The 72,089-nt window shown below is 41.6% G+C and overlaps 2 protein-coding genes across 2 annotated transcripts; both read right to left on the bottom strand.

Annotated features, from left to right (window-relative positions):
- Positions 1-27,406: 27,406 nt before the first annotated feature.
- On the bottom strand, positions 27,407-28,705 carry LOC127333096 (chlorophyll a-b binding protein CP29.2, chloroplastic). Its single transcript, XM_051359408.2, has 2 exons — positions 28,116-28,705; positions 27,407-28,007 (listed from the first exon to the last, which is right to left on the bottom strand). Exons 1-2 carry the CDS (start codon positions 28,617-28,619, stop codon positions 27,645-27,647), a joined length of 867 nt encoding a protein of 288 aa, XP_051215368.1. The 5' UTR covers positions 28,620-28,705; the 3' UTR covers positions 27,407-27,644.
- A 619-nt stretch (positions 28,706-29,324) lies between these two features.
- LOC127333097 (protein THYLAKOID FORMATION1, chloroplastic) lies at positions 29,325-33,379 on the bottom strand. Its single transcript, XM_051359409.2, has 5 exons — positions 33,046-33,379; positions 31,511-31,781; positions 30,830-31,046; positions 29,785-29,900; positions 29,325-29,697 (listed from the first exon to the last, which is right to left on the bottom strand). The coding sequence occupies exons 1-5, from the start codon at positions 33,203-33,205 to the stop codon at positions 29,613-29,615; spliced, it is 849 nt and encodes a 282-aa protein (XP_051215369.1). The 5' UTR covers positions 33,206-33,379; the 3' UTR covers positions 29,325-29,612.
- Between the last annotated feature and the right edge of the window lie 38,710 nt (positions 33,380-72,089).

The raw sequence follows: 72,089 nt of genomic DNA, 5'->3' as shown, positions 1-72,089 counted from the left end.
TGAAGAGTCAACGAAGTGGGGCCACGAGGTGGCCAGGAGGGCAGGCGGTGCGGCCCCACCCCTTGCCGCGCCGACCTGTCTCCTGGGCCCCTCGCGACGCCCCCTGACCTACCCTTCCGCCTACAAATAGCCTTCGTCGTGAAACCCCCAGTACCGAGAGCCACGATACGGAAAACCTTCCAGAGACGCCACCGCCGCCAATCCCATCTTGGGGGATTCAGGAGATCGCCTCCGGCACCCTGCCGGAGAGGGGATTCATCTCCCGGAGGACTCTACGCCGCCATGGTCGCCTCCGGAGTGATGTGTGAGTAGTCTACCCCTGGACTATGGGTCCATAGCAGTAGCTAGATGGTTGTCTTCTCCTCATTGTGCTTAATTGTCGGGTCTTGTGAGCTGCCGAACATGATCAAGATCATCTATCTGTAATTCTATATGTTGTGTTTGTTGGGATCCGATGAATAGAGAATACCATGTTATGTTGATTATCAATTTATATCTATGCGTTGTTTATGATCTTGCATGCTCTCCGTTATTAGTAGAGGCTCTGGCCAAGTTTTTACTCTTAACTCCAAGAGGGAGTATTTATGCTCGATAGTGGGTTCATGTCTCCGTGAATCTGGGGAAGTGACAGAAATCTCTAAGATTATGGATGTCTTGTTGCCACTAGGGATAAAACATTGATGCTATGTCCGAGGATGTAGTTATTGATTACATTACGCGCAATACTTAATGCAATTGTCTGTTGTTAGCAACTTAATACTTTGGAGGGTTCGGATGATAACTTTGAAGGTGGACTTTTTAGGCATAGATGCATGCTGGATAGCGGTCTATGTACTTTGTCGTAATGCCCAATTAAATCTCACTATACTCATCATAATATGTATGTGCATGGTCATGTCCTCTTTATTTGTCAATTGCCCAACTGTAATTTGTTCGCCCAACATGCTGTTTATCTTATGGGAGAGACACCTCTAGTGAACTGTGGACCCCGGTCCAATTCTCTATACTGAAATACAATCTACTGCAATACTGTTCTACTGTTTTCTGCAAACAATCATCTTCCACACTATACATCTAATCCTTTGTTACAGCAAGCCGGTGAGATTGACAACCTCGCTGTTTCATTGGGGCAAAGTACTTGGTTTGTGTTGTGCAGGTTCCACGTTGGCGCCGGAATCCCTGGTGTTGCGCCTCACTACATCTCGCCGCCATCAACCTTCAACGTGCTTCTTGGCTCCTACTGGTTCGATAAACCTTGGTTTCATACTGAGGGAAAACTTGCCGCTGTACGCATCACACCTTCCTCTTGGGGTTCCCAACGGACGCGTGCTGTACACGTGTCAAGCTAAATTTCTGGCGCCGTTGCCGGGGAGATCAAGACACGCTGCAAGGGGAGTCTCCACATCCCAATCTCTTTACTTTGTTTTTGTCTTGCTTTATTTTATTTACTACTTTGTTTGCTGCACTAAATCAAAACACAAAAAAATTAGTTGCTAGTTTTATTTTATTTGCTATCTTGTTTGCATACTCTATGTTAAAAACACAAAAAAAATTAGTTACTTGTTTTACTTTACTCAATATCATGCATGTTTTTATTTCACTAGTTAAGCATAATGGAAAACAACAAAAATATGAGAGATCTTTATGAACTTTATCTTGAATTAGGACATGATGTGTTTGAAGAGAGAATTAAAAAACCCATGGAACTTTATATGCATGCTAATGGGAATGTTATTAATATGAATGCTTTGAACACTATTGTTGCTAATGCTATGGAAAATTCTAAGCTTGGGGAAGCTGGTTTTGATGAGCATGATCTTTTTAGTCCCCCAAGCATTGAGGAGGAAATTTACTTTGATGATACTTTGCCTCCTATTTATGATGATTATAATGATAGTTGTCTTTTGGTGCCACCTACTATGGAGAGTAAATTTTACTATGATTATACTATGCCTCTTACACTTGATGAGAATAATAATGATAGCTACTTTGTTGAATTTGCTCCCACTACAACTAATAAAATTGATTATGCTTATGTGGAGAGTAATAATTTTATGCATGAGACTCATGATAAGAATGTTTCATTTGATAGTTATATTGTTGAGTTTGCTCATGATGCTACTGAATATTATTATGAGAGAGGAAAATATGGTTGTAGAAACCTTCATGTTACTAAAGCACCTCTCTTTTTGCTGAAAATCTTGAAGTTGCACTTGTCTAGTCTTTCTATGCTTGTTGCGTTATGCTTCATGAACTTGTTTATTTACAAGATTCCTTTTCATAGGAAGCATGTTAGACTTAAATATGTTTTGAATTTGCCTCTTGATGCTCTCTTTTGCTTCAAATACTATTTCTTGCGAGTGCATCATTAAAACTGCTGAGCCCATCTTAATGGCTATAAAGAAAGAACTTCTTGGGAGATAACACATGTATTTATTTTACTACAGTACCTTTGTTTTTATTTTGAGTCTTGGAAGTTGTTTACTACTGTAGCAACCTCTCCTTATCTTAGTTTAGTATTTTGTTGTGCCAAGTAAAGTCGTTGATAGTAAGGTTCATACTAGATTTGGATTACTGCGCAGAAACAGATTTCTTTGCTGTCACGAATCTGGGCAAAATTCTCAGTAGGTAACTCAGAAAATTATGCCAATTTACGTGAGTGATCCTCAGATATGTACGCAACTTTCATTCAATTTGAGCATTTTCATTTGAGCAAGTCTGGTGCCTCAATAAAATTCGTCAATACGAACTGTTCTGTTTTTGACAGATTCTGCCTTTTTTTTCGCATTGCCTGTTTTGTTATGTTCGATGGATATTTCGATTCCATTGACTTTCAGTAGCTTTGTGCAATGTCCAGAAGTTTTAAGAATGATTATGTCACCTCTGAACATGTATATTTTGATTGTGCACTAACGCTCTAATGAGTTGTTTTGAGTTTGGTGTGGAGGAAGTTTTCAAGGATCAAGATAGGGAGATGATACAACATGATCAAGGAGATTGAAAGCTCTAAGCTTGGGGATGCCCCGGTGGTTCACCCCTGCATATATATCAAGAAGACTCAAGCGTCTAAGCTTGGGGATGCCCAAGGCATCCCCTTCTTCATCGACAACATTATCAGGTTCCTCCCCTGAAACTATATTTTTATTCCATCACATCTTATGTGCTTTGCTTGGAGCGTCGGTTTGTTTTTGTTTTTTGTTTTGTTTGAATAAAATGGATCCTAGCATTCTTTGTGTGGGAGAGAGACACGCTCCGCTGTAGCATATGGACAAGTATGTCCTTAGGCTCTACTCATAATATTCATGGCGAAGTTTCTTCTTCGTTAAATTGTTATATGGTTGGAATTGGAAAATGATACATGTAGTATTTGCTAAAATGTCTTGGGTAATGTGATACTTGGCAATTGTTGTGCTCATGTTTAAGCTCTTGCATCATATACTTTGCACCTATTAATGAAGAAATACATAGAGCATGCTAAAATTTGGTTTGCATATTTGGTCTCTCTAAAGTCTAGATAATTTCTAGTATTGAGTTTGAACAACAAGGAAGACGGTGTAGAGTCTTATAATGTTTACAATATGTCTTTTATGTGAGTTTTGCTGCACCGGTTCATCCTTGTGTTTGTTTCAAATAGCCTTGCTAGCCTAAACCTTGTATCGAGAGGGAATACCTCTCATGCATCCAAATACTTGAGCCAACCACTATGCCATTTGTGTCCACCATACCTACCTACTACATGGTATTTCTCCGCCATTCCAAAGTAAATTGCTTGAGTGCTACCTTTAAAATTTCCATTCTTCACCTTTACAATATATTGCTCATGGGACAAATAGCCTAAAAACTATTGTGGTATTGAATATGTACTTATGCACTTTATCTCTTATTAAGTTGCTTGTTGTGCGATAACCATGTTCCTGGGGACGCCATCAACTACTCTTTGTTGAATATCATGTGAGTTGCTATGCATATTCATCTTGTCTGAAGTAAGGGAGATTTACCACCTTTATGGTTAGAGCGTGCATATTGTTAGAGAAGAACATTGGGCCGCTAACTAAAGCCATGATCCATGGTGGAAGTTTCAGTTTTGGACATATATCCTCAATCTCATATGAGAAAATTAATTGTTGCTACATGCTTATGCATAAAAGAGGAGTCCATTATCTGTTGTCTATGTTGTCCCGGTATGGATGTCTAAGTTGAGAATAATCAATAGCGAGAAATCCGATGCGAGCTTTCTCCTTAGACCTTTGTACAGGCGGCATAGAGGTACCCCTTTGTGACACTTGGTTAAAACATGTGCATTGCGATAATCCCGGTAATCCAAGCTAATTAGGACAAGGTGCGGGCACTATTAGTATACTATGCATGAGGCTTGCAACTTGTAAGATATAATTTACATGACACATATGCTTTATTACTACCGTTGACAAAATTGTTTCTTGTTTTCAAAATCAAAGCTCTAGCACAAATATAGCAATCGATACTTTCCTCTTTGAAGGACCATTCTTTTACTTCTATTGTTGAGTCAGTTCACCTATTTCTCTCCACCTCAAGAAGCAAACACTTGTGTGAACTGTGCATTGATTCCTACATACTTGCATATTGCACTTGTTATATTACTTTACATTGACAATATCCATGAGATATACATGTTATAAGTTGAAAGCAACCGCTGAAACTTCATCTTCCTTTGTGTTGCTTCAGTACCCTTACTTTGAATTATTGCTTTATGAGTTAACTCTTATGCAAGACTTATTGATGCTTGTCTTGAAGTACTATTCATGAAAAGTCTTTGCTATATGATTCATTTGTTTACTCATGTCATTTACAATGTTTTGATCGCTGCATTCATTACATATGCTTACAATAGTATGATCAAGGTTATGATGGCATGTCACTCCAGAAATTATCTTTGTTTATCGTTTACCTGCTCGGGACGAGCAGAAACTAAGCTTGGGGATGCTGATACGTCTCCGACGTATCGATAATTTCTTATGTTCCATGCCACATTATTGATGATATCTACATGTTTTATGCACACTTTATGTCATATTCGTGCATTTTCTGGAACTAACCTATTAACAAGATGCCGAAGTGCCAGTTGCTGTTTTCTGCTGTTTTTGGTTTCAGAAATCCTAGTAAGGAAATATTCTCGGAATTGGACGAAATCAACGCCCAGGGTCCTATTTTGCCACGAAGCTTCCAGAAGACCGAAGAGTCAAGGAAGTGGGGCCACGAGGTGGCCAGGAGGGCAGGCGGCGCGGCCCCACCCTTGGCCGCGCCGACCTGTCTCCTGGGCCCCTCGCGACGCCCCCTGACCTACCCTTCCGCCTACAAATAGCCTTCGTCGCGAAACCCCCAGTACCGAGAGCCACGATACGGAAAACCTTCCGGAGACGCCGCCGCCGCCAATCCCATCTCGGGGATTCGGGAGATCGCCTCCGGCACCCTGCCGGAGAGGGGATTCATCTCCCGGAGGACTCTACGCCGCCATGGTCGCCTCCGGAGTGATGTGTGAGTAGTCTACCCCTGGACTATGGGTCCATAGCAGTAGCTAGATGGTTGTCTTCTCCTCATTGTGCTTAATTGTCGGGTCTTGTGAGCTGTCGAACATGATCAAGATCATCTATCTGTAATTCTATATGTTGTGTTTGTTGGGATCCGATGAATAGAGAATACCATGTTATGTTGATTATCAATTTATATCTATGTGTTGTTTATGATCTTGCATGCTCTCCGTTATTAGTAGAGGCTCTGGCCAAATTTTACTCTTAACTCCAAGAGGGAGTATTTATGCTCGATAGTGGGTTCATGTCTCCGTGAATCTGGGGAAGTGACAGAAATCTCTAAGATTATGGATGTGCTGTTGCCACTAGGGATAAAACATTGATGCTATGTCCGAGGATGTAGTTATTGATTACATTACGCGCAATACTTAATGCAATTGTCTGTTGTTAGCAACTTAATACTGGAGGGGGTTCGGATGATAACCTGAAGGTGGACTTTTTAGGCATAGATGCATGCTGGATAGCGGTCTATGTACTTTGTCGTAATGCCCAATTAAATCTCACTATACTCATCATAATATGTATGTGCATGGTCATGCCCTCTTTATTTGTCAATTGCCCAACTGTAATTTGTTCACCCAACATGCTGTTTATCTTATGGGAGAGACACCTCTAGTGAACTGTGGACCCCGGTCCAATTCTCTATACTGAAATACAATCTCTTGCAATCTTTGTTCTACTGTTTTCTGCAAACAATCATCTTCCACACTATACATCTAATCCTTTGTTACAGCAAGCCGGTGAGATTGACAACCTCGCTGTTTCGTTGGGGCAAAGTACTTGGTTTGTGTTGTGCAGGTTCCACGTTGGCGCCGGAATCCCTGGTGTTGCGCCGCACTACATCTCGCCGCCATCAACCTTCAACGTGCTTCTTGGCTCCTACTGGTTCGATAAACCTTGGTTTCATACTGAGGGAAAACTTGCCGCTGTACGCATCACACCTTCCTCTTGGGGTTCCCAACGGACGCGTGCTGTACGCGTGTCAATGACTTTGCAATACTTGGCCGATAAGAACTCCTTGCTTCACTCTCCTTCTTATATTTCTCCAATAACTCTGCGAAAGTGACCTTAGTTTTCTTACCCTTGTGCTTATCACGGCATTTGTCCTGTTTCGTTTTGCGTCCAGCGATCTTTGAATTTTGTTGTTGCCCCCCAGTGCTTGATATCCTTGGTGTAGCTTCAATGGAACACCCAGCTTCAAGAATGTCTTTAATATGCTCTTGAATAATTTCTTTACTTGAGAGTGTGATCCCATTATCTCTAGTGTGCACCTTCTCATCATCATATGAATCGGCTAGAGGTAACCGATGCAATAACTTTTTGCCATCAAGACCAATCGAAATAGATTGGCCATCTGTTTCTGTTTCAACAAATTTCAATCGTCCTTTATTAATGGCCGATTGTACTATTTGATGGAACATGATGCAATTCTGAGTATTGTGCTCAAACGAATCATGCAACTTGCAATAGATTCGTCCTTGTACTAATGGCTCAACATTGTGATCAAGAATTCTAATATAATCACTCTTCAGCAATACATCAAAGATATGATCACACATGCTCAAACTAAAGGTACACATTTTATTTTCCAGCCGATCTTGCTGTGAGAACGGCTTTGAAATTAAGCAATCGAATGGTTCAGATTTTACATCACCCCATTCAGCTATGTGTTGATTTTTACACTCTTTTTCCGATGTGTTTGAATAAGTTATTGTACTATCATCGGCTTTCTCCAAAGATAATAACCTTGGCTTTAAATTTCTGAAACCAAAATAGTTGTAACACATATGTCTCACTTGAAACCAAATGTAAGCCAAGTATGAAGTAAGCAAAGCTACCCATGTAGATATAAAATTCAAATGAAACAATGTGGAAAGCCTTGGCTGTAATAATTTTTCACTATCGGTCTTTCTAAATGGTGCAACATGTTGACCGATATGTTGTGTAGCAATTATATTTCTAACAAAGAAATTACTTCTCCTCATTGGTCTTTTAAAGTTTCTCATGAAAATCTTGCTGATAGATACATCAACAATATGGCTTTGACCAAATCGAAAAATCAGTAAATTATTTGCTAGATATACCTATTTGAAGACGTTGGGAGAGTATGATGGTTGCATGACCTGAACAATATATTTCCCTGTATTTGGATGACTCTCAAACGTCTTGTCTTCTTGCTGTTCTGAACTCTGTACATCCTCACTTTGTTGATCTTCATCAACCGAACATAGTTCGGCTATATTTTGCTGCTCTTGATGTTCGTCAATTCCTTTCGCACAGCACTCGTAGGGAAGTATGTAAGCTCCCTTACATCTAGAAAAATAAAGCATGGTTGTTTCACAATCACCATGCTCTTGCTCAACGAAACTTGCATCTTTTGATTCAATGGAATCAACACATGCACTTTTTTATTCGGCTTTTCCAATAACCGAATTAAGCATACTAGCAGAACCATCTTTATCTTCTTCATTGATATTATTACTATGCAAAGTTTCTTCTTTTTGCTTCAATATCTCAGAGGGTTCAACTTGATTGCTGCATGGAGGAGAGGATTTGGTTTCTTCAACCAGGGTAACATTATCCTGAGGATTCTTCTTGATCATTGCATGGAAAAATTGTAGATCTTCCTCTTCAAGTTTTTTCTTGTACGCTTTATGCTCCTCCTTGAGCTTAATTTCAAGCACCTCAAATTCCTTCTTGCGTTTATTTTTTAGTATTTCATAGCCTTGGCGTTGTTCCTCCGATAAATCATCAAACGTAATAACCTTATCGGCGTTAACCTTAGCTAGACATTGTTGCGCTCTGATGCTTGTTTTCTCTTTCGGCAATGAAGCGTTGCCAAAACTTTATGGTTGTGAAGGACAAAACCTGATATTGCATGCTCTTTACGCTCTTCTTCACGCTTCTTCTTGTATGATTCATAAGCATGTATTGCTGCAAGATCACATGGATTTTCTTCTAGTTCCCGGTGAAGAGCATTAAGCTTCTTGAACTCAGCTGCAAGTTTTTTCCTACAATCATTATTACCATATGTTGCAGCACTAGATGAAGGCACCTGAGTTTCTATTGAATTTCCACTTATTCGGCTATAACCATTGTGGAGGTGTGGAGCCGAATTATGGATATCTCTAGTTGCATATGGTGTTGAAAAGTTAGTAACATAAGGTGCAACATATGATGGTTCAGGGTAATTGGCCAAATAGCTAATAGTAGCATGTCCAATTTCCCTATCAATCGGCATGTATGCAGGTGAAACAATATATTTTGAACTATCTACCGATGAATAAAACGATGAAACACTATCTTGCAAGCTACTGAAATTTTTAACATTGGGTCTTTCATATTGATTAACTGAAGTCATCATGTTGTTCATCGGCATATGAACTTCTGGGGATGCCGATGCATGAGAAGTGGATAATTGTTGCAAGTTGCTAAAGGTATGGAGATTATTTTGCATCGGCTTTTGCACATAGTAAGATCTAGGGTTAGCCGATACAGTATATATATCAGAGGATCTAGCAACATCAATATAAGAGTTGTTTGCATCTACATAAGGAGATTGGGGATTCATGATACCGTTGTAGATTGCAGCCTCTTGATGACGATATCTTCGTAGCAAGAACGGGCTGGAGACCGTTCGAAGCTTCGTCCCCAGCGGAGTCGCCAAAAAGTGTGTTCGCACACGAACACGTCGCCGTGTACCCTCGATACCGAGCGCGATGCGCGGCATCACGCACCGAGGGAGGCTCGCCGGAAGCGCGATACGCAAGACAGTCTAGCGAGCGCTTTTGAGACCCGAAACCCCGCTTGCCCGGGAGGGACCCCGTCAGGGCTTGCGGCAGCTATGGGCTGCCCTAGGTCGGCCTAACCGCCCCTAGGACCTCGTGGATTCGCAGCCTCCAATCCTGAAGAACAACGAAGAACGAGAAGAAAAATACAAGGGGAGAGAGATAAAGGTAGATGAACACGAAAAAGTAGTAGATTGATTTGTTCGATTGGTGTTGTTTCAATCGGCCGTCACCCCTCATGTATATAAAGGGCGGCTGGACTTTCCGTGCAAGATGGAGGGTTGGATTCACGTCCAAAACCCTAGATTGGTTCCAATTCGGATGGTGTGGTCCGAACTTTCTATAACTGTTCGGTCAAAAACGTATCTGCACATTGCGGGACCTTTTCGAGGCAGTAAACGACCTCAAATAAAAATCTCGTAAACAACAAAGTTGTTCGTCTCGAAAAAACGAAGAACTTTCATGTTGACCACTTTTCCATCCGATTTCATCTTGATCGTTAAATTGAGGTCGCAAGAAAAACGATTAATTCTAACGTTTTCGCCTTTTTTCAATTTGGCTCGCGCCTTACCCTAGAGGCCTCTATGGTCGGGCTCCCTACCTCAGATAATTCGAGTTTCAGCAGTATTTTAGCTCTAAAAATTGCATACTAACTCGGATCGCGAGGACTCAAATACCAAAGTTGCTTGTTTCGACGAGACGCACAACTTTCGTTTATATCATTTCTTCATTTGAGGTCATCTTAAAGGAGCTCTAGTAGAAGACTTCATATATCGATCCTCGAGATCACCTCTGACTGCTAGCATAATCAGCTATCAAGCCGGATCATGGCACAACTTGAAATTGTGGACATGGTGTCTCCTAAATGAGCAATATATCTATCACGCCGAACGTCGAATTATGTTCTTGATTAGCCATCGGCCCAAAACGAGTATCAACAATATAGGACAATCAATAACTCCCACTTTGATAGTTCTCACATTAGAAATTGTATTAACTCCACATACTTTATCAATCCTCTTGGGAAAATAAACAGTATGCTCCTTGTCATCAACATTGAAAGTAACTTTTCCTTTATTGCAATCAATAACAGCCCCTGCGGTTTTAAGAAAAGGTCTCCCAAGAATAATAGACATATTATCATCTTCAGGCATTTCCAACACAACAAAATCAGTTAATATTAAGCAATTATTAGTAACTTGAACAGGAACATCCTCACATATACCAACAGGAATAGCAGTAGATTTATCAGCCATTTGCAAAGATATATCAGTTGGTATCAACTTATCTAAATAAAGTCTCTTATAAAGAGAAAAAGGCATAACACTAACACCTGCTCCCAAATCACATAGAGCAGTTCTAACATAATTATTCTTGATGGAACAAGGAATAGTCGGTATACCTGGGTCGCCCAGCTTCTTTGGAACTTTGCCATTGAAAGAGTAATTAGCAAGCATAGTGGAAATCTCCTCATTAGGAATTTTCCTTTTGTTAGAGACAATATCTTTCATATACTTTGAATAAAGAGGCAATTTAATAGCATTAGTCAAAGGGATTTGCAAGAACAAAGGTTTCATCCAATCACAAAATTTATTATAGTGTTCTTCTTTCTTTGATTTTAGTTTCTTAGCAGGAAAAGGTATTTGCTTTTGAACCCAAGGTTCTCTTTCATTACCATGTTTCTCAGCAATAAAATCTTCTTTAGTATACTTTTTATTTTTAGCATGCTTTTCACGTTCATCTTCAACCTCTTATTTATCAGAAGCATCATTCTTATCATTATCTTTATCATGTTCATTACCACTCTCAGTTTCAGCATCAGAAATAGAAATACTATTAGGATCATTAATAGGCTCAGAGGATTCTACAACAGTTTTATGTTTCTTCTTCTTTTTCTTAGAAGGAGCACTAGGTTCAATTCGTTGAGAATCTTGTTCAACTCTTTTGAGATGCCCTTCAGGATATAGAGGATCCTGAGTAGAAACACCGCCTCTAGTTGTTACTTCATAAGCATGTTTTTCTTTAGAATTATTTTTTAACAAGTCATTTTGCACTTTAGTGAGTTGATCAATTTGAGTTTGAACCATATGAAAATGTTTAACAAGCATCTTAACATCATTGGAGGTTCTCTCCACAATATCATGCAATTTACTAATAGCTTGAGAATTTTCCATTAAATGATTCTCTACTCTCATATTAAAATTTTCTTGCTTAACAATATAATTATCAAACTCATCTAAGCATTGTGCAGGAGGTTTTGAATACGGAATATCTTCCCTAGTAAAGCGTTGAAGAGAGTGTACCTCAATCATGGATGAAGGGGGAGTTATCTTGCATAAATCTTCTATGGGAGGTAAATTCTTCATATCTTCAGATTTAATACCTTTCTCCTTAAGAGATTTCTTGGCTTCCCTCATATCTTTATCATTTAATTTAATCAAACCCCTCTTCTTCAATATTGGTGTCGGGGTTGGTTCAGGTGTAGTCCAATCATCGTGGTTCCGGCCTATCCTAGCCAATAATTCTTCAGCTTCGTCCGGAGTTCTTTTCCTGAAAACACAACCAGCACAACTATCCAAGTATGCCCTAGACTCAATGGTTAGTCCACTATAAAATATATCAAGTAAATCATGCTTTTCCAAATCATGTCCAGGTCGAGCTCTGATAAGAGAGCAAAATCTCGCCCAAGCTTCAGGCAATTTCTCTCCATCTCCCTGGTCAAATTATAAATTTTCTGCAAAGCAGCATGTTGAGCACTAGCAGGAAAGTATTTCCGAAAGAAAACATCAAGCAGACCACTTGGGCTATCAATAGAATCAGGAGACAAACTATTATACCAAGTTTTAGCATCATCCTTTAACGAGAAAGGAAAATTTTTAGCAACAAAATAAGTACGCTTCTTGATATCATCAGAAAACAAGCTACTCAAAGTTGAAAGTTCATTCATGTGTTCTACAGCACTTTCTTTTTCAGTACCACAAAAAGGTGTTTTCTCAACAATAGATATATGAGATAGATCAAGAGAAAAATCATAATCCTTATCCTTGATGTTTATAGGAGATGTGGCAAATTTAGGATCAGGAGACAGTTTATATCTAACAGTATGTTGTGCAAGAAGCTTTTTAATATTACTTGCACCAGTAGTAGCATTGCATTTATCAATGAAATCATCACCAAGTTCCACATAATCTTCATCAAGATCATCAGTAGAGTATTCAACAGACTCAGGTGAATTAACAGGTGTAACAATATTTTCATTAGGAGTTTCAGTATTTTCAATTTGTCTACACCTAGCAATTGTAGCATCTAGAAGAGATCCTAATGAACCACTATCATCAAGCACAGCAGAAGCATCATCAATATTATAAGAATTTTCAGATTCAGCAGAAGTACCAGCATGTGAAGCTTGTGGTGGTGAAACAAGTTGACTTATCACAGATGGTGAATCAAGAGCAGCAGAGGTACTCAGAGTTGTACCTTTTCTTGTAGTGGATGGTAATATGGCGACTTTAGTATCGCGAGGTTTACCCATGATGGAGAATTTGCAGCGAACAATATCAATCCAAGTGAACTTGCAAATAAAGCTATGCTCCCCGGCAACGGCGCCAGAAAATAGTCTTGATGACCCACAAGTATAGGGGATCGCAACAGTCTTCGAGGGAAGTAAAACCCAACTTATTGATTCGACACAAGGGGAGCCAAAGAATATTTGTAAGCCTTACAGCGGAGTTGTCAATTCAGCTGCACCTGGAAACAGACTTGCTCGCAAGAGTTTATCAGTAGTAACAGTTTTATAGCAGTAGCAGTAGTGAAATATCAGCAGCAATGTAACAAAGACAGCTGTAGTGATTATAGTAAACAGCGGGATTAAAATACTGTAGGCACAGGGATGGATGAACGGGCGTTGCATGGATGAGAGAAACTCATGTAACAATCAAAGCAGGGCATTTGCAGATAGTAATAAAACGGTATCCAAGTACTAATCAATCCATAAGCATGTGTTCCATATTTAGTCGTACGTGCTCGCAATGAGAAACTTGCACAACATCTTTTGTCCTACCAGCCGGTGGCAGCCGGGCCTTGATGGCGTGTAACTCACACGTTCGTTGGGAACCCCAAGAGGAAGGTATGATGCGCACAGCAGCAAGTTTTCCCTCAGAAAGAAACCAAGGTTTATCGAACCAGGAGGAGCCAAGAAGCACGTTGAAGGTTGATGGCGGCGGGATGTAGTGCGGCGCAACACCAGGGATTCCGGCGCCAACGTGGAACCTGCACAACACAACCAAAGTACTTTGCCCCAACGAAACAGTGAGGTTGTCAATCTCACCGGCTTGCTGTAACAAAGGATTAACCGTATTGTGTGGAAGATGATTGTTTGCAGAAAACAGTAGAACAATATTGCAGTAGATTGTATTTCAGTAAAGAGAATTGGACCGGGGTCCACAGTTCACTAGAGGTGTCTCTCCCATAAGATAAACAGCATGTTGGGTGAACAAATTACAGTTGGGCAATTGACAAATAAAGAGGGCATGACCATGCACATACATATCATGATGAGTATAGTGAGATTTAATTGGGCATTACGACAAAGTACATAGACCGCCATCCAACTGCATCTATGCCTAAAAAGTCCACCTTCAGGTTATCATCCGAACCCCCTCCAGTATTAAGTTGCAAAGCAACAGACAATTGCATTAAGTATGGTGCGTAATGTAATCAACAACTACATCCTTAGACATAGCATCAATGTTTTATCCCTAGTGGCAACAGCACAACACAACCTTAGAACTTTCTCACATCGTCCTGTGTGTCAATGCAGGCATGAACCCACTATCGAGCATAAGTACTCCCTCTTGGAGTTACAAGCATCTACTTGGCCAGAGCATCTACTAGTAACGGAGAGCATGCAAGATCATAAACAACACATAGATATAACTTTGATAATCAACATAACAAGTATTCTCTATTCATCGGATCCCAACAAACGCAACATATAGAATTACGAGATAGATGATCTTGATCATGTTAGGCAGCTCACAAGATCCAACAATGATAGCACAATGGGGAGAAGACAACCATCTAGCTACTGCTATGGACCCATAGTCCAGGGGTAGACTACTCACACATCACACCGGAGGCGACCATGGCGGCGTAGAGTCCTCCCGGAGAGGATTCCCCTCTCCGGCAGGTGCCGGAGGCGATCTCTGGATCCCCGAGATGGGATCGGCGGCGGCGGCGTCTCTCGGAAGGTTTTCCGTATCGTGGCTCTCGGACCGGGGGTTTCGTCACGGAGGCTATTTGTAGGCGGAAGGGCAGGTCAAGAGGCGGCACGAGGGCCCCACACCACGGGCCGCGCGCGGCCAAGGGGGCCGCGCCGCCCTAGGGTGTGGCCCCCTCGTGGCCCCTCTTCGTCTCTCCTTCGGACTTACGGAAGCTTCGTGGCAAAATAGGACCACGGGCGTTGATTTCGTCCAATTCCGAGAATATTTCGTTAGTAGGATTTACTGAAACCAAAAACAGCAGTAAAACAAAGAATCGGCACTTCGGCATCTTGTTAATAGGTTAGTTCCGTAAAATGCACGAATATGACATAAAGTGTGCATAAAACATGTAGATAACATCAATAATGTGGCATGGAACATAAGAAATTATCGATACGTCGGAGACGTATCAGCATCCCCAAGCTTAGTTCTGCTCGTCCCGAGCAGGTAAAACGATAACACGTATAATTTCGGAGTGACATGCCATCATAATCTTGATCATACTATTTGTAAAGCATATGTAGTGAATGCAGCGATCAAAACAATGTATATGACATGAGTAAACAAGTGAATCATATAGCAAAGACTTTTCATGAATAGCACTTAAAGACAAGCATCAATAAGTCTTGCATAAGAGTTAACTCATAAAGCAATAATTCAAAGTAAAGGCATTGAAGCAACACAAAAGAAGATTAAGTTTCAGCGGTTGCTTTCAACTTGTAACATGTATATCTCATGGATATTGTCAACATAGAGTAATATAATAAGTGCAATAAGCAAGTATGTAGGAATCAATGCACAGTTCACACAAGTGTTAGCTTCTTGAGGTGGAGAGAAATAGGTGAACTGACTCAACATTGAAAGTAAAAGAATGGTCCTCATAGAGGAAAAGCATCGATTGCTATATTTGTGCTAGAGCTTTGATTTTGAAAACATGAAACAATTTTGTCAACGGTAGTAATAAAGAATATGTATCATGTAAATTATATCTTACAAGTTGCAAGCCTCATGCATAGTATACTAATAGTGCCCGCACCTTGTCCTAATTAGCTTGGACTACCGGATCATCACAATGCACATGTTTTAACCAAGTGTCACAAAGGGGTACCTCTATGCCGCCTGTACAAAGGTCTAAGGAGAAAGCTCGCATTGGATTTCTCGCTATTGATTATTCTTCAACTTAGACATCCATACCGGGACAACATAGACAACAGATAATGGACTCCTCTTTTATGCATAAGCATGTAACAACAATTAATAATTTTCTCATTTGAGATTGAGGATATATGTCCAAAACTGAAACTTCCACCATGGATCATGGCTTTAGTTAGCGGCCCAATGTTCTTCTCTAACAATATGCATGCTTAACCATAAGGTGGTAGATCGCTCTTACTTCAGACAAGACGAACATGCATAGCAACTCACATGAAATTCAACAATGAATAGTTGATGGCGTCCCCAGTAAACATGGTTATCGCACAACAAGCAACTTAATAAGAGATAAAGTGCATAATTACATATTCAATACCACAATAGTTTTTAAGCTATTTGTCCCATGAGCTATATATTGCAAAGGTGAATGATGGACTTTTAAAGGTAGCACTCAAGCAATTTACTTTGGAATGGCGGAAAATACCATGTAGTAGGTAGGTATGGTGGACACAAATGGCATAGTGGTTGGCTCAAGTATTTTGGATGCATGAGAAGTATTCCCTTTCGATACAAGGTTTAGGCTAGCAAGGCTTATTTGAAACAAACACAAGGATGAACCGGTGCAGCAAAACTCACATAAAAGACATATTGAAAACATTATAAGACTCTACACCGTCTTCCTTGTTGTTCAAACTCAATACTAGAAATTATCTAGACCTTAGAGAGACCAAATATGCAAACCAAATTAAGCATGCTCTATGTATTTCTTCATTAATGGGTGCAAAGTATATGATGCAAGAGCTTAAACATGAGCACAACAATTGCCAAGTATCACATTATCCAAGACATTATAGCAAATTACTACATGTATCATTTTCCAATTCCAACCATATAACAATTTAACGAAGAAGAAACTTTGCCATGAATACTATGAGTAGAAGCTAAGGACATATTTGTCCATATGCTACAGCGGAGCGTGTCTCTCTCCCATAAAGTGAATGCTAGGATCCATTTTATTCAAACAAAACAAAAAACAAAAACAAACCGACGCTCCAAGCAAAGCACATAAGATGTGATGGAATAAAAATATAGTTTCAGGGGAGGAACCTGATAATGTTGTCGATGAAGAAGGGGATGCCTTGGGCATCCCCAAGCTTAGATGCTTGAGTCTTCTTAATATATGCAGGGGTGAACCACCGGGGCATCCCCAAGCTTAGAGCTTTCACTCTCCTTGATCATGTTGCATCATACTCCTCTCTTGATCCTTGAAAACTTCCTCCACACCAAACTCGAAACAACTCATTAGAGGGTTAGTGCACAATAAAAATTAACATATTCAGAGGTGACACAATCATTCTTAACACTTCTGTACATTGCATAATGCTACTGGACATTAATGGATCAAAGAAATTCATCCAACATAGCAAAAGAGGCAATGCGAAATAAAAGGCAGAATCTGTCAAAACAGAACAGTTCGTATTGACGAATTTTAAAATGGCACCAGACTTGCTCAAATGAAAATGCCCAAATTGAATGAAAGTTGCGTACATATCTGAGGATCACTCACGTAAATTGGCATAATTTTCTGAGTTACCTACAGGGGGATTTTGCCCAGATTCGTGACAGCAAAGAAATCTGTTTCTGCGCAGTAATTCAAATCTAGTATGAACTTTTCTATCAACGGCTTAACTTGGCACAACAAAACACAAAACTAAGATAAGGAGAGGTTGCTACAGTAGTAAACAACTTCCAAGACACAAAATAAAAACAAAGTGCTGTAGGTAAAAACATGGGTTGTCTCCCATAAGCGCTTTTCTTTAACGCCTTTCAGCTAGGCGCAGAAAGTGTGTATCAAGTATTATCAAGAGACGAAGTGTCAACATCATAATTTGTTCTCATAATAGAATCAAAAGGTAACTTCATTCTCTTTCTAGGGAAGTGTTCCATACCTTTCTTGAGAGGAAATTGATATTTTATATTACCTTCCTTCATATCAATGGTAGCACCAACAGTTCGAAGAAAAGGTCTTCCCAATATAATGGGACAAGATGCATTGCATTCAATATCCAAGACAACAAAATCAACGGGGACAAGGTTATTGTTAACGGTAATGCGAACATTATCAACTTTCCCCAAAGGTTTCTTTGTAGAATGATCAGCAAGGTTAACATCCAAATAACAATTTTTCAGCGGTGGCAAGTCAAGCATATCATAAATTTTCTTAGGCATAACATAAATACTTGCACCAAGATCACATAAAGCATTACAATCAAAATCTTTAACCTTCATCTTAATGATGGGCTCCCAACCATCCTCTAGCTTTTTAGGAATAGAGGCTTCGCGCTCTAGTTTCTCTTCTCTAGCTTTTATGAGAGCATTTGTAATATGTTGTGTGAAAGCCAAATTTATAGCACTAGCATTAGGACTTTTAGCAAGTTTTTGCAAGAACTTTATAACTTCAGAGATGTGGCAATCATCAAAATTCAAACCATTATAATCTAAAGCAATGGGATCATCATCCCCAATGTTGGAAAAAATTTCAGCAGCTTTATCACAGGCAATTTCAGCAGTTTTAGCAGTTTCAGGCAGTTTCTCGCGCTTTGCATTAGAAGTGGAAACATTGCTAACACCAATTCTTTTATTAGTATTAGTAGGAGGTGCAGCAACATGTGTAGCATTAGCATTACTAGTGGTGGTAATAGTCCAAACTTTAGCTACATTCTTCTCTTTAGCTAGTTTTTCATTTTCTTCTCTATCCCACCTAGCACGCAGTTCAGCCATTAATCTTATATTCTCATTAATTCTAACTTGGATGGAATTTGCTGTAGTAACAATTTTATTATGATGATTCTCATTAGGCATAACTTTCGATTTCAAAAGATCAACATCAGCAGCAAGACTATCGACTTTAGAAGCAAGTATATCAATTTTCCCAAGCTTTTCTTCAACAGATTTGTTAAAAGCAGTTTGTGTACTAATAAATTCTTTAAGCATGGCTTCAAGTCCAGGGGGTGTGTTCCTATTATTATTGTAAGAATTCCCATAAGAATTACCATAGCCGTTGCCATTATTATAAGGATATGGCCTATAGTTGTTACTAGAATTGTTAGGTAAGCATTGTTGTTGAAATTATTATTTTTAATGAAGTTCACATCAACATGTTCTTCTTGTGCAACCAATGAAGCTAATGGAACATTATTAGGATCAATATTAGTCCTATCATTCACAAGCATAGACATAATAGCATCAATCTTATCACTCAAGGAAGAGGTTTCTTCGATAGAATTTACCTTCTTACCTTGTGGAGCTCTTTCCGTGTGCCATTCAGAGTAATTGATCATCATATTATCAAGAAGCTTTGTTGCTTCACCAAGAGTGATGGACATAAAGGTACCTCCAGCAGCTGAATCCAATAAATTCCGTGAAGAAAAATTTAGTCCTGCATAGAAGGTTTGGATGATTATCCAAGTAGTCAGTCCATGGGTTGGGCAATTTTTAACCAAAGATTTCATTCTTTCCCAAGCTTGAGCAACATGTTCAGTATCTAATTGTTTAAAATTCATTATGCTACTCCTCAAAGATATAATTTTAGCAGGGGATAATATCTACCAATAAAAGCATCCTTGCATTTAGTCCATGAATCAATACTATTCTTAGGCAGAGATAGCAACCAATCTTTAGCTCTTCCTCTTAATGAGAAAGGGAACAATTTTAGTTTTATAATGTCACCATCTACATCCTTATACTTTTGCATTTCACATAATTCAACAAAATTATTGAGATGGGCAGCAGCAAGATCGAACTAACACCCGAGAAAATTGCTCTCGCATAACAAGATTCAGATAAAGCAGTGTTTAATTTCAAAGAATTCTCTTTGTAGTAGCAGGTGGAGCAATAGGTGTGCATAAGAAATCATTATTATTTGTGGTTGTGAAGTCACACAACTTAGTATTTTCAGGGTTGGCCATTTTAGCAACAGTAAATAAAGCAAACTAGATAAAGTAAATGCAAGTAAACTAATTTTTTTGTGTTTTTGATATAGCAAACAAGATAGCAAATAAAGTAAAACTAGCAACTAATTTTTTTGTATTTTGATTTAGTGCAGCAAACAAAGTAGTAAATAAAACTAAGCAAGACAAAAACAAAGTAAAGAGATTGAGAAGTGGAGACTCCCCTTACAGCGTGTCTTGATCTCCCCGGCAACGGCGCTTTAAAAGAGCTTGATGGCGTGTAACTCACACGTTCGTTGGGAACCCCAAGAGGAAGGTATGATGCGCACAGCAGCAAGTTTTCCCTCAGAAAGAAACCAAGGTTTATCGAACCAGGAGGAGCCAAGAAGCACGTTGAAGGTTGATGGCGGCGGGATGTAGTGCGGCGCAACACCAGGGATTCCGGCGCCAACGTGGAACCTGCACAACACAACCAAAGTACTTTGCCCCAACAAAACAGTGAGGTTGTCAATCTCACCGGCTTGCTGTAACAAAGGATTAACCGTATTGTGTGGAAGATGATTGTTTGCAGAAAACAGTAGAACAATATTGCAGTAGATTGTATTTCAGTAAAGAGAATTGGACCGGGGTCCACAGTTCACTAGAGGTGTCTCTCCCATAAGATAAACAGCATGTTGGGTGAACAAATTATAGTTGGGCAATTGACAAATAAAGAGGGCATGACCATGCACATACATATCATGATGAGTATAGTGAGATTTAATTGGGCATTACGACAAAGTACATAGACCGCCATCCAACCGCATCTATGCCTAAAAAGTCCACCTTCGTGTTATCATCCGAACCCCTCCGGTATTAAGTTGCAAAGCAACAGACAATTGCATTAAGTATGGTGCGTAATGTAATCAACAACTACATCCTTAGACATAGCATCAATGTTTTATCCCTAGTGGCAACAAAGACAACACAACCTTAGAACTTTCATCACTGTCCCAGGTGTCAATGCAGGCATGAACCCACTATCGAGCATAAGTACTCCCTCTTGGAGTTACAAGCATCTACTTGGCCAGAGCATCTACTAGTAACGGAGAGCATGCAAGATCATAAACAACACATAGATATAACTTTGATAATCAACATAACAAGTATTCTCTATTCATCGGATCCCAACAAACGCAACATATAGAATTACAGATAGATGATCTTGATCATGTTAGGCAGCTCACAAGATCCGACAATGATAGCACAATGGGGAGAAGACAACCATCTAGCTACTGCTATGGACCCATAGTCCAGGGGTAGACTACTCACACATCACACCGGAGGCGACCATGGCGGCGTAGAGTCCTCCGGGAGATGATTCCCCTCTCCGGCAGGGTGCCGGAGGCGATCTCCTGGATCCCCCGAGATGGGATCAGCGGCGGCGTCTCTGGAAGGTTTTCCGTATCGTGGCTCTCGGTACTGGGGGTTTCGTCACGGAGGCTATTTGTAGGCGAAAGGGCAGGTCAAGAGGCAGCACGAGGGCCCCACACCACAGGGCCGCGTGGCCAAGGGGGGGCCGCGCCACCCTAGGGTGTGGCCCCCTCGTGGCCCCTCTTCGTCTCTCCTTCGGACTTCTGGAAGCTTTGTGGCAAAATAGGACCCTGGGCGTTGATTTCGTCCAATTCCGAGAATATTTCGTTACTAGGATTTCTGAAACCAAAAACAGCAGAAACAAAGAATCGGCACTTCAGCATCTTGTTAATAGGTTAGTTCCAGAAAATGCACGAATATGACATAAAGTGTGCATAAAACATGTAGATAACATCAATAATGTGGCATGGAACATATGAAATTATCGATACGTCGGAGACGTATCAGGCCTCTAGGGAATCTACTGGAAATTAAGGTACTCCTTTTAATAGAGCACCGGAGCAAAGCATTAACACTCCGTGAACACATGTGATCCTCATATCACCGCGTTCTCCTTCGGTTGTCCCAATTTCTGTCACTTTGGGGCCTCGGGTTCCGGACAACAATACGTGTATACAACTTGCAGGTAAGATCATAAAACAATGAATATCATCATAAAACAATAACATGTTCAGATCTGAGATCATGGCACTCGGGCCCTAGTGACAAGCATTAAGCATAACAAGTTGCAACAATATCATAAAAGTACCAATTACGGACACTAGGCACTATGCCCTAACAATCTTATGCTATTACATGACCAATCTCATCCAATACCTACCATCCCCTTCAGCCTACAGCGGGGGAATTACTCACACATGGATGGGGGAAACATAGCTGGTCGATGGAGAGGCGTCGGTGGTGATGATAGCGATGATCTCCTCCAATTCCCCGTCCCGGTGGAGTGCCAGAACGGAGTTTCTGGTCCCGTGACGGAGTTTCGCGATGGCGGCGGTGTTCTGGATGTCTTCTGGCGATTTCATCTAACCCCCGTGCGTTTTTAGGTCGAAACCCTTAAGTAGTCGAGAGGGAGGCACGTGGGGCTGCCCGAGGCGCCGCCACCATAGGGCGGCGCGGCCCAGGGGCCTGCCGTGCCTCCTGGTGGGGTGGCCGCCTCGTGGCCCCCCTCCTTCTGGTCTTCTGGCTCCGTCCCTCTTCTATAAAAATAGGCCCATTGGAATTAATCCCGGGGATTTTCCCGAAAGTTGAGTTTCTGCACAAAAACGAGACACCAGGGCAATTCTGCTGAAAACAGCGTTAGTCCGTGTTAGTTGTATCCAAAATACACAAATTAGAGGCAAAACAATAGCAAAAGTGTTCGGGAAAGTAGATACGTTTTGGACGTATCAAGGGCGACCACACTATCGTGTTCGTTAGGTTACAGGGATTCGAAAACCATCTGTATTTCGTCTCGGGAGGCACTAAAACAGCGGCGCCGTCCTCAGCAGACCGTCGGCGGTTAAACGCCGGTGAGGTCAAACCCGTGGTCAAGGTTGACCAGCCCTTGCCGCGTGGCTGCTGAGGTGGACACAGACCCCACCTGTCTGTGTCTAGGGGTAGAAATGAACGGGTATGTTTAGTATTTCGTTCAAATTTCAAATTCCAGAAAATAATTGAAACTTTGCAAAATCATATAAAATTCATATCAACTCAAAAAATTATGTATAATATATCAAAATGCTCACAAAAATAAACTCTATTCAAATAAAATATAAAACAAAAATGTGTGTCAAAATAAAAATTCACTTATTTTAACCTTATTAATTATGCCATTTCATTTATTTAAAACACAATTTGAATTCAATAATTAGTGAAGTTTAAAAATTAAATCTTAGCTATCTAGTAAGTAAATAAAATGTTAAGATTAAATTTTTGGTCATATTTTCATCAACTTAAATATTAATGGTAGTTCATAAACCCTAATTTGCAAATTACTATTTTCCATCTTCTTTAAATAATAATAAAGCAAGAAAATACTAAAGTCTAATACTATTTTGACTAGTTGACTGCCCGTGCGTTGCCATGGAGAAACAATACAACGTATGGACAAAAAAAACTATCGAGGGACGAAAAAGAACCAAAGGAAACCAGTAGAAAAACCGGTGGAAGAGGACGACGAAAAAAAAACAGCGTATTGAGAGGTGGACAGAATAAGGAACATGTTCCTCCTTTTTAGGGAAAATTTGATACAGGATACCGTTATTTTCTGGCGTTTGCCAAAACACACCGCTCGATTGTGTCTTTGCCACGTACCATTACAATTATGTGGCACATTTTCCAGAACACACCACCTGGCCGAAAACGGAAAGTTTTGCATTTTGTCTTCAAAATCAGTCATCCCAGGTAAAAGTGCAGGTCCTCTTGTAGATTATTTTTGCATTGAGATAAATCATCTTGGTAGGATAAAGATGTGGGGGTATTATTGTCCATCCTGTGATACCAGGCATTCACCAGTTTGCTCTTAATAGTAGAGATAATTCAAAACTTGTTTACTTAAACATCTTTAGTTAACAAGTTAATTATTTTAAAACCTAATAACAATTGTTAAACCCTAGTTTCTAAATTAAAATTTAAATAGGAGTTACCCTAATTATTAAGTCTTGTGAAAATTAATAAAATGTCAAACCATTACTAATTTTGTTTTAAAGTAATTAGTAACCACGACTATATTGCCAACTATCATTTTAAGAGTTCTACCATAATTTAGAAACCCTAGTTTTAATTTAAGTAAGACCTTGATCCCATTATTTTATGTGATCATTTCACATTAAAATCAACTCTAAAACCCTAGTTATGTGTGACATGTGATCATGCGAGATTTACTTAACATATAGAACCCTAATCAGCAACAATTGAATGCATGCTTATGATCCACTAGCATAAAACCAAGTCCCATGAGATTATCACTTCATGTCCCTATTCCTAATTAAAACCTATATGATTCCCTAGTGTCACTTAGGAGCAAACCCTAACTTGTTAATTGGATTAGTACCATTGATCACCACTCCTATATACCATACCATTAGGATTAACCTCAACCATCAAACCCTAGTAGAACCATAATGATAAACCTTAGTACCAACATTGTGTAGCAATTCACATCTCATGCTCCTATCCAACTAAACCCTATTTAAGAAATAATAAACCATCTAGTTTAGAAGCCATTAGAGGTTATTTAGTGAAGCAAATGTGAAACCATAGTAGACCCTAATAGCTAACTTATAGAACCATCTTGATAACCATCCTTTGATATGATGCTTAGAAGAAACCATAGCAATAAACCTACCAATACTTACTATATATAAACCCATTCCAAGTAAGAACCAACTAGTTCCTATTAAAGAACTAAATGAATCCAATAGTAAACCCTAGAAAGCCATAACTCCTATGTATAGCAGTTCATATTCTTATTTAACCCGTTCTTCAAAAGTTATTCTTTTGAATTACAAATGTCAATCAAACCTTAGAAGCCCTAATCCTTCTTTGAAATACTCATTATTTATTAAACAACATGTTCTTCAAAAGTTATTCTTTTGAAGTATAATACAAGTAATCATCAACCATGTCATGTAGAACTTAAAATGGACAACTGCTCTTTACATATTGTTCAACTACAAGTCCTTTATGTGTATGCTTGTTATAATACATTATCTTACTTGTTTATGCTATTAATATCATCAACCCTAATAATAACCTTGTTTGAGAACCATTCTAAAAGAGCAATACACCCTAAAGAAATCTTTACAACCCATCAAACTTAAATCATCGAGATTAGGTTACGCTCGGGATGATTGCATCTCATACTATGCATTATAGCATCTTTGCCAGTTCTTTAAACATTGTCCTTACCGGACAATGATGGTATTTCAGAATTTGGAGTTATCACGTATCAGAGCTTTTGCCTGCATAATCTTGCAGTCAAGAAAGGCAAGTTCATCGCTTGCTCATGTCATTTGATTATTTGTATCAAACTATATGCAAAGTACTATACTTATCACTCTTGCATTAAAAAGCAAAGTATTATTTTACAATTATGAATATGACTATGTGGTGGGCAATGGAACCATGGTATGTGTTTATGGTGGAGGTTCCATTGCATGGGTACTACTCATCTAGGACTAAGTACCAATGCCGTCCAGTGATTCTAGCGTTGGACAAATCGCGTTAACCATAAGATCTATAATGGCTCTGGGGAAGTCAGCTGTATCTTTTCCCTCCTGCACGCCAATGGACTGGTAGAGCTGCGGGGTGCTGGAGGCACTGTCGTAGGTTGGGATGGCCTTTTAAATCCCCATCCGTGTGGCTGACTGGCTCTACGGTCTATGATGGATTGTCCAAAGTACACCGTGGGTAAAGCCGTATGATCGGGAGATGTCTACCAGGGGTGTACGGTTGGACAAAAGGGTGGGTTTGCAGGGTCGCGGAGAAGGCAGTGATTGGCTTGGATCTTACACCTGGCCCCACACCAAGGAAGTGTGGACGGGAAAGTACACCCGGTTGGTATCAAGGATAAGTTCTCTTATGGGAAAAGTAACGCACCTCTGCAGAGTGTATCAAATTGTGGCTGTCACTCCCTGTTCCGGGAAGGGAACTGCGAACACGGCAGGAAAGGAACTCCACGAAGTTCTGGTCAACATGTGAAGACTGACGGGCATAGTTTTCAGAATAAAATAAACCTTTTGAAGAAATGTTTATGAAAACTTGCACTGGCCTATGACTTTCTGGTCTATGGCTGTAACTAGTGCATGATACACCTATTTCCTAATATGAACTTGCTGAGTACGCTCGTACTCATTCCCTCCCATTTGAACCCCCTTCTTAGATGGAGGCACCGAAGAAGAAACTACCATGGAACTCGAAGACAAAAGAGTCAACTGCAACAAGATGAAGAATCCAATCAAAGAAGTCAATGGAGTCAACTTCTGCATCAGCTAAAGTGAAAACCTAGATTAGTAATAGAAGGGAACCTTTCCCTAATCCGAGCACCTAAGTAGCTAGAATTCTTTAGCAAGCCAAGTAGCTCATAAGCTTGAGTTAGCAATAAGATAGACTACTAGTCGTTCTTCTGGAGCTTTATTTGAAGTTTTACCTCACTGTAAAGTAGGAGGCTGTGTTGATCTTATGTAAACATCTCATGTGTACTTCTATAGACATGCCTTGGACTCGCATATGTTTCTGTTGTACCACTCTAAGGGATGTAATATGAGTGGAACGGTGTTTCACTTGTGTTATGTCAACGACTTGTGTACTACACCATGCAGTGGTACGCTGGGTCACCACATGAGGAGAATGTTGCATGCACACATAAAAATGTTGTGTGACCAGGTTAAATGCTGCATTGATCGGATGGTCTACACGAGTGACTGGTTGGTCATAATTGAACTGACACCTAGCGCCCACCTTCTTATAAACCATTGCCGGTTGGTCATCCGTGTCTTGATCATGTCGATGGTGCCAACAGACTAGAGCGAACCCAATTGATACATAAGTACATAACCTACAAATAGTTAGATTATCATCTTCACTATTTTCACAATATAATCATGCACACATATCCAAATGAGCCAGAACTTACAGATCTAGAAGGATAAGAGAGCATTGCCTACCACCTAAACCAAGCTAATTAATCGAGATATCACCACGAGATGTCAAAGTGTTAAAAAGTAATACAAAGATCGTGCCAACCAAAATGAGCAAGGGGGCAATCGAAGAAGATGTATTGTGTAATAGATACTTCTTCACTGCAAAAACAACATTGCAGTTCTCAAAAATGTGTTTTGGCGAATCGTGTGTCGATGAGAGGTCCACTAAAGAAGGGGCAGTGGCATTAGCTCAAGATGGAGAATCATATTTTGGTAGAGCGGAGAGTTGAATTTATCAAAATTGTTCCACCCACTTGCTAGAGTTCAGTATGTTGTGCTTTGACTTGTGTTGGTAGGAAAAAGTGAGATTCATCGATTTATAAGCACTTCTAGTTAGTTCTATCTATGGTGTGATTACGAACTTCGTGCGCGTGAATCACTTTATATGGTGATCCAAATTTATATAAACGCAAACTTTTTACGAGCGGAGCGAGACCCGTTGCAGTAGGTTTGGGCCTAGTGGAGTGGAGTGGAGTGGAGTGGCTTGCGCCAGGTTGATTCGTGCTAGTTTGATCCCCTTTTGCACATCGTGATTCTAACATATCATCTTTGTAATCGCAAAACAATAAAGAAAGAAGAAGACAGCTCAAGATCGATGTACAAGTGGATGCATTAGGTCACCATTGGTTCATATTTTACAAATCTCCAAGTCCCAGCAGCTGTCCTATGTAATCAGACCTGCATTAATCAACAAAGGATCTTTTGCGGTACTCTCTCTCATCGCTCGTCACACAAAACGAAACCACGTTCTTACAAGGACGCGTTCGTCCATTTTTGCAGCCGAGCTGACAGAAGCGTATACACTGCTCGACGACCGAGACCGGCCGCGCGCTTAAGAGGAGCCGAGGGTGTCGAAGATGGTGGTGTGCAGCGGGTCGCTGAGGTGGGTGGCCCAGTTGTTGAGGGGGCCCTTGCCGGTGGCGGCGGCCTGCACGGCGAAGCCGAGGAAGCCGACCATGGCGAGGCGGGCGTGCTTGATCTCCGCCAGCTGCAGGGTTTCCTTCTTCTCAGGGTCCGCGGCGAGGCCCAGCGGGTCGAAGTATGAGCCGCCGGGGTAGAGCCGCCTCTCCGGGTCCAGCTCGGCGTTGCGCTGGAACTCGATGTAGCCGATCACCAGCACCTCGATCCAGATGAGCGTCGTGATCGTGAATGGCAGCGGCTGGCCCAGGTACGACGAGCCGTCAATCAGCTCCACCTGCCACACCATCGTTGCACACAGATATGAGTACGTCTTCCAGAACTCAGATGCTAGATGTGCATGCATGTATGAGATTGAGATGGCGTCATCGTGTTATATACGTACCTTGCCGGCGTCCTGCCAGGTGACACCGGTGAGCCACTCGACGGTGAGGGCGCCGAGGGTGGCGAGCATGGCCCAGCGGCCATGGATGAGCTCGCACTCGCGGAACCTCTGGAGGCCGAACACCTCGTTGTAGGGCTGGAAAGGGGTGGCCTTGATGTCGGCGTCCTCGAACCGGGTGCCGATGACCTCCCCGGCCAGGTTCTGGGCAAGGTTCTGGTCCAGGGAGTCCGGGTCGTACTGCAGGTACTCGGCCGGCTTCCCGAGGCCGAAGGGGTCGAACCCGTAGTCGCCGATGAGCGTGCCGTCGAGGTACTCGGGCGCCTGCGCGCCGGGGAACCACAGCGGCCGGTCGGTGGTCGGTGGTGCCTTGGACTTCTTCGGCGGCGCCTTCTTCTTGCCCAAGCCGAAGCCGAAGCGCGCCACGATGCGCCCGTTCTGCGGCGCCGGGTCCGCGAGGCGGGTCCCGAGGAAGGTGCTCGCCGCCGCAGCCACCGACGAAGCCATGGCAACTCTAGCTCACTCCTTGTCCTCCTCGGCCTTTGCGTGGATTGAGGTGGCGGTGGTGGTGTGTGGTGTGTGGTCGTCACGGGGTACAAATAGGTGCTTATAAGAAATTCCAGTGTTATCTCTGCGTGGCACATCCGACGGCTACGAGGGCCACTGTGATCTATCTGACGGATGCTACAGGCTCTGCCTTATCCGAGTCTTATCTGTATGGTCCTATGAATGGGGGAGGTTGCGTTGGACGTTGGTGACACATGGAGCTCTCGGATTGGATGATGGGGCTTTGGGACGCCTGTGATTTGTGGTCTTCAGCGTGCGTGGGGCCGGAAAGATATGGTGTAAAAATGACCTTGGCAGCTTTGCGGTTCTGGCTCCCCACATAACTGAGGAAATGCATCTTGGTCCTTGGTGGAACCATATACTGTCACTGTGTAGTCAGGTTTGGGAGAGCACAAGTGTCGTGATGAACGGATGTATATTAAAGCTTCTGATGCTAGTAGTTCAGTAAGCTTAAAACCACATCCATCTGGCACCATGTAAAATTCTTTGGATTTCCTTATATTTTAGTTCAATTATGTTGCTCAATTTCCTAGACATGTAACACTTGATGATCCAGGAGAGAATGATGTACGCATGATTCTTTCAACGCCAGATATTTGTCAGCTCATTCAACCTTGAACATACAGATTCAGACAAACAAGCAAAGGCAGAATAACTTCATTTCACCACAATATATAATTTCTCAGCTTGTGCCTCTTCGTATATTTGTCAAACAGGTGAAGAAAACGATACATTTGAACAGAGGAAATGAAGAAATTACAAAATACAGAACTCAATACTACGAATAATCTGGATCTTTTTGTACGGCAGAGCACTACACCACACAGAGTAGCCAAAGATGCCCCTGATAGTTTCTCTACGATGTCCAGATGTAAACTGTTAATATCTGTTATCCGTCCAAAGCTCTCCTCTGGTAAAGGCTGAGTTAATGCATCACGCCACAGCGTTTCCATCGAATTTCGCAACAGCTTCATTCGGTTTCGGTGTATCCAGTCTCTCTTGTCTCTTCTTCTTTTCCCTGCAAATGCCGTTCAAAGTTATCTGAGATCAATTCACAGGAATAGACAGTCTAACACAGCAAAAATGGTACTGTATAAGAAATTACCTCTCGACATATTCCTTGAGAAGTTCCTTGGCTTGAACAAGTTTCGAGAGCAAGTTGCGGTAAACGTCGAGGTCTCTATCCACGCTTTTTTTGTTGATGTTTAGAGCAGCACAAAGCTATCAAGCAAGAAGTAAAGTTAGTACCTATTGTTATATTAGCAAAGTAACGATTACGAGTGTACTCCATTCTGAGATCATCACCAAAACAGCTTAAATGCTTTACTGAAAATCTGAATTGTTTGTTGGACACTGTGCAAGTGCACTTCACATATGCTAGAATGTCTCTTGATGTTTTTCAACTATCATCCTGCATGTTAGCAGTTCTCAGTTGAGCATCTTAGGAATGTTTAGACAGTACTGGTGCAAAATTATTAAGCTAGCAACAGCTCTTCTTTTCTTTGGTCATCCAAAGGCATGTAGAGAAACAAGAACGAGAAACAAATAAAGATAGACAAGCAAAAACGTTATAGTATTATAAGTTGAAGGAGAACTGGAAAGCTATCATCCCCATAGATCTATTTGGAACACAAAATAGGGACATAAGCAGTTGCGAGGCTACCATACTGTAGTGGGTAGAACAGTGCAGCATTCAATTGGCAGCAGATGATGAAATATATTTGTAGCAGCAAGCAAAATTTCAATGGTTCTGCCCGCAAAAGAATCTCGACGCGCCGTTGCAGCCATGCTACCAACCAACTTCCCTTGAATGAGTTAACTTTCTAATGTGCTGTTTTCTAGCTCAGCTCAATAGAACACCAGATAACATAATTTACAACCTGGACGTATGAACAAGGGATGGCCAGTGCAGCTATGTAAAATACAATGAAGATGAGTAGTTCTATGCTTTATAAAGAAAGAGCATTCTGGTTACAAAATATTATATGCAAATCATTCCCTCAACTGATTTTGGTCGTAGGCAAAATAAAACATTCTGAAAAGAAGTATTTTCAAGATAAAATTAGGAAATAAGCAGGAACAGGAACATGGAAACAGAAGCAACAACATGTACGAAATGTGTAAACAAAATAAATAATGGCAAGAACAACCTTGTCTAGTACTGTTGGCTCCGTTGCATTTGAGAGCTCAAGCAAACGGAACAAGCCAACTGCAAAGAACCGGCTGTAGCTGAAGTTTCCCTTACCCTGGGCCCTTTCTGATATATCTTTCAGAATGGACTCTATTTCGCCATCTCTGGACGAAAATTCAACTAACAGGTTACCATTCTGGGAGCGTGCCCACTCTTCCATCTTTTGTGCATCAGCTCTGAACAAAGAAATAACAATTCTCAAATAATTGTTTGAAATAAAAATGTTACATACAGAGGAAGAATCTCTTATATTGATTCCAACAAACAAACCGAAGTAGCACCAAGTAATCGTAGTATTTTTATGCCAATGAAGCAGAACAACTAGTGACCCAACATACAGAACACAATAATTGTTGTAATCTGGGAGATTTTAATGGAGACAAGGCGCTTAGGTTGATAAACCTTACTGTAAAAAAGGATCGATTAACATATTTAAAGAGTTGAGGCCTCAGGGATAATAGATATACGAGTGCAGGAAGATTCACAGAAAAGCAATTTAACGATCAAACTTGAACTGATAGTGATGGAAATTACTTTGACGATTCAGAATGTGGATATGTAATAAAAATGAAATCTAATATAACTACAAGGTTCCAACATGACACTAGTTACAACCAGTTATATGAGTTCTGATATGCACCTGTATTGCTCAGGGTCTTCATTTAATGCTGTTACATATGACTTGAAGATGGCATCCCTATCCTCGTTGCTAGGGTACCCTTCCATAAGCTGATCATAGACGGTGACAAAGCCAAGAGCAAACACAGGATCATACTGATAGGTACTTTTGTATCTCATCAGATGTTGCTGCACCAAAAGTTCTTGTAGGACTGTACTGTAAATGCTTGGGATAGGACGCTTGTATGACTTTAGAAAGTTCAACTTTGTGTCCGCCACGGTAGGTGGAATATCTACACAAGATTCACAGCAGATGAAAATCAGACTAAGATCATTTATATTTGGTTATACTTCACATGATTAAGCTTCTCTTGTGTATATAATCACAATATTCCTCCTATGTACATTTTATAGACAACCAAAAGCGCTTTAGGCTGCATCATAGTTGTATATGAATTAGCGAAACACTATATGAAAGTTTGACTAAATTTTTTAGTTGAAGTAGCAAAAAAAAAAAAAAACATCAGCCTTCCAAAAGTTCACTAATAAACTTTTTGCACTAGAAATATGTTCTTAGCACATGCACAAATGGTGGATAAATTAAGGCATCTGTGCAGAAACAACCGATCAACAGACTATAGCCATAAATCATAGGTTCATCACACAAACCAATCCAAAAGCAGAATTGAGCTTAACAGCATAACATCTCTGTCCTTTTAACCCCGTGTAGAGGCTGCACTACTTAACATGAAGGATATAAAATTTGTTACTAAACTCCACAGAAGGATTTTTTTTTAATCTTTGAGATCAGGTTAGCCTGAAATAAACAAGTAAAAGCACTAGTTGCCTGGCTGCAGGAGAACTTCCGTTAAGGTAGGGCGGACTCATGGAGTCATAAACTGTCTCCTCCACTTGCAGACCTCCCTAGCTCACCAAATAAGTATTCAGTAATTTTAATAGCAAGGTGTCACTCTAATGTGTACACTGCCAACTCGATCTTCTGGTTCATTCTGCAATAGGATAGCTACCTATTCGTAAATTCGAGTCAATTAATCGTCTTAGTTTGCACACCTCAATTAGTTTCATGTACTTCTTTACATACTCTCCTGATTAGCAACGGTGCCATTCAGATTAAACCTGCAATTCAGTGGATGGGGGAGTTTACTTCCTGAACATTGTACTAGCTAATTTTCAGGAAATAAGACTAGAATTCCCAATATGAGTGGAATAATTGGAAAAAAATCATTTCAGATTGCAGCTTAATCCAATCTTACAACTAGAGGTTGCGAAATGAGTCCAACAATCAGATGCTGAATTGGTACATGCTGGCCATGATGGTAGTAAGTATAGAGAGGCTTCAGAGTTCAGGGCACCGTGCCGCCGGTTGCCGCACCCCCCTCAAAGAAACGAGGGTTTGAGGTGGGGGCGCTGCAGACGCGCGTCGGCGCCGCCGTGACGATTACTTAGTTAGCTCGAGCTGGATGGAGAGGATGGGGAACTACGGCGCCTACCAGTCGACAAGCAAGAATACAAGAGACAGAGGGCGAACAAACTCACCACTTGCGGCGACGCAGCGCACCACCGAACGTGAACCCCGCCGAGACCTCGCGTTGAGCACGACGCCGCCGGAGATGCTCACCGCGGCAGTCGCCGTCGACGGCCTCCAGTCGGCGGCTCGGCGCAGTGCAGCGAAGGGGAGCGACGATATGGCCGCCATGGGGGAGTCCTGGGCCTACTTCCGGCTCTTTCGCCGGCTACGGTGCGGATGGTCGACACCGCCGGCGAGGGCAAAACAGTAATTGCAGGGCAGGACGGGAACGAGGAAAGGCTATTGCTCGTCTGGGAAGGGAAGGATGTGATCTTTCTTATCCAGTCGGCGAACGGAGGTTTCTTGGCCACCAGACGTTGCCACATGCGATGGCATTCTTTTGATTGGGAAATTTCCTTTGTCTTGGACGGGTTTTTGACGTTTTTTGGTCGAAATTGTATGGGCTTGGGAGGTTGGATTTGCTTCAGGTTCTACAGCTTCGATTTCTAGAACGATGTTTCGATGGATTAGTGTATAGACTTTAGCAGGTAATGTCCATCGAAGTATATTGGCGTGTTGTTACTAGTTACTGGTATACACGCCACAAATTATGTTGATCTAGCAAAACATGTTGAGGTAGACGTTTTCTTGATTTGTTTCTATAGTTTTGTTTTGCGGGTCATAAGGGATTTGTTTCTATAGTTAATTGGATCTCCATTTGAAATATATGGGCTACTCAGGTTGAATTCCCTTCTGGTTCCATGGTTACAATTTCTAGAACATTATTTTGATGGACTAGTTCAGAATTTATCGGGTAATGTCATATTGGCATGTTGTTTCTAGTTAATGGTGTACACGTAAAAAACTATGTTGATCTAGCAACCAAAGAACGTGTAACATAGATGGCTATATAACAGAGGGTGGGACGAGCTGATTAGGGTTGAACCACTCCACCCAGCCGCCACCTAGCAGCCACTCCTCTCACACCTAGTAGTCCGGCGTGCGACGCTTCCACTCCGTATGTGGGGATACCTTGGAGATGTTGCATCTGTTGCACTTGGACAAGCCGCACAAGAGGGAGCTATTCGTGGGAGGAGGAGGAAGTAGTATGACTACACTTCCCCGACGTGATTCATCGAGTTCAGCAAATGAGCGTTTAGTGGGAATCTCGTGATTTATGGCTACATCAATCATGGTTTACGAGCATTAGGAAGTTTTAATTTGTGCTAGTGTAGCCTAACCGTATCCCTATAGTGGTATAAGAGCCAATATTGTAAAGTTATAGATCTAGGATGATTGATATGAGAAATTACATGGCGGTGGTCCAGGATTGATCTATGATCTTGTGTTCGTGATCGTGCTGCAAAGGTCTTGGAATGACTTACCCCTGCCGGTTGGTTTCCGTCATCGGGGTAGACAGTGACACGTAAGTCCAATTGTGGCGCACAGAGATCAGTTTGATTGATTGAATCAGAACCTAGATTCATCATCGATTTACCGTGATCGTGTGATCGGGCTCCTTGAGCTCCGAAGAGTTTGCTTCTGTTGTCAAACTGTTTCCTGTTGCACACGAAGACCAAAGGAAATTGGTCGAATCAGAACAATAGTCGGTTTGGGGTAAATTTGATTTGCCGATCAAAATCCTTCATGAAAATTGCATAGATTGGTTCTTCGAATTTTCGTAGTTTTCTGGACACCCACAGATACAGATACCGTTAGGGTGTTGCCCATTCAAACCCCGCGGGGGGAAACCCCCTCGATTCCCCCCTCCCTTAATTGTAGGCCCTTGTTTCTCGTTAAGTTTCATAGGGAATTGCAAGTTCACATAATCTGGTAGAATGGTGATTCTATGCTTAACTTGTTTTTGCAGGATATATGTGAATAGTATGGCCCAATGTGTATGTGATGCACATTTGTCATATTTCTTGACCTGCGAGTCGTGATTAGGGCAACATGGTTGGAGCCAAAAATATGTTGTCATATTATTGTATTATGGCTTGCGTGCTAACCTCGTGTGATGATTCCATAATACTATGTAATTTTTTATTACTAGTTGTTAAGAGGTTTTTATGGAGGTCACCATGAGAAATGGGTCATTCTGTGTCACATCTATGTGAATGCTATTCTTATTGTTTTACTTCTACACATAGATGTTCGTAGTACAACGATCCCTCACAAATGTTAAGTTAAATATGCCCTCCCAACTAAATCTTGCATCATCCCATGCCATGTACAATTAATGGTGGGCCTATGAAATTAGGGTGCCTCGGTTTTCCTTGGCCGGGTGGGTTTGTATCAGATACCTACATGTATAATGATTGGTAAGCTTAAAAGGGTTATCTTAACCGTTAAGGACCTTGGGGCATAAAGGTTGGGCGCCTACTTTATGACATAAATATTTCACCCAACAACAAGAGTCATATGTGATATGATTAGCAAGAGTTTCTTACCAATTTACCTTGTCTTCTATCAATGATGCTAAAGTTTACTAGTCGACTTGTTAATTATGGAGCTTGAATCACTAAGTATTAAAAGAGGGATGTTAATTTTAGTGAGAGTACATGCTATTAATTTTTTTAATACATTTTACTCTATCTTGGATTTTGGCTTAGTATTTTGCATGTTTTCCTGTTGTAGATCAATGGCACCGAACACTTCATCAACTTTTCTTTGTGTTCGATTATTGATAAAGATAAGCTTAATGGAACAAACTATCTGATCTGGGTTCGTAGCATGAGAGGTCTGATAAAAAGGAAACCTACAATGGATGGAGATAGGCCCAGCTGTGCAACGGGATAAAAGATAATAATAATAATAATAATAATAATAATAATAATAATAATAATAATACTAATAAGCATAATTGTGCATAATAAATTCAAATTAGATTATTGTGGGCGATGCGTCCTTATGTACAATAGACTCAAGTCGAGCAGGTTATGTCCAGACTATTGTCCAATCCAGTCATTCCAGTTGAGCTAGTTATGAAGGATTATTAAGTTCTAAGCACGGACCAAAGCATATGTTAAGACAAATGATGTCACTGTTATTCCCTAATGTATCTCAACCTACTACCATACTTCCCCTATTGTCACTAGGTTTCGCGTGAAGTAGCAGATTGCCACTAATCTCACCTCATTACCTTTTATCAATTATCGGGATCTCGAGTACCTGACAAGTCCTGGGCTGAGGTATGCATGTGTAATTAAAGCATAAAACCCATGTGAAAGGATAGAAATGGTAACCTAGAGGGGGTGAATAGGTTCTACAAAAAAATGATTTCTTTTGCAAGTTTAGGCTTTGCAGAATAGAAAGTGAGCCTAATGCAAACTAGGTGAGGCAACCTATATGATGATACAAGATACTTCAAGTACGAAAGCTATCACACAAGTAAATAACACAAGTAAAGAGATCAATTAGAAATAACCAGGACACACGGAGACGAAGATGTATTCCCATGTTCGCTTCCTTGAGAGGAAGGTACGTCATGTTTGGAGAGGTGTGGGATTCCACGACGGACTTCCCAAACGTCACGAAGGCTCACCTTCTTCTCGAGAGCCTATCCCATGGAGGAATAGCTCGCTCACTCGTGGTAGACTTTAAAGGTAGTCTCCAAACCCTCAGAAACTTCTTCTTGGAGCAAATCCACAACCCGGATGCTTCCGAGCGACCCTAGCCGCCCAGGGTTTTCACAAACCCAAGAGTAACAAGCTTGCTTGATGAACTCAAGGGGGGATGAGATTTGGATTGGTGGAAACGTAGATCGGGACCTCCTCTTGCTTTCTACCAAAGGAATTTGGCTTTGGGTGGGTAGAAAGAGAGATCCAAGCTTTTTGGTGTTTCAACAATGGTGAGAGAGAGAGCACAAGGATGTGAAATGAATGGTTGACCTAACCCTCTCAAGCTGGAAGAAGGGGTATAAATAGCTCAAGGAGGACCAAACTGACAGCAAAACCAACACAGCCGGTTTCCCTGCCGGAATGGACCAGCCAGCCAGAAATCCAGTCGGACCGCCTACCTGGACCGAAATGGTTCTGATCGTGTCGGACCGTGCGCCGATTCTGGACCGGCCCGCCAGAACGATTTAAGCTTACCGTACTACTTTCCGGCAAAACCGGACCGATTCCGGCAGACTGGAATATTCTAGTGGTAGAGCCGGTTCTGCCGGAACCTGCGCTGGAACTCGCCAGATTCATTTCAAACGGCAATTTCTCCAAAAACTAAACTTCTCCGAAAAGTTTGATGGAACAATATGGTGGTAGGATGTGTATGTATGGCTGGGGCAACATCCACAATGAGCTTATCGAGACCACGCCTCTTAATAGTGCGGTGTTTCCTATTGACTCAAGAATAAAGCAATAGAGAACAGAGCCAAAACACCGTCGCTTATTGTGGGCATCAAATGGGGGGTCTCACACCACCTTGCAATCTCACATGCAGACTGAACATGTGTATACACTTAGAGAAACCATTAGTCCATAGAATAGCTCCGGTGTCATTGTTAACCAAAATAATGGTTAAGGGTAAAATACCCTTACAATCTCCCCCTTTTTGGTTAACGATGAAAAACCGAGCTAGAGTCAAATAAATAAATTATGATGATCTTAAAAAATGTTTCAATAGAAGATATTAGGCAAGCTCCCCCATAATGAATGCACTTGGAGAATTTTCGTTTGAATGCCAAGTGCAACAATAGAGTATATGAGAAGCTCCCCCAATATCTTTAGGAAACAACATGGCATTGACAAGATAAAGAAAAGATATCTAAGCATATAGATGAGATATAGCATAACATAGATAGATATCCAAGGTTCACATAACATAATACAAACTTGTCCAACACACGAACATATAAAGCAAATAGTTCGAATGAAATAGCAAATGGTAGCACAAGCCAATAAGTACAGAACAAAATAGCAAGGCTTGTGCACACGGATAACTCCGGAGACCCTGGCAAAGAACCCGTAAACCTAATACACTCTACTCTTTCTCCCCCTTTGGCATCGAAACACCAAAATGAGGACAAAACATAGACAATGCTAACGATCAAGCAAAGAAGGTGCCATCGTCGTGGTGCTGGGAACTCTCCTCGAACTCTTTGTCACCATCACCGGAGCCGGTGTGACTACCACTACCGGTACCATTGCCACTGGGAGCACTGCGATGAGGACGGGGAGGAGCACGAGCTGAGCCAAAGGGAGGCAGCCTAGACATATCAAACCCATGGAACATAGCATCATCAATCGCAGGCATCACAAAGGACTCATAGGGCACGGGATTCATCTCTGGCCCTGGAGAGGGAACGATCACATTCCGTTCACGAAGGAACTCAGCCTGCTGATACGTCTCCAACGTATCTATAATTTTTGATGTTCCATGCTTGTTTTATGACAATACCTACATGTTTTGTTCACACTTTATGATGATTTTATGCGTTTTCCGGAACTAACCTATTGACGAGATGCCGAAGTGCCAGTTCCTGTTTTCTGCTGTTTTTGGTTTCAGAAATCCTAGTAAGGAAATATTCTCAGAATTGGACGAAATCAACGCCCAGCATCTTATAATTCCACGAAGCTTCCAGAACACCCGAGAGGGACCAGAGGAGAGCCACAGGGGGCCCACACAGGTGGCTGGCGCGGCCCAAGGGGGGCGCGCCCCCCTGTTATGTGGCGGCTCCGTAGCCCCTCCGACTCCGCCTCTTCGCCTATAAGAAGCCCCCTGACCAAAATCTTCGATACGAATAAGCCACGGTACGAGAAACCATCCAGAGCCTCCGCCATCGCGAAGCCAAGATCTGGGGGACAGAAGTCTCTGTTCCGGCACGCCATCAGGATGGGGAAGTGCCCCCGGAAGGCATCTCCATCGACACCACCGCCGTCTTCATCACCGATGCTGTCTCCCATGAGGAGGGAGTAGTTCTCCCTCGAGGCTAAGGGGCTGTACCGGTAGCTATGTGGTTAATCTCTCTCCCATGTACTTCAATACACTGATCTAATGAGCTGCCTTACATGATTGAGATTCATATGAGCTTTGTATCACTATTAATCTATGTGCTACTCTAGTGATGTTATTAAAGTACTCTATTCCTCCTCCATGATGTAATGGTGACAGTGTGTGCATCATGTAGTACTTGGCGTAGTTTATGATTGTGATCTCTTGTAGATTATGAAGTTAACTATTACTATGATAGTATTGATGTGATCTATTCCTCCTTTCATAGCTTGATGGTGACAGTGTGCATGCTATGTTAGTACTTGGTATAATTGCGTTGGTCTATCATGCACTCTAAGGTTATTTAAATATGAACATCAAATGTTGTGGAGCTAGTTAACTCCGGCATTGAGGTGCTCTTGTAGCCCTACACAATTAATGGTGTTCATCATCCAACAAGAGAGTGTAGAGTGGTTTTATTATGTGATCAATGTTGAGAGTGTCCACTAGTGAAAGTATGATCCCTAGGCCTTGTTTCCAAATACTGCAATCATCGCTTATTTACTGTTTTACTGCATCTGTACTTCTTGCAATATTACTACCATCAACTGGACGCCAGCAAGCTATTTTTTGGCGCCGTTACTACTGCTCATATATATCCATATTACTTGTATTTCACTATCTCTTCGCCGAACTAGTGCACCTATACATCTGACAAGTGTATTAGGTGTGTTGGGGACACAAGAGACTTCTTGTATCGTGATTGCAGGGTTGCTTGAGAGGGATATCTTTGACCTCTTCCTCCCTGAGTTCGATAAACCTTGGGTGATCCACTTAAGGGAAAACTTGCTGCTGTTCTACAAACCTCTGCTCTTGGAGGCCCAACACTATCTACAGGAAAAGAAGCCAACAGTAGACAGCAAGCTATTTTCTGGCGCCGTTGCCGGGGAACAAAGGAAAGCTACACCATTTCCTCCCTCGTCAACCACGTGCCAGTCCTGGGCAGCAAGCTATTTTCTGGCGCCATTGCCGGGGAGGAAAGGTAAAAGGCACTCACACTCTGGTCCCAGGTAACTAAGTTATTTTCTGGTGCCGTTGTAAGTGCTCGAAGCTATTTCCTTTAGATCCTGCAATTGCATCTTTTTGTTTCTTGTTTTTATTTTTCACTAGTTTGGCATAATGGAAAGCAACATGGAGCTTTTTAATCTTTTTCCTGAGTTAAGACATGGATGGTTTGATGCGAAAATTTGAAAAACCCATGGAACATATTAGTATGAACACTTTGAACACCATTGTTGCTAATGATATGGAAAATTCTAAGCTTGGGGAAGCTGGTTTTGATGAGCATGATATTTTTAGTCCCCCAAGCATTGAGGAGAAAATTATCTTTGATGATACTTTGCCTCCTATTTATGATGATTATAATGATAGTGGTCTTTTGGTGCCGCCTGTTATGGAGGATAAATTTGATTATGATTACAATATGCCTCCTATATTTGATGATGAGAATAATAATGATAGCTACTTTGATGAATTTTCTCCCGCTATTACTAATAAAATTGATTATGCTTATGTGGAGAGTAATAATTTTATGCATGAGACTCATGATAAGAATGCTTTATGTGATAGTTATATTGTTGAGTTTGCTCATGATGCTACTTGAAAATCTTTATGAGAGAGGAAAATATGGTTGTAGAAGTTTTCATGTTACTAAAACACCCCTCTATATGCTGAAATTTTTGAAGTTACACTTGTTTAATCTTTCTATGCTCGTTGCATTATGCCTACATGACTTGTTTATTTACAAGATTCCTTTTCATAGGAAGCATGTTAGGCTTAAATGTGTTTTGAATTTGCCTTTTGATGCTCTCTTTTGCTTCAACTCTTCATCCTTATGAGTGCATCATTAAAATTACTGAGCCCATCTTAATGGCTATAAAGAAAGCACTTCTTGGGAGATAACCCATGTTTTTATTTTACTACAGCACTTTTGTTTTATATTTGAGTCTTGGAAGTTGTTAGTACTGTAGCAACCTCTCATTATCTTATTTTATTGCATTGTTGTTCCAAGTGAAGTCTTTGATAGCAAGGTTGATACTGGATTTGGATTACTGCGCAGAAATAGATTTCTGTCTGTCACGAATTTGGGCAGAGTTCTGTGTAGGTAACTCAGAAAAATCTGCCAATTTACGTGAGTGATCCTCAGATATGAACGCAACTTTCATTCAATTTGGGCATTTTCATTTGAGCAAGTCTGGTGCCTCTAAAAAATTCGTCTTTACGGACTGTTCTGTTTTGACAGATTCTGCCTTTTATTTCGCATTGCCTCTTTTGCTGTGTTGGATGGATTTATTTGTTCCATTAACTTCCAGTAGCTTTGTGCAATGTCCAGAAGTGTTAAGAATGATTGTGTCAACTCTGAACATGTGAATTTTTGATTATGCACTAACCCTCTAATGAGTTTGTTTTAAGTTTGGTGTGGAGGAAGTTTTCAAGGGTCAAGAGAGGAGGATGTATGATTAAAAAGAGTGAAAGGTCTAAGCTTGGGGATGCCCCCGTGGTTCATCCCTGCATATTTCAAGAAGACTCAAGCGTCTAAGCTTGGGGATGCCCAAGGCATCCCCTTCTTCATCAACAATTTATCAGGTTTCTTCTATTGAAACTATATTTTTATTCCATCACATCTTATGTACTTTACTTGGAGCGTATGTGTGTTTTTATTTTCGTTTTGTTATTTTCATTCTCTGAATAAATGCTTGTGTGGGAGGGAGACACGCTCCGCTGTTGCATATGAACACATGTGTTCTTAGCTTTTAATGTTCATGGCGAAGGTTGAAAACTGCTTCGTTCATTGTTATTTGGTTGGTTAAGGAAATGTTGCATGTGGCAGTGGTATAATGAAATACTTGCATAATCTTGTAGATCATTGAGCTTTGATAACTTGATTCTTTGCAAACGTTTTGAGGTATTTAGATGGTAAGGCTTGGTGGATAAATAAGTTAAAATTAGTAGTGGATTGTTGTCTTTAAGCTTGTGCCGTACTACAAACTCTATTTAAATAGTTGAAGGTGTAGTTGGACTTGATAGCTTTCCATGTCTGAGAGTTCATCGTAATAACTAAGTTGTGCTGAAGGTCGAGGGAGCTAGCGGGGTACTTGTGCCACTGTGAACGGCCCTCCTTGGAGTAAATTTTTTATCATGCTCTTAATGATGAACCTGCTAGTTGTTTGCAATAAGCTTGTGAGTTCTTTTTGACTAATGTTAAGGGGTGGGCATTCGGTTTTAACCGAAATTTCAGTTCAGTTTTTGTGGGTTTTGAACAAATTCGGTTTTCAAAAATGGTAAACGAAATTGGCATGAAAATTTAGGAAACCGAAGATTCGGTTAACCGACAAATTCGGTTCGGTTTTCGGTTAAAACCGAATGAACCTACTCACTTGAACAAATAGTAGGCATCACTGAAGAAAGCAAATAGTGATTGACATATCAACACAAAAAGCATCAACTGCACAAGAAATCGACAAATAAGCACCAATCGTGGAGGGTTGCTTTTTGGTAGGCTGCGGCCCTCGTGGTACAGGTGCATCACTCGTGAGCGATTAAAAGGGGTAGCTAAGACTTCGAGCGACGTGTTCTATTATGCAGGCTTCACGCTATATTCAGAAAAAGCTAGTACATCAAAGACCAAAGTCATACATTGAATGAATAATTTTTGGAACATCAAACGCAATTGGGCTTCTATGGAATGATCGGTTTATGCACAAATTGATGGTAGGTTACTCAATTCGGTCTATTCGGTCTTGTTCGGTTGGTGGGGCTAAAAACCGAATTCTACCAAATTTAATTCGGTTAGTATAAATGGAAACCGAAAAAATAGCGGTTAATGAAAATAACCGAGATTTCGGTTAGTTCGGTTTCGGCTTCGGTTCGATTTTCGGTTTCACGGTTTTTATGCCCACCCTGATGTTAAGCTATGGTTTTTGGCACTTCCACCATCCAAATTTGCTAGCCTCTTCGGTACTGTGCATTGCCTTTTGCTCACATTGAGAATTGTGCATACTTCGCTAGTACATCCAAACCCGTGGGAGGACTTTCTCTTGTTCTCCTTGATGGCGTGTAACTCACACGTTCATTGGGAACCCCAAGAGGAAGGTATGATGCGCACAGCAGCAAGTTTTCCCTCAGAAAGAAACCAAGGTTTATCGAACCAGGAGGAGCCAAGAAGCACGTTGAAGGTTGATGGCGGCGGGATGTAGTGCGGCGCAACACCAGGGATTCCGGCGCCAACGTGGAACCTGCACAACACAACCAAAGTACTTTGCCCCAACGAAACAGTGAGGTTGTCAATCTCACCGGCTTGCTGTAACAAAGGATTAACCGTATTGTGTGGAAGATGATTGTTTGCAGAAAACAGTAGAACAATATTGCAGTAGATTGTATTTCAGTAAAGAGAATTGGACCGGGGTCCACAGTTCACTAGAGGTGTCTCTCCCATAAGATAAACAGCATGTTGGGTGAACAAATTACAGTTAGGCAATTGATAAATAAAGAGGGCATGACCATGCACATACATATCATGATGAGTATAGTGAGATTTAATTGGGCATTACGACAAAGTACATAGACCGCCATCCAACTGCATCTATGCCTAAAAAGTCCACCTTCAGGTTATCATCCGAACCCCCTCCAGTATTAAGTTGCAAAGCAACAGACAATTGCATTAAGTATGGTGCGTAATGTAATCAACAACTACATCCTTAGACATAGCATCAATGTTTTATCCCTAGTGGCAACAAAGACAACACAACCTTAGAACTTTATGTCACTGTCCTGTGTCAATGCGAGGCATGAACCCACTATCGAGCATAAGTACTCCCTCTTGGAGTTACAAGCATCTACTTGGCCAGAGCATCTACTAGTAACGGAGAGCATGCAAGATCATAAACAACACATAGATATAACTTTGATAATCAACATAACAAGTATTCTCTATTCATCGGATCCCAACAAAAGCAACATATAGAATTACAGATAGATGATCTTGATCATGTTAGGCAGCTCACAAGATCCGACAATGATAGCACAATGGGGAGAAGACAACCATCTAGCTACTGCTATGGACCCATAGTCCAGGGGTAGACTACTCACACATCACACCGGAGGCGACCATGGCGGCGTAGAGTCCTCCGGGAGATGATTCCCCTCTCCGGCAGGGTGCCGGAGGCGATCTCCTGGATCCCCCGAGATGGGATCGGCGGCGGCGGCGTCTCTGGAAGGTTTTCCGTATCGTGGCTCTCGGTACTGGGGGTTTCGTCACGGAGGCTATTTGTAGGCGGAAGGGCAGGTCAAGAGGCGGCACGAGGGCCCCACACCACAGGGCCGCACGGCCAAGGGGGGGGCCGCGCCGCCCTAGGGTGTGGCCCCCTCGTGGCCCCTCTTCGTCTCTCCTTCGGACTTCTGGAAGCTTCGTGGCAAAATAGGACCCTGGGCGTTGATTTCGTCCAATTCCGAGAATATTTCGTTACTAGGATTTCTGAAACCAAAAACAGCAGAAAACAACAACTGGCACTTCGGCATCTTGTTAATAGGTTAGTTCCAGAAAATGCACGAATATGACATAAAGTGTGCATAAAACATGTAGATAACATCAATAATGTGGCATGGAACATAAGAAATTATCGATACGTCGGAGACGTATTAGCATCCCCAAGCTTAGTTCTGCTCGTCCCGAAGCGGTAAAACGATAACACGTATAATTTCGGAGTGACATGCCATCATAATCTTGATCATACTATTTGTAAAGCATATGTAGTGAATGCAGCGATCAAAACAATGTATATGACATGAGTAAACAAGTGAATCATATAGCAAAGACTTTTCATGAATAGCACTTCAAGACAAGCATCAATAAGTCTTGCATAAGAGTTAACTCATAAAGCAATAATTCAAAGTAAAGGCATTGAAGCAACACAAAAGAAGATTAAGTTTCAGCGGTTGCTTTCAACTTGTAACATGTATATCTCATGGATATTGTCAACATAGAGTAATATAACAAGTGCAATAAGCAAGTATGTAGGAATCAATGCACAGTTCACACAAGTGTTTGCTTCTTGAGGTGGAGAGAAATAGGTGAACTGACTCAACATTGAAAGTAAAAGAATGGTCCTCATAGAGGAAAAGCATCGATTGCTATATTTGTGCTAGAGCTTTGATTTTGAAAACATGAAACAATTTTGTCAACGGTAGTAATAAAGCATATGTATCATGTAAATTATATCTTACAAGTTGCAAGCCTCATGTATAGTATACTAATAGTGTCCGCACCTTGTCCTAATTAGCTTGGACTACTGGATCATCACAATGCACATGTTTTAACCAAGTGTCACAAAGGGGTACCTCTATGCCGCCTGTACAAAGGTCTAAGGAGAAAGCTCGCATTGGATTTCTCGCTATTGATTATTCTTCAACTTAGACATCCATACCGGGACAACATAGACAAATGAGATAATGGACTCCTCTTTTATGCATAAGCATGTAACAACAATTAATAATTTTCTCATTTGAGATTGAGGATATATGTCCAAAACTGAAACTTCCACCATGGATCATGGCTTTAGTTAGCGGCCCAATGTTCTTCTCTAACAATATGCATGCTTAACCATAAGGTGGTAGATCGCTCTTACTTCAGACAAGACGAACATGCATAGCAACTCACATGAAATTCAACAAAGAGTAGTTGATGGCGTCCCCAGTAAACATGGTTATCGCACAACAAGCAACTTAATAAGAGATAAAGTGCATAATTACATATTCAATACCACAATAGTTTTTAAGCTATTTGTCCCATGAGCTATATATTGTAAAGGTGATGATGGAATTTTAAAGGTAGCACTCAAGCAATTTACTTTGGAATGGCGGAAAATACCATGTAGTAGGTAGGTATGGTGGACACAAATGGCATAGTGGTTGGCTCAAGTATTTTGGATGCATGAGAAGTATTCCCTCTCGATACAAGGTTTAGGCTAGCAAGGCTTATTTGAAACAAACACAAGGATGAACCGGTGCAGCAAAACTCACATAAAAGACATATTGTAAACATTATAAGACTCTACACCGTCTTCCTTGTTGTTCAAACTCAATACTAGAAATTATCTAGACCTTAGAGAAACCAAATATGCAAACCAAATTTTAGCATGCTCTATGTATTTCTTCATTAATGGGTGCAAAGCATATGATGCAAGAGCTTAATCATGAGCACAACAATTGCCAAGTATCACATTACCCAAGACATTTATAGCAATTACTACATGTATCATTTTCCAATTCCAACCATATAACAATTTAACGAAGAAGAAACTTCGCCATGAATACTATGAGTAGAAGCTAAGGACATATTTGTCCATATGCTACAGCGGAGCGTGTCTCTCTCCCATAAAGTGAATGCTAGGATCCATTTTATTCAAACAAAACAAAAAACAAAAACAAAAACAAACCGACGCTCCAAGCAAAGCACATAAGATGTGATGGAATAAAAATATAGTTTCAGGGGAGGAACCTGATAATGTTGTCGATGAAGAAGGGGATGCCTTGGGCATCCCCAAGCTTAGACGCTTGAGTCTTCTTAATATATGCAGGGGTGAACCACCGGGGCATCCCCAAGCTTAGAGCTTTCACTCTCCTTGATCATGTTGCATCATACTCCTCTCTTGATCCTTGAAAACTTCCTCCACACCAAACTCGAAACAACTCATTAGAGGGTTAGTGCACAATAAAAATTAACATATTCAGAGGTGACACAATCATTCTTAACACTTCTGGACATTGCATAATGCTACTGGACATTAATGGATCAAAGAAATTTATCCAACATAGCAAAAGAGGCAATGCGAAATAAGAGGCAGAATCTGTCAAAACAGAACAGTTCGTATTGACGAATTTTAAAATGGCACCAGACTTGCTCAAATGAAAATGCCCAAATTGAATGAAAGTTGCGTACATATCTGAATATCACTCACGTAAATTGGCATAATTTTCTGAGTTACCTACAGGGGGATTTTGCCCAGATTCGTGACAGCAAAGAAATCTGTTTCTGCGCAGTAATCCAAATCTAGTATGAACTTTTCTATCAACGGCTTAACTTGGCACAACAAAACACAAAACTAAGATAAGGAGAGGTTGCTACAGTAGTAAACAACTTCCAAGACACAAAATAAAAACAAAGTACTGTAGGTAAAAACATGGGTTGTCTCCCATAAGCGCTTTTCTTTAACGCCTTTCAGCTAGGCGCAGAAAGTGTGTATCAAGTATTATCAAGAGACGAAGTGGCAACATCATAATTTGTTCTCATAATAGAATCAAAAGGTAACTTCATTCTCTTCCTAGGAAAGTGTTCCATACCTTTCTTGAGAGGAAATTGATATTTTATATTACCTTCCTTCATATCAATGGTAGCACCAACAGTTCGAAGAAAAGGTCTTCCCAATATAATGGGACAAGATGCATTGCATTCAATATCCAAGACAACAAAATCAACGGGGACAAGGTTATTGTTAACGGTAATGCGAACATTATCAACTTTCCCCAAAGGTTTCTTTGTAGAATGATCAGCAAGGTTAACATCCAAATAACAATTTTTCAGCGGTGGCAAGTCAAGCATATCATAAATTTTCTTAGGCATAACAGAAATACTTGCACCAAGATCACATAAAGCATTACAATCAAAATCTTTAACCTTCATCTTAATGATGGGCTCCCAACCATCCTCTAGCTTTTTAGGAATAGAGGCTTCGCGCTCTAGTTTCTCTTCTCTAGCTTTTATGAGAGCATTTGTAATATGTTGTGTGAAAGCCAAATTTATAGCACTAGCATTAGGACTTTTAGCAAGTTTTTGCAAGAACTTTATAACTTCAGAGATGTGGCAATCATCAAAATTCAAACCATTATAATCTAAAGCAATGGGATCATCATCCCCAATGTTGGAAAAAATTTCAGCAGCTTTATCACAGGCAATTTCAGCAGTTTTAGCAGTTTCAGGCAGTTTCTCGCGCTTTGCATTAGAAGTGGAAACATTGCTAACACCAATTCTTTTATTAGTATTAGTAGAAGGTGCAGCAACATGTGTAGCATTAGCATTACTAGTGGTGGTAATAGTCCAAACTTTAGCTACATTCTTCTCTTTAGCTAGTTTTTCATTTTCTTCTCTATCCCACCTAGCACGCAGTTCAGCCATTAATCTTATATTCTCATTAATTCTAACTTGGATGGCATTTGCTGTAGTAGTAATTTTATCATCTAAATCCTCAGGTTTAGCAGCCATTTTATTAATTAAAGAAGATTGTGATGCAGACATGAATGAGATTCGGTTTTCAGCATTAGCAAGTTTAGTTTGCAACCCCGAGATCTCCCTATTCAGATTTTCAAGTTGATTCCCTATATTCTTCAACAAGGTAGATTGCTCATTCATAGTTTTAGTAAACAATTTATTTTGCTCATATTGTGATTGCATAAAGCTCTTGGTGGATCTTTCAATTTCTAGCATCTTTTCTTCATTAGGTGAAGCATATCTACCATAAGAGTTACCATTAGCAGGATATGGCCTAGAATCATTGTAATTGTTATTTTTAATGAAATTCACATCAACATATTCTTTTTGAGCAACCAATGACGCTAACGGAACATTATTAGAATTAACATTAGGCCTACCATTCACAAGCATAGACATAATAGCATCAATCTTATCACTCAAGGAAGAGGTTTCTTCATGAATTTACCTTCTTACCTTGTGGAGCTCTTTCCGTGTGCCATTCAGAGTAGTTGATCATCATATTATCAAGAAGCTTTGTTGCTTCACCAAGAGTGATGGACATAAAGGTACCTCCAGCAGCTGAATCCAATAAATTCCGTGAAGAAAAATTTAGTCCTGCATAGAAGGTTTGGATGATCATCCAAGTAGTCAGTCCATGGGTTGGGCAATTTTTAACCAAAGATTTCATTCTTTCCCAAGCTTGAGCAACATGTTCAATATCTAATTGTTTAAAATTCATTATGCTACTCCTCAAAGATATAATTTTAGCAGGGGGATAATATCTACCAATAAAAGCATCCTTGCATTTAGTCCATGAATCAATACTATTCTTAGGCAGAGATAGCAACCAATCTTTAGCTCTTCCTCTTAATGAGAAAGGGAACAATTTTAATTTTATAATGTCACCATCTACATCCTTATACTTTTGCATTTCACATAATTCAACAAAATTATTGAGATGGGCAGCGACATCATCGGAACTAACACCGAGAAAATTGCTCTCGCATAACAAGATTCAGTAAAGCAGGTTTAATTTCAAAGAATTCTGCTGTAGTAGCAGGTGGAGCAATAGGTGTGCATAAGAAATTATTATTATTTGTGGTTGTGAAGTCACACAACTTAGTATTTTCAGGGTTGGCCATTTTAGCAACAGTAAATAAAGCAAACTAGATAAAGTAAATGCAAGTAAACTAATTTTTTTGTGTTTTTGATATAGCAAACAAGATAGCAAATAAAGTAAAACTAGCAACCAATTTTTTTGTATTTTGATTTAGTGCAGCAAACAAAGTAGTAAATAAAACTAAGCAAGACAAAAACAAAGTAAAGAGATTGAGAAGTGGAGACTCCCCTTGCAGCGTGTCTTGATCTCCACAGCAACGGCGCGAGAAAAAGAGCTTGATGGCGTGTAACTCACACGTTCGTTGGGAACCCCAAGAGGAAGGTATGATGCGCACAGCAGCAAGTTTTCCCTCAGAAAGAAACCAAGGTTTATCGAACCAGGAGGAGCCAAGAAGCACGTTGAAGGTTGATGGCGGTAGGATGTAGTGCGGCGCAACTCCAGGGATTCCGGCGCCAACGTGGAACCTGCACAACACAACCAAAGTACTTTGCCCCAACAAAACAGTGAGGTTGTCAATCTCACCGGCTTGCTGTAACAAAGGATTAACCGTATTGTGTGGAAGATGATTGTTTGCAGAAAACAGTAGAACAATATTGCAGTAGATTGTATTTCAGTAAAGAGAATTGGACCGGGGTCCATAGTTCACTAGAGGTGTCTCTCCCATAAGATAAACAGCATGTTGGGTGAACAAATTACAGTTAGGCAATTGACAAATAAAGAGGGCATGACCATGCACATACATATCATGATGAGTATAGTGAGATTTAATTGGGCATTACGACAAAGTACATAGACCGCCATCCAACTGCATCTATGCCTAAAAAGTCCACCTTCAGGTTATCATCCGAACCCCCCCCAGTATTAAGTTGCAAAGCAACAGACAATTGCATTAAGTATGGTGCGTAATGTAATCAACAACTACATCCTTAGACATAGCATCAATGTTTTATCCCTAGTGGCAACAGCACAACACAACCTTAGAACTTTCTCATCCTTGTCCCGGTGTCAATGCAGGCATGAACCCACTATCGAGCATAAGTACTCCCTCTTGGAGTTACAAGCATCTACTTGGCCAGAGCATCTACTAGTAACGGAGAGCATGCAAGATCATAAACAACACATAGATATAACTTTGATAATCAACATAACAAGTATTCTCTATTCATCGGATCCCAACAAACGCAACATATAGAATTACAGATAGATGATCTTGATCATGTTAGGCAGCTCACAAGATCCGACAATGATAGCACAATGGGGAGAAGACAACCATCTAGCTACTGCTATGGACCCATAGTCCAGGGGTAGACTACTCACACATCACACCGGAGGCGACCATGGAGGCGTAGAGTCCTCCGGGAGATGATTCCCCTCTCCGGCGAGTGCCGGAGGCGATCTCTGGATCCCCCGAGATGGGATCGGCGGCGGCGGCGTCTCCGGAAGGTTTTCCGTATCGTGGCTCTCAGACCGGGGGTTTCGTCACGGAGGCTATTTGTAGGCGGAAGGGCAGGTCAAGAGGCGGCACGAGGGCCCCACACCACAGGCCGCGCGGCCAAGGGGGCCGCGCCGCCCTAGGGTGTGGCCCTCGTGGCCCCTCTTCGTCTCTCCTTCGGACTTCTGGAAGCTTCGTGGCAAAATAGGACCCCGGGCGTTGATTTCGTCCAATTCCGAGAATATTTCGTTACTAGGATTTCTCGAAACCAAAAACAGCAGACAAAGAATCGGCACTTCGGCATCTTGTTAATAGGTTAGTTCCAGAAAATGCACGAATATGACATAAAGTGTGCATAAAACATGTAGATAACATCAATAATGTGGCATGGAACATAAGAAATTATCGATACGTCGGAGACGTATCACTCCTACACATAAGCCATACATCTTCCTCAAAACAGCCACCATACCTACCTACCACAGCATTTCCATAGCTGTTCCGAGATATATTGCCATGCAACTTCCATTTTACATTACATGACTTGTTGTCATTCATTATTTATATATTGCTTTGCATGATTTTATACAGCTGATGTGTGGTTTACCCATGTTACGCTAGATCATTGCACATCCTGCTACACTGGCAGAGGCATACAGTTTTATACATCATGTTTTATTCATTATGAGTTATTTGTACCAAAAAGTGTGTTGTCATATTAGGATGTTGCCCCTAAAAGTGAAAAGAGCCATGGAGGCCATCAAAAAGAGAAAAAGAAAAGAAAGAAAAAATAGAAAAAAATAGAAAAGAAAAAGAGAAAGAAAAAAAGAAAAAGAAAAAAAGGGGGCAGCATTACTATCTTTTATCCACACTTGTGCTCATGTTTAGCACCTATACTCCATATGAGAGAGTTTTCATATTTTACTAGTATAACTATGTGGGGAATTTACACTATAGAACTTGGGTTGTATATTCCAATGATGAGCCTCCTCAAAAGTGTTCTAGGTCTTCGTGAGCAACCAAGTTGGATGCACCCCCACTAGTTCCATTGGAGAGCTTTCATACACATATAGCTCTATGTGCATCCTCCTCTTATCTAATGATCACTTATAGCTTTGTAAGACTTTCTTTCATTGGCCTTCCAAACCCCCATTAACGTTCTTTATGCCATAACATCCTGGTGCTAATACCAAATGCTTGCGCTCACCGGTTGAGTAGACTTCGAAACAGTTGATTCATGACGTTCATGTTTATGTTTACTTGACTGAATCCTTCTTATGTTGTGAAAATTTACTTGATGCTTGGGATGAAGGATAGAACTTCTACGCTGGATACTTAACGCATTTTTAATGAACTTTGTACGGTTTCATGTCTTTAAAGCAATAGTTCATGAAAACTTCTAGCTTGTTTAACTCTTGAATTATCATCTCTTATATCAATATAGACATTTGCTTTGAGTGATTTGATCTCAGTTCATATGCTTTACATCATTATTGGATCAAGATTGTGTAAGTAGCATGTCACTTCAGAAATTATCTTTGTTATCATTTACCTACTCGAGGACGAGTAGGAACTAAGCTTGGGGATGCTGATACGTCTCCAACGTATCTATAATTTCTGATGTTCCATGCTTGTTTTATGACAATACCTACATGTTTTGTTCACACTTTATGATGATTTTATGCGTTTTCCGGAACTAACCTATTGACGAGATGCCGAAGTGCCAGTTCCAGTTTTCTGCTGTTTTTGGTTTCAGAAATCCTAGTAAGGAAATATTCTCTGAATTGGACGAAATCAACGCCCAACATCTTATAATTCCACGAAGCTTCCAGAACACCCGAGAGGGACCAGAGAAGAGCCATAGGGGCCCACACAGGTGGCTGGCGCGGCCCAAGGGGGGCGCGCCCCCCTGTTGTGTGGTGGCTCCGTAGCCCCTCCGACTCCGCCTCTTCGCCTATAAGAATCCCCCTGACCTAAATCTTCGATACGAATAAGCCACGGTACGAGAAACCTTCCAGAGCCGCCGCCATCGCGAAGCCAAGATCTGGGGGATAGAAGTCTCTGTTCCGGCACGCCGCCGGGACGGGGAAGTGCCCCCGGAAGGCATCTCCATCGACACCACCGCCGTCTTCATCACCGCTGTTGTCTCCCATGAGGAGGGAGTAGTTCTACCTCGAGGCTAAGGGGCTGTACCGGTAGCTATGTGGTTAATCTCTCTCCCATGTACTTCAATACAATGATCTCATGAGCTGCCTTACATGATTGAGATTCATATGATCTTTGTATCACTATTAATCTATGTGCTACTCTAGTGATGTTATTAAAGTACTCTACTCCTCCTCCATGATGTAATGGTGACAGTGTGTGCATCATGTAGTACTTGGCGTAGTTTATGATTGTGATCTCTTGTAGATTATGAAGTTAACTATTACTATGATAGTATTGATGTGATCTATTCCTCCTTTCATAGCTTGATGGTGACAGTGTGCATGCTATGTTAGTACTTGGTATAATTGCGTTGGTCTATCATGCACTCTAAGGTTATTTAAATATGAACATTGAATGTTGTGGAGCTTGTTAACTCCGGCATTGAGGTGCTCTTGTAGCCCTACACAATTAATGGTGTCCATCATCCAACAAGAGAGTGTAGAGTGGTTTTATTATGTGATCAATGTTGAGAGTGTCCACTAGTGAAAGTATGATCCCTAGGCCTTGTTTCCAAATACTGCAATCATCGCTTATTTACTGTTTTACTGCATCTGTACTTCCTGCAATATTACTACCATCAACTGCATGCCAGCAAGCTATTTTCTGGCGCCGTTACTACTGCTCATATACATCCATATTACTTGTATTTCACTATCTCTTCGCCGAACTAGTGCACCTATACATCTGACAAGTGTATTAGGTGTGTTGGGGGCACAAGAGACTTCTTGTATCATGATTGCAGGGTTGCTTGAGAGGGATATCTTTGACCTCTTCCTCCCTGAGTTCGATAAACCTTGGGTGATCCACTTAAGGGAAAACTTGCTGCTGTTCTACAAACCTCTGCTCTTGGAGGCCCAACACTGTCTACAGGAAAAGAAGCCAACAGTAGACAGCACCTGCCTCCTCCTAGTCTCTTGAACCATCTCCTATGCCTGGTGGTTCACATCATAGGAGCACTTGCACATCTGCCACAGGTTGGTGAAGAACTTGGCAGCCCCCTTCATTGGCTTTGCAATGCCACCACATACACCACAATGAGAAGAAGAGGTACCCATGCTATAGAGAGGATCATACCTAGCCTTGGTCCTAGCTTCAGGGGGCATCATCTCTGGAACATCCAAATAATGGTCACAGAGTGCAAGAGAAAAGGATTCCATCCGCACTTGCTGACCTTTAGGAAGCTTATCAATGGGCACAACATGGGAGAGAAGACGCTGAACAAACTAGAACTAGTTGGGGGACATGCGCTTCTCCACAGACCTCTTCAACTCACAGAAGATGAAATCACAACCATTGATCTTCTTCAAATTATCTGGACGGCAATAGCACATCAAGTTGACATGGTAATGGCGACAACTAGCCTCGTCACCGGCCTTGCTTGCACGATTCTCCCGGAAGAGCTTGGCCAAGGTGTGGTGGTAGTAGTACATGCCAGCAATCCGAGGAGGTAGCTGTTCAGGGTCAGGAGTATAGCAAAAAGCAATCTTCTGAATGGGCATGGGCTTCTAAGAGTGGAGCTTGAAACCACTAGCCCGTCCTCCACTATAACTAAGAGCATCACATAAATCATCAAAAGTAGCAGAGAACTGTTCCATGCCAGTCATCCAAGTGATAGTGCGAGCAAGATCTGAGTGAAAGAAAATAGTGGCATGGAACTATCGAATGGCATCCAGAAGCAACGCAAGACCAGTCTCAATGCGCACAAGATCAAGAACATTCAACTGTTTCAAAGCTTCATCAATGAATTGAAAGTCAGTGTTGATGTGGAGATTGAAGTGAGCCATGTTCAGATGTTTCGGAACCACATATAAGCCCTTCTTCATATGGTTGGAGTCATCATAGAAGTCATTCCACACATGAGCCTGATTCTTAGTCCAAAACAACTTATCACAACCGGTGTAGGTCCTTTCTTCAAAGCGATATGGATTTTCTTGCTGTATGGGCCTCCAATGACCAACAGAGATCTCAACAGCATTCTCGCTAAGCACATCTTCTTCCTCAGCAGGGCCAATGTTCTTGCCTTTATTTTTGCCCCAGTGGTCTTGAGCTTAGTTGCACTACTGTGGCTACCACCAGGTCATCCTTTAGCACCTCTAGGAACACGACCGCTGGTGCGGCAACCAGGCGGCCTCTCAGTCTTCTCAGTCCACTGTCTCTTCTCCACAATCACTGGATCATCACTATTGTACTCATCATCTATGAAAAAGCACATGGAGGGAAGCACAAGATAAGCGTACATGTGATAGCAAAGGAGTCCAAAGAATGGATGAGGTTTGAACAAGCGACGAGTTTGCAAAAATTTGGAGACAACAATTTTCGGTTAGGAGCCCTGCGGAGCCGGAAACCTCTCAGGAAATTTCCGGTAACACCAACCGGCAGACCGGTTCCTGCGCCGGAACGTTCCAGCAAGCAAACCAGCAAACCGGTTCACTAGCCGGAAAATTTCGGCGCCAGACCCGGCTGGTCGGAACCCCTGCCAGAAACACACAAAGAAAAAAATTTGTGTGTAAAAATCTCCAAAACTTTTCAAAAACGTGCTCAATGCTTGTACAAAGCTACCATTAGGAAGGTGAAGACCATGAAGTGAGGTGGTAGGTCTCCAAGACAACACACACAACCCTAACCCTAACCCTAGATCTAAAAAACCTCATATATGGAGAAGAAAACGGAGGCAATCAAGAACTAGAGGGGAGGAGAGCAAAGATTACCCGAGGCCATCGTCTCCCTTGCCCTAACTTGGCGGAGAGAGACTTCTGTGGAGATGCTTCGTGGGTGGATACCCCAGATCTCCCTCACGCTGGGCGTTCGGGTTTACCCGAAAATTCGGGTCGGGTAATTCGGGTAATAGGAAAATCGGGTTTTCAGAAATAACACCCGAAATTTGCCACAAAATTTTGATACCCGACAGTTCGGGTACCAGATAAATCGGGCACGAGTTCGGGTAATCCCGAAATGCCCGAAATAGAACACACTGAACAGAAATCACATCACTACATCTTCAGATCTCCACTGTTTTTGCGCCTGATGTGGAAGAATACGAGGATAGAAGCTTGGAGGCGTGGCATCCTCGTCAGGGACGGAAACTTGTTGGTCTCGCGTCACCGATAAGGCAGCAAAGAATGACCAACTGTCGACCTTGTCGACCTCACACCATGGCGTTGCAGTCTTGCAGGCGCTGCGTGTGACGAGCGGCTGCTAGGCTAGGGTTGCGAGCGGAGCGGAGGCTATGCTAGGCTAGGGCGGCGCCGCAACGATGTGTTTGGCCGTGGGATGGCATTTGTGGCCACCAGCGACCAGGTACTGGACGAGAGGAGCTGTGGGGATCGAGAGTAATGAGACGTGTGGATCTGGAGATCGTTTCTGGAGAAGTGGAGATAAGGTCAACTGTCTAAGTGATTTTGGGCTATTGCATATGGGCCCGTACGTGGGATTTTTTTAATTGGGCTGCTACTTTGCCCACGAAGTTGGAAGGCCTTATGCATATGTCGGGTAGTTCGCGCTGTTCGGGGCCCCGAGTCAAATACCCGAATTACCTGAACTAATTTCGGGTTTCCAGATTTGACACCCGAAATTGGACCCGATATTTCGGGTTTCGGGTTATTCGGGTTCAGGTCCGGGTTATTCGGGTTTGGGGCTCGGGTCTCGGGTTTTATGCCCACCATGAGATCTCCCAATGAGGTGCAAGAGTTGAAGAATCCTTCGGTGAAGAACCTCCAAATAGCCCGATCTATCGAATTTGTGGTTGTTTGTGGAGTTCTAATGGATGAAATCCACTAGAGGAGGGTGGAGCAGCGGGAGGGGGTGGACATGGACGATGGGGGCTCGGGGAAGAATGAGTGGTACAAATCCTATGGGTGCCCTAACCCCTTTAGAAGAAGGGGCCCGAAACCGGTGGCTAAGTGATAACCCACAAGTATAGGGGATCGCAGCAGTCTTTGCGGGAAGTAAAACCCAATTTATTGATTCGACACAAGGGGAGACAAAGAATACTTGAAAGCCTTAACAGCGGAGTTGTCAATTCAGCTGCACCTGGAAACAGACTTGCTCGCAAGATTTTATCAGTAGTAACAGTTTTATAGCAGTAGTAGTAGTGAAATATCAGCAGCAGAGTAACACAAACAGCAGCAGTGATTATAGTAAACAACAGGATTAAAATACTGTAGGCACAGGGATGGATGACGGGCGTTGCATGGATGAGAGAAACTCATGTAACAATCAAAGCAGGGCATTTGCAGATAATAATAAAACGGTGTCCAAGTACAAAGCAATCCATAGGCATGTGTTCCATATATAGTCGTACGTGCTCGCAATGAGAAACTTGCACAACATCTTTTGTCCTACCAGCCGGTGGCAGCCGGGCCTCTAGGGAATCTACTGGATATTAAGGTACACCTTTAATAGAGTACCGGAGCAAAGCATTAACACTCCGTGAACACATGTGATCCTCACATCACTACCATCCCCTCCGGTTGTCCCGATTTCTGTCACTTCGGGGCCTTTGGTTCCGGACAGCGACATGTGTATACAACTTGCAGGTAAGATCATAAAACAATGCATATCATGATGAAATAATAACATGTTCAGATCTGAGATCATGGCACTCGGGCCCTAGTGACAAGCATTAAGCATAACAAGTTGCAACAATATCATCAAAGTACCAATTACGGACACTAGGCACTATGCCCTAACAATCTTATGCTATTACATGACCAATCTCATCCAATCCCTACCATCCCCTTCAGCCTACAGCGGGGGAATTACTCACACATGGATGGGGGAAGCATTGATGGTCGATGGAGAGGCGTCGGTGGTGATGATGGCGATGATCTCCTCCAATTCCCCGTCCCGGCGGAGTGCCAGAACGGAGTTTCTGGCCCCCGAGACGGAGTTTCGCGATGTGGCGGCGTTCTAGAGGGTTTCTGGCGACTTCGACTTCTTCCTCGCGATTTTTAGATCGAAACCTTTTTATAGTCCAGAGGGGGGTGTCGGAGGCGAGCCGAGGGGGCCACACACTAGGGCGGCGCCCCCCCCCCTGGGCCGCGCCGGCCTGGTGTGTGGGGCCCTCGGGCCTCCTCCTGGCTTGCCCTTCTGGCTCCGTGAGTCTTCTGGTAAAATAGGCCCATTGGTATAAATTCTGAGGATTTTCCCGAAAGTTGAATTTCTGCACAAAAACAAGACACCAGAGCAATTCTGCTGAAAAAAGCGTTAGTCCGTGTTAGTTGTATCCAAAATACACAAATTAGAGGCAAAACAATAGCAAAAGTGTTCGGGAAAGTAGATACGTTTTGGACGTATCAACTCCCCCCAAGCTTAGCTTATTGCTTGTCCTCAAGCAATTCAGTTAACAAATGAGTGCGATAAAAGAACTTTCACGAACACATTTGCTCATATGATGTAAATATTCTCATGATGTGGCTAACACTTAAGCAGTTCATTATAAGATACATGCAAATAAGATCATCTAATAGCTATGTCAATCATGGAAAGGTACCAACAATTAATAATAAGCATCATGAATCATGTCTATAAGCAGGATTGCAATGTTCATAAAAGAGTATGATAAAGTGGTATCTCGCTTGCCCATATTTGATCAGCAAAACATAAATGCTCAGGCACCTCTGAAGTTCATAGAAAGACTAGAAATAGTGATTGCCAGAGATAAAAGCATCAAAGTTATACCACAATCAATCATATTTTGAGATAAGCATATTATACTAAGAATGACAGTTGTGCTCTCAAGAAAGTGCTCAAAGAAAGGATGGAGACACAACATAAAAGTAAAAGATTGACCCTTCGCAGAGGGAAGCAGGGATTAACATGCGCTAGAGCTTTTCATTTTTTAAACAGGAGTAAAATTATTTTGAGAGGTGTTTGTTGTTGTCAACGAATGGTAATGGGTACACCAACTACCTCGCCAACTAGAATTTCAAGAGCGGCTCCCATGAAGGACGTTATCTCCACCAGCAAGGTAGATCATCCCTCTTCTCTTTTGTTTACACACGTATTTTAGTTTTATTATGGGCGACACTCCCCCCAACCTTTGCTTACACAAGCCATGGCTAACCGAATCCTCGGGTGCCTTCCATCAATCACATACCATGGAGGAGTGTCTATTTGCAAAATTAAGTTGCTTACTGATGAATCAGAGCAAAACATGTGAAGAGAATTATTAATGAGGTTTGATTAATCGGGACTGGGAACCCCGTTGCCAGCTCTTTTTGCAAAATTATTGGATAAGCGGATGTGCCACTAGTCCATAATGAAAGTCTGTCAAGAGTAAATGACAAGGTTGAAAGATAAACACCACATACTTACTCATGAGCTATGAAACATTAACACAAATTGAGAAGCATTTTGAAGGTTTAAAGGTAGCGCATGAGAATTTACTTGGAATGGTTTGAAATGCCATGCATAGGTATTTATGGTGGACACTTTGGAACAACTTGGTTTTCAGGGGTTTGGAAGCACGAGCAGCGTTCCCACTCAGTACAAGTGAAGGCTAGCAATAGACTAGGGAGCGACAAATCAAGAGAGCAGTAATTGTCATAATCATGCTTGCGGGAAAATAAATTAACTGAGGCATAAAGGTGATACAAGAACTCTGAAACAAAATAAATCATAGAGGCTTAATTGACTTTTGTTCAGTCATATGCATGCGTGAGCATGTGCCAAGTTAATTCAAATGAATTATTCAGAGGAGGATACCACAATGTCATACCTATTTATGAATAAAACAATGCAAGCAAACATCCATGACATGCTACTCATATTAATAAATTGGAGCTAAACATGAGAGATAATGAACTACTAGACTTTCTTAAATGACATATACCTCACATGAACCAAGTAAGCATGCTCACATGGATGAGTATATGTACAAAAATGAAAACAAATAGAGTTCATACCAGCCTCTCACCACAATCCAATTGTCGTAGATCGTCATTATTGCCTTTCACTTGTGTAGCTTGGATAATATGAAATGAAAACCACGCTCCAGCCACCGAAGACCATTGAACTCATAATGAACTTTACAAACCAAAGAAGAACAGCAAATATTTTTGGTGTTTTCGAATTGGAAACAAGAACAAAGGAAAACAAGCAAACAAAGCAAAATCTTTTTGGATTTTCTTATAGCAAACCAACAATAGCAAATAAAGCAAAATAAATGTAAGAAACCAAAACAAGCAAATGGTGAAGAGAAACAACAGAAATATTTTTGGTCTTTTTGTGTTTTAGGAAAGAAACAAGGCAAAAACAAGAAAAGGCAAACTAGAAAAGTCACATAAACACAAAGCAGCAGGATTCGTCAAACTTGATAGCAGTACAGTAATCGATTTTTAAGAAATTCTTCCACTGCTCAAATCGAAAAGTGTTCAACTAATGAAAGTTAGATAACAACCTGGGGAACATGCACAAAAATTGGCTTCGCAAAATATAGTTCTGGCTATTTTTGAGAATTTTTTTGGTAACAGTCCAGAATCTGTTTTCAGGCAGCACTTCCCCAAATATCATCTTCCTCTCATTAGAAAACCACTCAAAGAAACTAAACAAGTATATACAAGTATCCAGCAACCATAATATGCAAAGAATGAGTGATGCCGGTATACCTCCCCCCAAGCTTAGGCTTTTGGCCTAAGTGGAGTTCAACCCCAGCGAGGGTCGCTGTTCCACGCCGGTGGATCATACATGGCGTAGTCATAGTGAGGTCCCTGTGCAGAAGAAAAGCGTGGAGGCTCAATATGTCCAAAATGTTGATGCGAAGAACTTGCTGCATCGGATGACGAGTCGAGGTGTTCCTCGGCCTCCGTGTTGTCTCTTGCATGATGGCCTCGTCTCTCTATGTACGCATTCAGCGCACCTTCCGTGACTGACCAATCCTTCCTGGAATCAAGGTTAAATAGAACAGGCGCAGGCAATCTTACTAGTTTTTCAGTTTTCTTAGTTATTCTCCAAGCTTTCTTATAAAATGTTATCTTGTAAAACAGGTTACCCAAATTAGATGAATCAGAAACAAATTCATGTTTAATCATGGAGACTATGTCAAGTTTTTTCTATGGAAAGTTGAATATCAAGATGGTGAGGTTCTACACCATGCAAAGCTAGTAAACGAGAGGCGATGAGACCTCCACAAATTCCGCCCTTCTCACGGTTAGTAGCAAGTCTATAGGCTATCAATGCACCCAAATCATAAGCCCTATTGCTTTGCAGTGCAGCAGCTAGAAAAGCTAAATCCTGGATAGATAATTTACTACCATTCTTTCTAGCAAGAACACACTTAGTAATGAAATAAGCAAAGTAGCGGATAGCTGGGAGTTGAATGCTACTGATTTTACCACCATCCTCTGAGAAACTCCTTCCATGACAAATCATCTCGAAGAGGTTTAAGAGCTCTCGCGGCGATCCCCTTATCTTCTCGCATGATCCCCATTGCGGTACTCTAATTGCTGTACAAAAATCATTGAATGGCAAGTTGACAGTTTTATTATAAATCTTGTACTGAACCATGGGGTTAGATTGCGACCAATTGAACTTAAAATCCTGCACAACAGACATAGTCAATTTTGCATATTGACATGGTTCTCCGTCAACAAAATCATTCAACCCTGCACGAGAAATTAGATTCTGAACATCTCCCAAGATTCCTGCACTTCTCATGAAATCTGTGCACGGGTAGTAAGAGGGGTATACACCCTCTTCGCGGTTCACTCTCATGACTTGTTGCACCTCCAATTCTTGTTGGTTTAGTTGATGTCTATTCCACTCCATTTTCTGAAATTTTCAACAAACATTATAAAATTTGATTTGGTGACATATAATTGAGGGGAACTACTATAGGAACTTGCTAGAGTACTAATCATGCATCAAAAATAGTTTATACATCTTAGAACAAGCATGCAAGCTCACTAAACATGTTACCTACAGCAGCAAAATATTCAAGATATACTCAACCAAACAAAATTTTACTTGGATAATCGGAGGACTCATATACCGGAGAGCAAATGTGCCAAATTTCAGACAGAAATCTGGGCTGAGCAAAGAGATCGAGAAATCTTGAGCTCTTGAGCAAAAACACGAGTGAGAGAAAGCTGGTGCTGATTTTTTTGGGAGAGAGAAGAGTGTGGGAGGAAGAGATGCTGAAGTGGGGCAAGGGGGAGCCCACACAACAGGGTGGCGCGCCCCCCTTGCTGGCCGCGCCGGCCTGTGGGGTGCCACCCTGGGGTGCCCCACTGGTCATCCCCAGGTGCTCCCAGGTGCATTTTCAAAAAATAGGACCAACGGTATAATTTTTGTGAATTTTTGAAAACTTTGAAAAATGCACATTTCTGGGTATTAAGTTTATTATTACTGGACAGGAAAATTTTTGAAATCTCTAATTAACTAAGGAACTTGGCAAAACAAAAGTGCTACAGCAAGTAAAACAAGTGGAGGAAGAAAGAAAGAGATGTTGTTTACCTCCTCTATGCATATGAAAAGTATTTGTTAACAAGGTTGATCAAGTCTTGCCACCAAATAAATTTTACATAGCATAAGAAGAAATAAACCTCAAATCAATCATGTTACCTTGAATTGTATTGATATGGATCCAATCATAAGATTTTGATATCCTTCTTTAGGCTCATATATAGGACAATCGATAGTTCCAACTTTGATAATTCTCACATTAGAAATAGTATTAACTCCACATACTTTATCAATCCTCTTGGGGAAATAGACGGTATGCTCCTTATCATCAACATTGAAAGTAACCTTTCCTTTATTGCAATCAATAACAGCCCCTGCGGTGTTAAGAAAAGGTCTCCCAAGTATAATAGACATATTATCATCTTCAGGCATTTCCAACACAACAAAATCAGTTAATATCAAGCAGTTATTAGTAACTTGAACATGAACATCCTCACATATACCAACAGGAATAGCAGTAGATTTATCAGCCATTTGCAAAGATATATCAGTTGGTATCAACTTATCTAAATAAAGTCTCTTATAAAGAGAAAAAGGCATAACACTAACACCGGCTCCCAAATCACATCGAGCAGTTCTAACATAATTATTCTTAATAGAACAAGGAATAGTAGGTATACCTAGGTCGCCCAACTTCTTTGGAACTTTGCCATTGAAAGAGTAATTAGCAAGCATAGTGGAAATTTCCTCATTGGGGATTTTCCTTTCGTTAGTGACAATATCTTTCATATACTTTGAATAAGGAGGCAATTTAATAGCATCAGTCAAAGGGATTTGCAAGAATAAAGGTTTCATCCAATCACAAAATTTATTATAGTGTTCCTCTTCCATTGATTTTAGTTTCTTAGCAGGAAAAGGCATTTGCTTTTGCACCCAAGGTTCCCTTTCATTACCATGTTTCTTAGCAATAAAATCTTCTTTAGTATACTTTTTATTTTTAGTATGCTTTTCAGGTTCATCCTCAACCTCTTCTTTATCATAAGCATCATTCTTATCATTATCATTATCATGTTCATTACCACTTTCAGTTTCAGCATCAGAAATAGAAATACTATTAGGATCATTAACAGGTTCAGAGGATTCTACAACATTTTTATGTTTCTTCTTCTTTTTCTTAGAATGGACACTAGGTTCAATTCGTTGAGAATCTTGTTCAAATCTTTTGGGATGCCCTTCAGGATATAGAGGATCCTGGGTAGAGACACCACATCTAGTTGTTACTTCATAAGCATGTTTCTCTTTAGAATTATTTTTTAACAAGTCATTTTGAACTTTAGTGAGTTGATCAATTTGAGTTTGAACCATTTGAAAATGTTTAACAAGCATCTTAACATCATTGGAGGTTCTCTCCACAATATCATGCAAATTGCTAATAGCTTGAGAATTTTCTATTAGATGATTCTCTACTCTCATATTAAAATTTTCTTGCTTAACAATATAATTATCAAACTCATCTAAGCATTGAGCAGGAGGTTTTGAATACGGAATATCTTCCCTAGTAAAGCGTTGAAGGGAGTTTACCTCAATCATGGATGAAGGGGGAATTATCTCACATATATCTTCTATGGGAGGTAGATTCTTCACATCTTCGGATCTAATACCTTTCTCCTTAAGAGACTTCTTGGCTTCCCTCATATCTTCATCATTCAATTTAATTAAACCCCACTTCTTCAATATTGGCGTCGGAGTTGGTTCAGGTGTAGTCCAATCATCATGATTCCGGCCTATTTTAGCCAATAATTCTTCAGCTTCGTCTGGAGTTCTTTTCCTGAAAACACAACCAGCACAACTATCCAAATATGCCCTAGACTCAACGGTTAGTCCACTATAAAATATATCAAGTAAATCATGCTTTTCCAAATCATGTCTAGGTCGAGCCCTGATAAGAGAGCAAAATCTTGCCCAAGCTTCAGACAATTTCTCTCCATCTTCCTGGTCAAAGCTATAAATTTTGTGTAAAGCAGCATGTTGAGCACTAGCGGGAAAGTATTTCTGAAAGAAAACATCAAGCAAATCACCTGGACTTTTAATAGAACCAGGAGGCAAATTATTATACCAAGTTTTAGCATCATCCTTTAATGAGAAAGGAAAAATTTTAGCAACAAAATAAGTACGCATCTTGACATCATCAGAAAACAAGCTACTCATAGAAGAAAGTTCATTCATGTGTTCTACAACACTTTCTTTTTCAGTACCACAAAAGGGTGTTTTCTCAACAATAGCTATATGAGATAGATCGAGAGAAAAATCATAATATCTATCCTTAATGCATATAGGAGATGTGGCAAATTTAGGATCAGGAGATAGCTTATGTCTAACAGTATATTGTGCGAGAAACTTTTTAATTTTTCTTGCATCAGCAGTAGCATTGCATCTATTAATAAAATCATCATTAAGCTCCACATAATCCTCATCAGGATCATCACTAGAATAATCAAGTTCAGGTGAATTAACAGGTGTAGCAGCATTTTCATTAGGAGTTTCAGCATTTTCAATTTGTCTAGACCTAGCAATTGTAGCATCTAGAAAGGATCCCAATGAACCACTATCATCAAGCACAGCAGAAACATTATCAATATTATGAGAATTTTCAGATTCAGTAAAAGTACCAGCAAGTGAAGGTTGCAGCGGTGAAACAAGTTGACTTATCACAGATGGTGAATCAAGAGTAGCAGAGGTACTCAGAGTTGTACCTTTTCTTGTAGTGGATGGTAATATGGCGACTTTAGGATCGCGAGGTTTACCCATGATGGAGAATTTGCAGCGAACAATATCAATCCAAGTGAACTTCCAAATAAATCTATGTTCCCCGGCAACGGCGCCAGAAAACAGTCTTGATAACCCACAAGTATAGGGGATCGCAGCAGTCTTCGCGGGAAGTAAAACCCAATTTATTGATTCGACACAAGGGGAGACAAAGAATACTTGAAAGCCTTAACAGCGGAGTTGTCAATTCAGCTGCACCTGGAAACAGACTTGCTCGCAAGAGTTTATCAGTAGTAACAGTTTTATAGCAGTAGCAGTAGTGAAATATCAGCAGCAGAGTAACACAAACAGCAGCAGTGATTATAGTAAACAACAGGATTAAAATACTGTAGGCACGGGGATGGATGACGGGCGTTGCATGGATGAGAGAAACTCATGTAACAATCAAAGCAGGGCATTTGCAGATAATAATAAAACGGTGTACAAGTACAAAGCAATCCATAGGCATGTGTTCCATATATAGTCGTACGTGCTCGCAATGAGAAATTGCACAACATCTTTTGTCCTACCAGCCGGTGGCAGCCGGGCCTCTAGGGAATCTACTGGATATTAAGGTACTCCTTTTAATAGAGTACCGGAGCAAAGCATTAACACTCCGTGAACACATGTGATCCTCACATCACTACCATCCCCTCCGGTTGTCCCGATTTCTATCACTTCGGGGCCTTTGGTTCCAGACAGCGACATGTGTATACAACTTGCAGGTAAGATCATAAAACAATGCATATCATGATGAAATAATAACATGTTCAGATCTGAGATCATGGCACTCGGGCCCTAGTGACAAGCATTAAGCATAACAAGTTGCAACAATATCATCAAAGTACCAATTACGGACACTAGGCACTATACCCTAACAATCTTATGCTATTACATGACCAATCTCATCCAATCCCTACCATCCCCTTCAGCCTACAGCGGGGGAATTACTCACACATGGATGGGGGAAGCATTGCTGGTCGATGGAGAGGCATCGGTGGTGATGATGGCGATGATCTCGTCCAATTCCCCGTTCCGACGGAGTGCCAGAACGGAGTTTCTGGCCCCCGAGACGGAGTTTCGCGATGTGGCGGCGTTCTGGAGTGTTTCTGGCGACTTCGACTTCTTCCTCGCGATTTTTAGATCGAAACCTTTTTATAGTCCAGAGGGGGGCGTCGGAGGCCAGCAGAGGGGGTCACACACTAGGGCGGCGCGCCCCCCGGGGCCGCGCCGGCCTGGTGTGTGGGGCCCTCGGGCCTCCACCTGGCTTGCCCTTTTGGCTCCGTGAGTCTTCTGGTAAAATAGGCCCATTGGTATAAATTCCGAGGATTATCCCAAAAGTTGAATTTCTGCACAAAAACAAGACACCAGAGCAATTCTGCTGAAAACAGCGTTAGTCCGTGTTAGTTGTATCCAAAATACACAAATTAGAGGCAAAACAATAGCAAAAGTGTTCGGGAAAGTAGATACGTTTTGGACGTATCACTAAGCCGGTGGAGCCGGACTATGCGCTAGTTTGGAAAATCCAAACCGGCACAGAGATCGGTCCGACCGGTTTGGCTGCCGGAACCTGCTGCGACCCCTTTTTCGCCGGAGACAAAATATGACATTTACATTATATGGAGAGAGAGCTAGGGATGAGCAAAGACACAAGATGAGAAAAAAGACATGTATTCTAGACATACCCGTTGGAGAAAACCAAACAAGAAATGAAAAGCTACAACGGGAATGATTTTGAATGATATCAAGAACCAAGTGCAACAACCACAAGATTTTCAATAGAACTAAACAAAGCCTCAAAATATGGATGAACCAAGATGCATAAGAGGCAAATAAAGGGGCGGGGGATTTCTCCCCCTATGTGAAAGCGCAATGTCATGAGACCGCAAAGAGATATGCTTGGGTCCATATGTTGATATTGGTTCTATTAATGTTGCACACATAGGTATGCATCATACCAAGACATGGTAAGATGACTATCCCTACATATGTGGTGCTACCAAGCTAGACAACATGTTAAGAGCAAGAATATAGTGCAAGAAGTAAATCAATCCAATTTTTTAGGATCAAGAATACCAAGTTCTCCTCTCAAGGTAACAAAGCGGGCTTCATCCAAAGGCTTCGTGAAAATATCCGCCAATTGGTACATTGTTCCCACATGGGTGAGAGCAATGTCACCATTTGCGACATGGTCACGTAGGAAGTGGTGGCGGAGGTCAATATGTTTGGTTCGGCAATGTTGGACGGGGTTATGAGCGATCTTTAGTGTGCTTTCATTGTCGCATAGAAGAGGCACCGTACCAAGAGACACACCATAGTCTTTCAAAGTTTGCCTCATCCACAACAATTGAGAGCAACAAGATGTCGCGGCGGTGTAATCGGCTTCGGTGGTGGATAGGGTGGTGGAGTTTTGTTTCTTGGATGACCAACTCACCAACAACCGACTAATAAATTGGCAAGCCCCAGAGGTCTACTTCCGGTCAACCTTATCGCTGGCCCAATCGGAGTCCGAGTAGCCCACAAGCTCATACGTTGACCCCTTTGGATACCAAAGCCCGAGAGTTGTGGAGTGAGAACAAGATACCGTAAAATCCGTTTGACCGCCACCAAGTGGCTCTCCTTAGGAGCGGATTGAAAACAAGCACACATCGCTACATTTAACATGATATCCGACCTCGAAGCACAAAGCTAGAGAAAGGATCCAATCATGGATTGATATACCTTTTGGTCCACGCCTTGCTCATCCTCACAAGACCCAAGTTGCCCATTCAATGGCATGTGGGTCTTTACGGTGTTGGCCTTGGTCATATCGAACTTCTTGAGCATGTCCTTCACATACTTCTCTTGGGAGATGAAGGTGCCACTTGAAAGTTGCCTTACTTGGAAGCCAAGAAAGTACTTCAGTCCCCCATCATGGACATCTTGAATTTCCTAGTCATCAAATCCTCAAAATCTTTGTTATGAGATTGGTTAGTTCCACCAAATATAATATAATCAACATAGATTTGACATATGAATAAGCCACCCCATTTAACCCACTTGGTGAAAAGGGTGGAATCGACTCTACCCACACTAAACCCGTCATTGAGTACAAAATCCCTAAGGAACTCATACCAAGCACATGGAGCTTTCTTGAGACCGTAGGGTGCCTTATGGAGTAAATACACATGGTCGGGATGATGTGAGTCCTCGAAACCCGAGGGTTGAGCAACATATTCCTCCTCTTTCAAGGGACAGTTTAGAAAATCACTTTCCACATACATTTGATAAAGCTTGAAGTTACGAAAGGAGGCATAAGCAAGTAAGATACGAGTATCTTCAGGGCGACCAACATGCGCAAATGTGTCCTCATAATCCATACCTTCTATTTTGGCAAACCCTTGCGCCACCAACATTGCCTTATTTCTTGTAACGATGCCGTTCTCATCATGCTTGTTCTTGAAACCCATTCGGTCCCAATCACATTGATGCGACAATATTTGGGCCTCTCAACAAGAGACCATACTTCATTGCGGGTGAAACACTCTAGTTCCTCTTGCATGGCAATCACCCAATCCGGATCAACCAAGGCATCATGTACGTTGAGTGGCTCAAAAGTAGACACAAAGGCATGATGTTAACAAAAGGTTGCTAAAAGAGTTATGTGCCTACGAGTTACCACCCCTTTGGAGATGCTTATAAGGATATTTTCCACTTGCATCCCACTTGTCCTTCTGGCGGCCTTGATCTTCCGAGTGATTCCTTCATCATGATCAATAAATTCATCTCTTGCAAGATTTTGATCACAGACAATGACTTGAGCTTGATCTTGAGATGTATAAGAGTCTTGTTCTCCTTATTGATCTTGCTCAAGTGAATGAGGGCTTGGTCCTTGTTCTTCGGCATGCGACTCCTCTTGAGTGATTTTATCCTCTTGTGATGCACTTGATGGTCCAACTTGAGTAGAGCTAGGTTCCACTCGAGTTGAGCTTGAGTGCTCTTCATCATTTGCTTGATCAACAACATCATGGACCTCCATGGGAAAAACATGCCCAATGCCCATGGCCTTGATGACTTGGGAAGACTCTCCATCACCTACATCACTTGTAACAACTTGCTCCGCTTGGGAGCCATTATTCTCGAAGAACTCCACATCACAAGATACTTCAATACAACCATTGGCATTGTTGAAGTATCTATAGGCATGTTAGTTATCCGCATAACCAACAAAGATACCCTCAGTAGATCTAGATTCGAATTCACTGAGTTACTCCTTCTTGTTCTTGACCATGCACTTACATCCAAAGACACGGAAGTACATGACGTTGGGATTGTTCCCCGTGATGAGCTTGTACGGGGTCTTGTTATGAAACGGACAAACAAAGAGCCGGTTCGCATAATGAATCGCGGTAGAGATGGCTTCTCCCCAAAAGTGATAAGGAGACTTGAATTCATCCATCATGGTTCTTGACATCTCAATGAGAGTCTGGTTCTTCCTTTCAACAACACCATTTTGTTGAGGAGTATAGGGTGCGGAGAACTCATGCTTGATCACTTCATCTTGAAAGAACTCGTCCATGCTGCAGTTCTTGAACTCGGAACCGTTGTCGGTTTGGATGGTTTTGATCTCCACTTCATATGTGTGTTGTGCTCGCTTGGCGAATTCAATGAAGTATTTGTGGGTTTCATCCTTGGACTTGAGGAGGAACACCCATATATACCTTGAATAATCATCAAAAATGACGATTCCATATTTGCTTCCTCCAAGAGACTCATAACACGATGGCCCAAAGAGATCCAAATGAAGGAGCTCCGAGGGACGAGAGGTAGTGATGGCGTTCTCGAAGGGATGCCTTTTAGCTTGTTGCTTCCCGGCAACACAAGCACAACAAACACGATCCTTCTCAAAAGTAACACCCGTTAGTCTAACAACATGTTAACCCTTTAGGAGTTGTTTAAGATTTCTGATGTTGATGTGGCCGAGGCGGCGATGCCAAATTAAAGCCATCCTTCGTCAGCCATTGCCATTAGACATGTAGGAAGAGAAGTACTCTCTTTTGACAGATCAACCACGTAAAGGTTGTCTTCCACATATCCAACAAGGAACAATTTGAGATTATGAATCCTAAATACTTTCACAAAATGTTGAGAGAAATAGGAATCATAGCCGGCATTTGCGAGATGATAAATAGAAAGCAAGTTATAGCCAAGGGATTTGACAAGCATGGTGTTCTTGAGAGACAAGTCTTTCGTGATCACCACCTTGTCGTACCCAAGTACCTTTCCTTTAGAATTGTCACCAAAGGTGATGCTTGACGTTGAGTTGATAGCAGTAATGAACACCCATTTTGGAACACCGCAGGCATAGCCCTGCACAAATCAAACCTTTTGTTTAGGAAACCATTGAGTAATGGGTTCCATAGCATTAGCAACAAGATCTTTTGGTACCCAAATTGAGTACCACCTATAAGCATAGCCATTTCAGGGGCCAACATATTTAGCATATATATCCCCTTGTGTGCCCTTACATAGCACATAATGATAAGGGGTGGCCCGATCTTCTCAGTAAGCAACGGGGGTAATGATGACCACGGGGTGATAGCAGCGGAGGTAACTTGATGAAGTGGATGATAACTTGTATGACGCAACGAGATCTCTCGATTGGTCCATGTCGCCAATGCAACAGTTCTGAAACCTGCAAGATATTCGCAACTCCACACACTTGTGCATGTAGCCTCCGACCACAGCGGTAAGGTGCAATCTACTAATTCCCAATGGAACAACAGATCACACAAGACTTTCAGATCTACACCAAATCAAGCAATATGGTGTAGGGATTCAATAGTTTTGCAGAGCAAACAACCAAGAACTAGGGTTTATCTTAAACGTGGTCTAAAGCAACTTTGGGGGCGTCCTGGGCACTTATATAGGAGTTCAGGATGACCTCAGGTCGAAAAAGTACGAAAATAACCGACCCAGAATGGATCTGGTCGAGACAGACTCGGACGCGAATGGCCTGGGGGCCGGTCGACCGGGTCTGGGACCGGCCGGTCCGGTTCAAACCGGGCCTGGCGCCGGGTGGTGACCGGACGAGGCTTCCGGGCTTACTGGATAGCGCCCGGTTGGCACAAGCGCCACAGCCGGTTTGGACCGGACGAACCCGACGTGGGATCCGGTCGGACCGGGCCTGGGACCGGATGGTCCGGCGGCACGGCCAGTCGGACCGGATCTGGCACCGGCCTGGACAGCATCTTCTCCTCTCGCACATGCCTCCCGCTCCTCCCTCGCGCGTCCATGGGATGTCTTCATGTCCAGCTCCATGTCCAGCTTCACGTCCATCTTCTGGTCCAGCAGCTCCTCTCCTCCTCGTGCGATGCTTGGTTCCTCTTCATACCTGATCATACATAAGTAATACGACTTAGGCAGTATAAAGTTCTCATTGATCAAAGTATCATTTAGGAACAAGTTCACCTGTTGTTTAAGTAGCTTCGCACGAGCTTGTGTCATTGGTCCAATCCTGACTTCATTGGACTTGAGCTTCATAGCAGGATCATCTTCTTGTAATGACGGAGGTATTAGTGAGGTAGGGATGTCCTCATCATCTCCCCCCCTTTCAAAAGGCGTCGACCTCGACGCTCCAAGGTCTTCTCCGTCATATGGTGTCAAATCAGCAATATTGAAAGAATTACTGACACCAAACTCATCAACTGGAAGATCTATCGAGTATGCATTATCATTGATCTTGGCAAGCACTTTCTAAGGACCAACACCACGAGAAAGCAACTTGGACTTTCGCAGCTTCGGGAACCTATCCTTGCGAAAATGTATCCAGACCATATCACCAGGCTTGAACAATATATCCTTGCGCTTCTTGTTCATACTTGCAGCATTG

This window comes from Lolium perenne, chromosome 2, assembly GCF_019359855.2.
Source record: "Lolium perenne isolate Kyuss_39 chromosome 2, Kyuss_2.0, whole genome shotgun sequence".
Lineage (NCBI taxonomy): Eukaryota > Viridiplantae > Streptophyta > Magnoliopsida > Poales > Poaceae > Lolium > Lolium perenne.
Note: the sequence above shows the minus strand (reverse complement) of the source record. Positions and strands in the feature narration are given on the sequence as shown.

Excerpts from the sequence above, each read along its gene's own strand:
- LOC127333096 (XM_051359408.2), bottom strand. The coding sequence starts at position 28,619 with ATGGCTTCGTCGGTGGCTGCGGCGGCGAGCACCTTCCTCGGGACCCGC. Across the intron at positions 28,008-28,115 it reads CCTGGCAGGACGCCGGCAAG|GTGGAGCTGATTGACGGCTC; the intron begins GTACGTATATAA and ends ATGGTGTGGCAG.
- LOC127333097 (XM_051359409.2), bottom strand. The coding sequence starts at position 33,205 with ATGGCGGCCATATCGTCGCTCCCCTTCGCTGCACTGCGCCGAGCCGCC. Across the intron at positions 31,047-31,510 it reads GAAGACCCTGAGCAATACAG|AGCTGATGCACAAAAGATGG; the intron begins GTGCATATCAGA and ends TTCTTTGTTCAG. Across the intron at positions 29,901-30,829 it reads AGCCAACAGTACTAGACAAG|CTTTGTGCTGCTCTAAACAT; the intron begins GTTGTTCTTGCC and ends CTTGCTTGATAG.